A 72,089-nucleotide genomic window follows, 5' to 3' on the forward strand; every position below is an offset into this window, starting at 1 on the left:
CCGCACAAGTGAAGCCCAGCCCCACCATAGTCAACAGGAGTTTTGCCATTGACTTCAGTTGGGCCAGGATGTCACTTAAAGACTGTAAGTTGCAATGAAAGATCAAACCCAACACTTCCAATCCCAGCTACCAAGTGGAAGTCCAGTACAGAGGCAATAAAGGTAATCGTGTCTCATTGCATGCTCTTTTCATCCGTCCCGTTCCACACATGAAGTTGCCTGACACCTCTTCGCAGGACACTGTGTAGTAGCCTCCTGCTGTGACAGCTGCAGCTCCTGGCCTCATGCCAGTGACAGTTTAATTTTTATTCAGTCCGAGCTCTCTGGCCACCTACTACCAGATCTTCCCTCTGGGACTATTGCTGCCTATCTACTGTTTTGCTCAAACACAGCCTGAGGCTCTCTCCTAAGATCAGTCCCCTGTGAAATAACGATATTACATCCTTTTCCTGCACTCTAGGGATTATGGGGCCCTTGCTGGCTGGATAAAGAATTCACGAGCTAGCTCCAATCTCTCCACCTCTGCCAGGGTGTGGGAAAGTTATAGTAATGAGCCAACAAGTTCATTACAGTATTATAGACTTTGGAAGCCAAAAGGGTCTTAAATAGAGGTGTCTAAAATAACTGCAGTGAAATGCAAAACCATTCCAAATGGGCCCCTTTTTGCTGAAAATTTCCCTCAGGGACGGAGAGTATTTTGGTGCCAAATTTACATTGAAAATAGGCCAACATTTGAGCACAACCCTAGACAGCTTCTAGGGCCCATATATTTGATTGGTAATGGATCTGCAATAAAAATCTGTGAACCGTTTTTTTTCCAATGTGGAGTAGACCACCTTGTCCAAACTGTAAGCAAAGTAAAATTTGAGAGTGTGTGGAATCACTTTAACAGTGAATGTGAAATTCCATAGAACAACATAAAAAATAAATTTTGTCTGGCCCTAGGGGCCAATTTTGTCTTTAGATGCATCCATGCAACTCCTGTTCAAGTCTCTGGGAGATTTGCATACACATCTGAGAGAAGAGCTTCTAGTTTTGAAGATTGTCACTTCCCCCGCTTCCCTCCCTCTCTTTATACATGTAATTCTCCAGGCACAGCCAGGAGCTGAAAGCTATGAGTGTACTCTCAATCATCCGCTGACTGCCAGCAGGCTTCTGATCCCATTTCTGTGAAAATGGAAATTGAATAGGTGAATATAAGGTGAGGAACATTTTGTGAAGAACTAGCACTTTAAAACTTCAACTTTATTTTCAGCAAGCCACTGGTCATTTCTCTGGACACAGAATCAGCAGCCAGAATTTGGAACTAAACCTCAGCTGGTTTAAAGCAGCCTAGTTTTTTTTTTTTTTTTTTTTTTTTTGGCTTATGAAGTATAGGGCCCTATCCTGAAGATCTGATGAAGGCAAAGACTCCTTGTACTGTGGTGATATTTTCTAGGATGCTGTATAGGATTGCAGGGCTGATCTGTTGAACCTCCCTAAACTCAGGTGTCAAAATCCTGCATAAAGATATAGGGTGATTAGTGCTGCGTCATAGTGGCAAGTGGATTATGTGGCACAGACTTGGGTGTAAGAAGGGTTGGAACCTCTATTTGAGCAGACGGATCTAAGGACTGTGATAGATGTTGTCCTACAGGGGAACTCTAGAACCAACCAAACTTGCGGTGACATCTGTGACAGTCTACACTATTATGGTCACCATTTTTACAAAACTATGATAAAGCTTGTGCAAAGTATGCCTTGTGAGGTATCATTGGGAAAGCCATAATCTGTTGATCATTACTGTCCTGTTGAAATGTATGCATCATCATTGTATATGAAGTTATGAGATTTTGTTATATGTTCACTACTGAAACATGTGAATATGAGAAATGTCCATGAACTAGCCTTGCAGTAGCAACAAAGGGGTGACCAATATCCAGTCAGGTGTTAAGCGACCACCACCGGCCATTCACCAGCAGGGGGGGTTGTAAACAAGTGATTTACGATTCACCTGAAAGACAGTTGCTCAAATGAAAGACAGCTGCTCAAGCACGTACATCATGGGGCTGGCTAACCCCCATAACACAGCAAGGATCTTTCCATCATCTGGAGGAGAGTATAAATAAGGGATAATGACATCACCACTTCACCTCTGCTCGCCCACCTATTCTGAAGGCAACAAGATCATTTGGAAGACAAAGAAACATTGAATTTGGGGGAGTGGTCCTAACTGGAAAAGCTTTCCAGTTAGCACAGACTACTGTATGTTTTGGAATAAGAGACACCTTATTACTTCAAAATTGAGTTAGCCTGATAAAAGTTTAAGAATTAGACTGTGATTTTCTTTTATTTCTTTTTGTAACCAATTCTGAAGTTCTATGTCTATAATAATAAATCACTTAAAACCTAGCTTTCTTTATTTAATCAATTTATTCTTATGTTTTATCTAGGCCAATGTGTTCTTGATTGAAGTTTGGGAAATCTACTCCAGTTACAAAGGCTGGTGCATATCCACTATCCTTTGACAGAGTGGCAAACTAATGAGTTTGCATTGCTCAAAAAGGTCTTGAGCAGTGTAAAATGCACACTTCTGGGGTGCCAGGTTGAGGTTGGGGGGATTTGCTGGTGTCTCCCTGTATACAGTTCATGAGTGGCTGGGGAGAGCATTTATGTACTTTGCTGGGTGTGCCTCTGCATGCTGATGGCTGAGGGAACAGAGTCTGAAAGGGTTTGCTGTTCAATAGCATAGTAGTGTAGGAGATAGCATGTGCAGGAGAGCTAAAATAGTTACAGTAGTTCCACAGTACTGACTGCACCCTCAGGGTTTACACCGCATCTTAGGTTGAGGTTTATCGTCTGTTATTATCTGAGTTATTAATAAAGCCAAATTCAAGGAAGAATGTATTTTATTCAAAGCAAGGTGGCAACTTCATCTGCTTACACTCCCATTGAAATGGGCCATCTTTTGCCTAAATGACTTTTCCATCAGTGGTGGTGTACAGGGTATAGAAAAAGGCAGAATTTGGTTCAACAGTAGTTTTGCATACTCAAGCATTGCTGGAATCGAAGTTAATAATGTAATTATGTGTTCCCATATCTTTTCCTTTGAAATGGTTCTCATTCAAGCAAACTGAGCAATGATCTCTGAACATCAGTGTGTGATTATTCCTTTAATTAGTGTTATCCTCTGCCAACCAGATTCCTTCTTTGATATAAATACATCTAATACTCCTGGGGAAATTCTGCACAACTGCATGTGCAGACTTTATGCAGAAATTAATGGTCTTTTTGCGCAGAATTTCCTTTTCCTCCACAAAAATGGGCTGCAGCACTGCTGGCTGCCACTAGGGACGCTGGACCAGGCAGATCCCAGTTTGCAAATAGAAGACACTGTCAGGGGAACTGGAGGGAGCTGGAGGGTTCCTGGCATCTGCAATTCTCAGCATGCCCTGAAGGAAGGAGGCAGTGTGCAGGAATTTCTACACAAGCCCTGGACCCAGCATCAGGGTGTTTCTCCTTCTGTATCCCTGGACTTTGTGGGGAGGGAATACACGTCTGAGTGGGGGGAGGGGCACAGCTGGGCTCGGAGGAGGGGAGGGGCAGAGAAACAGGAACCGGGTTGGTGTAGGGGTTTCCTTAACTCTCTATTCCTGGAGGAATTTTTTTGTCTCTGTCCTGTTTCAGACATACTTGCTGATAGGTATTTTGAAATAAATTACCCAAATATTTGAAACTGGCATGATTATATAGTGTTATTTTGACAAATAAAATATGCAGAATTTTACAGAATTTTAAAATATTTTGTGCAGGATTTTTAATTTTTTGGCACAGATTTCCTCAAGGAAGAATCTACGAGAGAACCTTAAAGAGGGTCAAGTTTGTGAGTTCAATGGTATTTTTAGAGATATCAGTCAATAAGGTTGGTATAGGTATCTTGATATGAATACATCTCTCACTGCCATGAAGTGAGAGAGGAAGAACTGGAAAGTGAAGTGAAGTGATTCATAGATTCCAAGGTGAGAAGGGACCATTGTGATAATCTAATCTGACATCCTGTATAACACAGGCCATAGAACTTCCCCCCCCCCAAAATATTTCCTAGATCAGATCTTTTAGACAAAAAAATGGAATCTTGATTTAAAAATAGTCAGTGATGGACAATCCACCATGGCCCTTAGTAAATTGTTCCAATGTGTAGTTATTCTCACCATATAAATGTACCTCTCATTTCCAGTCTGAATTTGTCTAGCTTCAAATTCCAGCCATCGAATCATACATTTTTCTGCTAGATTGAAGAGTCTGTTAATACATATTTGTTCCCCATGTGGATAGATATAGATAAGGCTACGATTTAGTCACAGAGGTCACGGTAGTCATTGTCATAAATATAAAGGGAAGGGTAAACCCCTTTAAAATCCCTTCTGGCCAGAGGAAATCTCCTCTCACCTGTAAAGGGTTAAGAAGCTAAAGGTAACCTCGCTGGCACCTGACCAAAATGACCAATGAGGAGACAAGATACTTTCAAAAGCTGGGAGGAGGGAGAGAAACAAAGGGTATGTGTGTCTGTCTACATTTTGTCTTTGCCGGGGATAGACCAGGAATGAAGCCTTAGAACTTTTAGTAAGTAATCTAGCTAGGTATGTGTTAGATTATGATTTCTTTAAATGGCTGAGAAAAGAATTGTGCTGAATAGAATAACTATTTCTGTCTGTGTATCTTTTTTGTAACTTAAGGTTTTTGCCTAGAGGGGTTCTCTATGTTTTGAATCTAATTACCCTGTAAGGTCTTTACCATCCTGATTTTACAGGGGGGATTTCTTATTTCTAATTCTATTTTTATTAAAAGTCTTCTTGTAAGAAAACTGAATGCTTTTTCATTGTTCTCAGATCCAGGGGTTTGGGTCTGTAGTCACCTAGGCAAATTGGTGAGGCTTTTTACCAAACCTTGTCCAGGAAGTAGGGTGCAAGGTTTTTGGGAAGTATTTTGGGGGGAAAGACGTGTCCAAACAGCTCTTCCCCAGTAACCAGTATTTGTTTGGTGGTGGTAGCGGCCAATCCAAGGACAAAAGGGTGGAATATTTTGTACCTTGGGGAAGTTTTGACCTAAGCTGGTAAAGATAAGCTTAGGAGGTTTTTCATGCAGGTCCCCACATCTGTACCCTAGAGTTCAGAGTGGGGGAGGAACCTTGACAGTCATGGATTCCGTGACTTTACTGGACCTCTGTGACTTCTGCAGCTTCAGCTGTCAGCAGCTGAAGCCATGGGTGGGGCTGGAGCTGGGGATGGGGCTATGCTCCCCACATACGCACCTCTGCCCTGTGGCTTCCACCGGGTCCATGTGCCCCTGCCCCACAGCTTGCATGGGAGGCCGCCGCTGGGGCCAGGCACCCTTGCACCACTGCTTGCGCCGGGTCCATGCGCCTCTGCCCTGTGGCTTCCGCCGAGTCCATGCTTGTGCCCCTGCTCCCTGGCTTGCACTGGGTCCATGCACCTCTGCCCTGCAGCTTACAGCGGGGGCTGCTGCCGCCTGGTCCATGTTCCCTGCCCTGCGACTTCTACCAGAGCTGTGTGCCCCTGCCCCACGGCTTCCACCAGTGTTCCTCCTCCAGGGCCGTGAACCCATGCCCTACAATGGGGGCTGCAGCTGGGGCTGTGCACCTCTGCCACTGCTTGTACAGTTATTTTTCGTAAAATTTACGGGCTCCGTGAATTTTTGTTTGTTGCCCATGACCTGTCTGTGACTTTTCCTAAAAATAACCGTGACAAAATCTTAGCCTTACTAATAGACAGGAATCAAGTCATCTTCTCTTTCTTAAACTAAATAGACTCAAGGAGCTCAATCTATCACTATAAGGTATGTTTTCTAATCCTGTAGTCATCATTGTGGCTCTTCTCTGAACCCTCTCCAATTTATCAACATCCTCCTTGAATTATGCGCACCAGTGCTGGACACAGTATTCCAGCAGTGGTCACTGCAGTGTCAAATCTAGAGGTAAAATGACCTCTCTATGCTTACCCAAGATTCCCCTTTTTCGTATATAAAGTACTTGAAGGATAGGATTAAAATTCTCTTAAGTTAAATTTTTACTCCAAATACTTTTGTGTTGCCTGAGTTTTCACTGCCCCAGAGAATAAGAAATAGACTTATCTATTCCTAAAAAAGAAAAAGCAGCTTATCACTCTTATCATTAAACCTTCCATTTCTCAGATGTCTTGACTACATGAACTTAAATAAAATTTTCTAATGGTATGTCTTTGTGCCACTATGTTTAAAAGCCTGGCAGAATTTCCATTCAAAACTCTGATTTTCATGGCCAAAATTGCCTTGAGATGAAACATGATCTTCAGGTTGTCAGCCTAAATATGTATAGAAAACAAAAAACAACACACACTGGAATCTTTTTAAGACATTCTTCAGAGAATAGCAATAAAACCAGTGGTTCTTTTGGGCTAATGGGTGGTTGGAGGAAGTAATTATTTTATTTCGTTCTTTGCATCTTTGGATTCCTTTTATTCTCTAAAACTAGCTCTAAAACATCAAATTAGTGTTTTACAAAAATAAATGGAATGACCAAAATACAGCATTTACATTTAAAAATGACATGCCCACTCTGGTATCTTCTCTTCACAATGTATGTGGTACATATTGACACTGAATACTATGTGCTACACAATTTGCATTTTTTAGTAATCAAAATCCCTTTGATTTCAAAGGGGAATTTGCACAGTGAGATATTCAGTGACATTATATAGACTCTGAAGGAAGCATTAGGCTGATAACATTAGTATTCTGTATCTTAATTACATACACTATATATATTATTGGAAGCATAACAGCTGCCAAGGTGCTGTTACAATGTCAGTGCAATTAAACTGAGATGGTGTTGGCTCAGCATTGTTAACGTGAAAAGTATTCTTGCTGGGCAAAATCCTGTCAAGCAGGAAATTGGCCATTTGCATCATACTTTTTGAATCAGAGCAGTGAAAATAACATGTAACAAAGTCCTTTACAGAAGGAAAAAAATGGATTGTTAAGAAATTTGGTTAAGGCACAGTATCACACTCAAAGCACCAAGCATGGATCTGATACATCAAGGAAAGCTTGATCTTGGTTTATGTATTTTTGTTTTTGCCACAGTTTCACTTACACTCACATTAACAGTATTGTAATAAATATTGAAGGAGTCCAGACCAGTTACAGTGACAATGTAAAGTATTTAAAGGAAGTTTGTTTTATTTTATGTAAAACTTTTAAAGCATGGAATACTGTAATGCAGAATTGTTTTTAAAATGCATTACGGTTATTCTGTCCTATCATTTATAAAATAAGTAGAGACAATTCCATTAGCTCTAATGGTGAACTTACCAAGGCAAGGATATATGAGTTGGGTCTCCTATATATAGTTATGCCTATAGGTATAGAATTCCAGCAAATAAGGAATTTCAGTTCTTTAATGAACTACTGTTCAAAGACCAAAGTAATCATGAGCCTATGTTTCTAAGAGGTCTAGCAACTTCTCCACCATTCCACTTGTAGATTTTGTCTGTTTTCCAGGACACTCCAACCCTACTTGTGGACATTTTTCAGCTTTCTCACCTCCCATTTTCCTTCTGGACAGCACATCTCTGCCCCGAGAGCAATTTTAGACCACCTCCTTCAGCCACTTGAGGACAGTGTTATCCTTTACCCATCCTTGTTTGAATAAATAGGCACAGACTGTACAAATGAGCTAAAGGTCAAGTGGTGGACTTCACTGGTAATTTCCATTAGACACTAAAGGACACACTGTGTCTGCCCCTACAGATTTGCATAAGCAGAGGGAGAATAGAAAGAAGGCATAAGAACACAAGAACAGCCATACTGGGTCAGACCAATGGTCCATCTAGCCCAGTATCTGGTCTTCTGACAATGGCCAATGCCAGATGCTTCAAAGGAAATGAACAGAACAGGGAAATTATCAAGTGATCCATCCCCTGTTGTCCAGTGTCAACATCTGGCAATCTGAGGGAAACCCAGGACATGGGGTTGCATCCCTGACCATCTTGGCTAATAGCTATTGATGAACGTGGCTAATAGCCTCAATGAACTTATCTAATTATTTTCTGAAACCAGTTATACTTTTGACCTTCACAACATCCTCTGGCAATGAGTTCCACAGGTTGACTGTGCATTATGCAAAGTATTTCCTTTTGTTTGTTTTAAATCTGATGCCTCTTAATTGCATCAGGTGACCCCTGGATCTTGCATTATGTGAAGGGGTAAATAACACTTCCTATTCACTTTCTCCACACCAGTCATGATTTTATAGACCTCTATCATACTCCCCCTTAGTCATCACTTTTCTAAACTGAACAGTCCCAGTCTTTATAATCTCTCTTCATAAGTAAGTGGTTCTGTACCCTTAATCATTTTTGTTACCCCATCACTTAAAAGATACATTTGAAATGGAAAAAGGGAAATGGTATTCAAGGTGTGGGTGTACTATACATTTATAAAGTGGCATGATGATATTTTCTGTTCCTTTTCTAATGCTTCCTAACATTCTGTTAACTTTTTTGACTACTGCTCCACGCTGAGCAGATGTTTTCAGAGAACAATTCATGATAACTCCAGATCTCTTTCTTGAGTGCTAACAGCTAATTTAGACCCCATCATTTTTTATGTATAGTTGGGATTTTAATGGCCATATCATTCTATTGATTTTAAAGCAGAACTGCCCACAGAAATCAATGCGTGCAAAATTGATGGCATGATATTGGCTCATATAATTTACATCTGTCAAAGTTCCTTCCCCACTCTGAACTCTAGGGTACAGATGTGGGGACCTGCATGAAAACCCCCTAAGCTTATTTTTACCAGCTTAGGTTAAAACTTCCCGAAGGTACAAACTATTTTACTTTTTGCCCTTGAACTTTATTGCTGCCACCACCAAGCATCTAACAAATATATAACAGGGAAAGAGCCCACTTGGAAACGTCTTCCCCTAAAAATTCTCCCAAACCCTACACCCCCTTTCCTGGGGAAGGCTTGATAAAAATCCTCACCAATTTGCATAGGTGAACACAGAGCCAAACCCTTGGATCTTAAGAACAATGAAAAAGCAATTAGGTTCTTAAAAGAAGAATTTTAATAGAAGAAAAAGTAAAAGAATCACTCTGTAAAATCAGGATGGTAAATACCTTACAGGGTAATCAGATTCAAAACACAGAGAATCCCTCTAGGCAAAACTTAAGTTACAAAAGGACACAAAAACAGGAATATACATTCCATTCATCACAGCTTATTTTATCAGGCATTTAAACAAAACAGAATCTAACGCATATCTAGCTAGATTACTTACTAAGTTCTAAGACTCCATTCCTTTTTTGTTCCCAGCAAAAGCATCACACAGACAGAGAGACCCTTTGTTTCTCCCCCCCCTCCAGCTTTGAAAGTATCTTGTCTCCTCATTGGTCATTTTGGTCAGGTGCCAGCGAGGTTATCCTAGCTTCTTAACCTTTTACAGGTGAAAGGGTTTTTCCTCTGGCCAGGAGGGATTTTAAAGGTGTTTACCCTTCCCTTTATATTTATGACATCTGTATCCCTTTGGTGGAATCACAGTTGTCTGACTCTGCCACCTTGTGACAGTCCTCACTCAGGGGTTGGTTGGTCAAGTAGTGTCATCTAGTGATCAGAGCTAAGGCCTGTGACTTGCAGGGGGTTGTTGGTAGGGAGCCCGGGTCCTCCCACTCCACCGGGTTCCAACCCATGGCCCTTTGAGCACTATCAGTGATCTGACAGCCATAGATACTAGAACTAGGGGCTGAAGTGGTTTCCATCATACACAGGGTTTACACTTTGATTTATTGGCTCTCAGCATCCCCACTATACAAATTGTTCCAGCACCCCTGTTTACAGCCAAGGCTGCTGTCATAAATATAAAGGGAAGGGTAACCACCTTTCTGTATACAGAACTATAAAATCCCTCCTGGCCAGAGGCAAAACACTTTCACCTGTAAAGGGTTAAGAAGCTAGGATAACCTCGCTGGCACCTGACCAAAGTGACCAATGAGGAGACAAGTTACTTTCAAAGCTGCAGGGGGGTGGGGGGGACAAAGAGTCTGCCTGTCTGTGTGATGATTTTGCCGGGAACAAATCAGGAATGCTCTTCAGAACCTTTCTGTATACAGAAAGGTGGTTACCCTTCCCTTTATAGTTATGACAGCTGCCCTCCCTGGGCCACTTCCTATCTCCACTCCCCCTTCGCCTGTGAGATTGTCCCAAAGTCACCTTCCGGGTTAAGGTGGTGTGAAGGGTGCCTATTTACCATAAAACACCTTCTGGTAGTGGCATACAGCATGGTAGCTCTTTCTCAGGCAGCAACTTCCTCCTCCTGTGGTATGTCCCAGCCTCCTGGGTCAGCTCATGCCAAGGGCTTTCCCTTGTTGGGGGAGTCCAAACCAAACAAATAAAGGGGATTACCAAAGTCCAGGGCTCATATGAGCGGGAGAGGGGAATGCTTCCCTCTTGGGCTGTCTCTGTGGCAAGTTCACCAAAATTCCTCAAAAAGGGATCATTAGGAGTTGTCTCAGGGAGAGATTTCCACCTTTCCTCAGCTCTCCGCTGCTAGAGTTGCAGACCTGCTCTTTTCCCTGATCTGCCCCCAAATGAGCTGTTCCCCTGCCTTTTACCTCCTTTTCCAGTTGGAGCATTTCCTACAGGTGAGGCAGGGCATGGCTGGCTGGGCCAGAGTAGTTCCTTAACCATTTGTTGCCCAGTGTGGGGTTTGTATACCCCATGACACACCCATACTTAACTTGAGAAATTACCTACTTCACAACCAGTCTTACTGCTTACACTGGAACTATTTATGGAGTAAGTATTTAGTTTGAGTAAAAGGTGGCAGTATCAGGTCCAATATCATTTGGACTTTTTTTTCTATTGCTTGAAGCATGCACTATTTAAAACTAGTTGGTTGGAAACGTTCAGCCAGTCCAACCATTAGACAAGTTATACATCCATTAATGCCTTATAAAATTAGATGCCTGTTATTATTTTGACAGGCACTGAGCTCTGATTTTAGCCCTTGTTCTTGTTACTGAGTTTCCAAAGTATCTATTTCACTAGGATCCTCAGTATCTTTCTGATAACTTACATAGGGAGAGATTACTTTTACAAATTACTGTGTCAACATTATAAATAGCCCCCATATCTTACCAGTTTCCCTTGGGTATCCACACTATTGAGGAAATTGACCTTACACAGAGCATAAGTCATTTGTGACTAGGAACCTTAAACTGTAGATAGTGGAGTAAATTTTGAAATTATTCAGTCTGCAACTAGCTACTCTCTTTAGCTTCCCCATCACCATAAATATGCCTGGTAAGTTATCTAGCTGAGCTCTCAGTCCCGTCAGATTGCTCTTGGTCTCTGAGTCAAATCTCTATCTCACACATTCTGCTAAGCTATGCTTCCCTTTCTGTGCATAAAAATTAATTGCAGAAGGGATGTCTCATAGTGTAGCCTTTGGAATCTAGATTATACAGTATGCTTTATCAAAGCATCTCCAGTACTTCATGAACTTAGCACTGAAGAAAAGTCCCAGCCCTGGACTTCATTTACTGAATAATGACAGAAAGAGCAGCAGCAGCTCAAGTTGTCCCATCAATAGGCTTCAGCTGCGGACCACCTTAAAGATAAGAAGCCAGTTCAATCTCCTGTTTCCTTCAGTCATTGGCCTTTCTGATAAGACCACCAACAGGGATGTTAGTTAGGTTGAAGATTGTGTGATGTGCACTAACTTGAAACGTATTTAACATATCTGTGAAACTTCCTTCGGATGGTACCAGCTTTTGGTCACTACCAATCCCAGTTGGGTTCATATCTGTGACTGAAAGGGTCCGTTATGGCATCTCCAGCCCTCTGTGCCATCCATTGCACCTCAGCATCCTGCAAGTGACTGCATAGCTGTTTAGATCTAGAACTGGAACTGCTAAATTAAAAGTATGAGAGACAAGATGGGTGAGGTAATGACTTTTATTGGACCAAATTCTGTGGGTGAGAGAGACAAGCTTTTGAGCTACTCAGAGCTCTTCTTCAGGGCTGGGAAATTTACTTAGGTTGTCCTAGCTAAATACAAGGTGGAAAAGATCATTTAGCATAAGTAGTTAACATATATTTCAAGGTACATTCAAGGTGAAGTGGTCCATTAATACCTCTCCAGCTGGGGAGAACGGGAAATGCAGGGCGGGGGGGGGGGGAGAGCTGAGGGAAGAGGGAAGCCCTGGGTTAGGTGGGTAATAGTTTGTTGTAATAAGCTATAACTCCAGTGTCTCTATTCATTCCATGATTTTTCCATGATCTTGCAAAGTTATGAATTCAAGCTTCCATTCTCATCTTTTGAAGGTTTTGTGCAGGTTTTCTTTGAGGATGAGGACTGAGAGGTCAGCTATACAGTGATTGCTTTGTGAAAAGGGTTCATCCACAGGTGATGTGTTTTTTGTCTTTTATCATTTTTCTGTCTGAGTTCATCTAAGAATGTAGTGATATCTGGTTTCACCCATATAGTTGTTACTGGGGCACTTAGTGCACTGGATGAAATACACCACAGGTAGTGTTAGCCATGTGTAATACACATGAGTAATTATAGGTATGAAGATAACAGTTATCTACAGCCGGGCACTAATATACTGCAGAATATGCTTTGAGGAAAAAGTCCGGGACATATACCTTAACACATTTAAAACCGCCTTCATCAAACTAAGGCACTCCACCAGAGAAGTAGATCACATCACGGAACAGGGCACCCAAATACCCTGAGAGAACCTGCTTCAATACAGAAATAAAACCCTCCACCCAACCGCACATATCTAGTTGTCACCTACCACCCCACACTGCAACCCATATAGGGTATCATGAAACAATTACAACCCATACTCAATGGAGATCACATCCTGAACTAAAACTTTCCTGAACCCCCTCTTCTGGCCTTTGAGCAACACCCCCAAACTCTCCAAGCTCATCACCAGAAGCAAGCTCTCCACAGACCATGACATACCACCTCAAAGCAGCACCAGATCTTGCCAAAACAAGAGATGCAAAACCTGTAGACATATCACCATTACTGTGAGGATCAACACCCCCACCCCCAACAAGACACCTTTCAAGATCCCTGGGTCCTACACATACCTATCACAACACGTGGTGTACCTCATCCAGTGCACTAAGTGCCCCAGTAACAACTATGTGGATGAAACCAGACAGTCACTACATTCTCAAATGAACTCACACAGAAAAATGATAAAAAACAAAAAAACATGTCACCTGTAGGTGAACACTTTTCAGTAACAATCACACTGTATCTGATCTCTCTGTCCTCATCCTCAAAGGAAACCTGCACAACACCTTCCAATGATGAACCTGGGAACTTAAATTCATAACTTTGCCAGACACAAAAAATCATGGACTGACTGGAGACGCTGGATCTATGGCTTATTTCAACAATCTATAACCCATTTAAACTACCCCCAGTTTTTATTCCCCCTATCCCTCTCTATGACTGAAGTGGTGTTAACAGGTCACTTCACCTTGAAAGTTCTCTTGAAATGTGTGTTAACTACTTATGTTAAACAATGTTTCTCCTTGTATTTAGCTGTGACAGTCTGAGTACCTGTCCCAGATCTGAAGAAGAGCTCTGTGGAAGCTCAAAAGCTTGTCTCTCTCACCAACAGAAGTGGGTCCAATAATAGATATTAGCTCACCCACCTTGTCTCTCTAATGTCCTCTATCCCATGCAGCTAATACAACACTGCACACATAAATTAAAAATAAGACAGGAAATCATGTTCAGTAGGGTTTTTTTTGTCTGCCCCAACTCCCCATCCCCTCCAGAATCACAGAACAAAATCACTAATAAGTAAGGCTCTTATATGAAATCATGCACAAATAGTTCACTATTTATACTCCAGTAGGTAGGATTTTTAGGAGCAATCTACATGATAGCACTAAAAAGGGCCTGAATAGACAAACTACCTGGAGGAATGGGGTTTGATCTGGAAAAGAGGAATAGCAACCTCAGTCTATAGCACAATAAAATAAAATGTCTTTTAAGATACTGTTTCAATGGTATATCATGCCAGACAGGTAAATAAACATATAGATTGATTGGGGATAAATATTAGAGAAACTGGTGAAAAAGAAAATTGTATGCATATATGATGGACATTTCCAGTCATTAAACAGTAGTGGCATGCAGTTCATAGCCAAATAACACAAATGATCCTTTGGTAATCCTCCTAGATCTCTCTAGTGGAAATGGTCCCACAAGAGGAAATGAAGTATTAATGTCTCATTGGCTAGTAGTTGTTCAAGCTATTGGTAAAAGGAAAATAGCCCAACCAGAGAGACATAGTCAAAAAAATATGGGAGGTTCTGGTTATGGAAAAATTAACTCACTACTATTATGTACCCAGCAAATCAGACAGATGACAGATAGATATCTAGATATTTTGTCATCTTCTATTCAATATTCAGACATTTATCTGCCAAAAAATCAAAAAAAACCCAACAAAACATTATTAACAAATCACATTAACATTTGATAGGTGTGCCTGGTCTCTTAAATATGTGTATATAGGCATGTTACTCCAAAACAAAAAATCACTAGAAACAACATATGATAGGGAGTGTAATGATGCTTACTCTGTAATATGGTAACATCCTGTTAAATAGAAAGATCTGATTACTGTATTTCTGTAGGTAATATAGAGAACAGGCTAAGTGGGGCTGCTATTCCTTCCATGCTCAGGTGGGTGGAGAGAGATGGGGAATGAATGGAGCTATTGCTCTGTCCACACAGTGCACTAGTCAGTGCAGATGAACTTGTGGAGGGGGAAGTGATATGCTGTTGAGGGGTGGGGTACGGGGTTCAAGAACAGGTGACTTTTCCTCTAGGGAGCAGAATGGGAATTGAGACTTCCAGCATCTACTGAATAGCCTGTGGTCGTACTGGTATTTGCAGATAGCAGAGGTATTATTTTGAGTAATACTGAATTGTCTGATCAATCTAACCAGAGTAGCTCCACTCACCAAGGTGCTGGAGGAGGTGCACACCAAAGTGGTCACTCTAACAAGGTCAGTATGAATTTTCCCACAGCTGACCCTTACCCATCCACCGTTCCCATGCCAGCTCTTGAACATGTTTCATGTCACTGGCTATGCTCATACTTCCCCCATGTGCTCAAGGTGCAGGATTCTGGCTGCCCCTGAGAAGGGGACAAAGGAGGGGAATTGCTGCCTTTACCCTCTCCCTTCTTCTCCTCAAGTATCCATTTGCAAGACTGGCCAAATTCTGGCTGTCAATGGTTAATTTTCAAATCAATATTACATTGATGAGTCTAGGTACAGCAGAATTTTAGCTACACTAGATATAGTACAAAGTTATCATGTGCAAAGTAATTTAAACCACTGAGTTTAAATTTCTCAGAATGCTCTGTGAAACTTCACCCTCCAACCTAGTTTCTATTTTACTGATGTACTACTTAACCAAACTAAGTAGTACATCAATACACAGTTTTGATTAGGATACTGGGGCCTGAGAAATATTGGGAGTTGCGGGGGGGGGCGGGGAAAGGGGTGAGAGAAACTATCAAGACTTGCAATGAAAAACAAAGAGCTAGAGGAAAATCAGTGTCTGGGGAATAACATGAAAGCTAACAAAATCACCAGGGCTTGAACAAAGTAATGGAAAAGAGTAGAGGTGAAGATCATCAATGTCTGGAAGCTAATACCAGAGGGACAGTGGATTCTTGTTATTGCCAGCAATAAAGCCCTGTGGCTCCAGTCATTTGTAATCTTTTCTGTAAGTATTATAACAAAAATGCAAATGTAGATTTTAAAAACGTACTAAAGCAGGAGAGTAGAGTTTTTCCTCAACTGTCTAGTAATTTTTCTTCAGTGAATTTTACCTTAAATTGTGTCTTGCTTTAGTGAGCTTCCTCCTACAGATGAAGGGAGGGTAGCTCAATACAAGCATCTTACAGAAGTTAGTGTAGCACAAGTTGGTTATCAGCTTAGCTTTACTGTTTCCATATTCCATTTAGTGATATTAAGAATGATCAAAGTTTGAATGTTTCTGGCCACTAGCATGCTGTTTTGGAACCAGCACTGTTATTGCATACCATTACCATTGTAATGCTATTATATGCAATTAAATGCTACAAGAAACAAGTACATTTTATTTTTGTTATGAAATAAATAGCAGAGACATTTTGGAAACAGCATATTTATTGAACGATATATATATAGTGCTTCAGTAGCTCTTCTGTTTTCTTTTCAACATCAAGTAGCTGCCAGTTCCCTTAATAGGCTTTCTCAAATCATTCTTTTCTATTAATGGAAGTTAATCTTACACAAAATGTTTCCTTTTTATCAAAGAAGGAAACTACTCAAAAGAAAAAAATAAATGGTAGAGCCTAACTTTTTAACCCTGAAATAGCAACAGGAAGGGCCAGGCTTACCAATTTAAAACTGGTGTAACTCCACCAATTTCAGTTCAGTTACTTCTGAATTGTGCCAGGGTGTGACAGGTTTCAGTCGGTCTTCCAAGCCCCTAGGGGCGATGGAGAGCTATGGTCCCACTGGCAGGCCTTAGTCACACCTTTCGGGTGCTGGGGAGTTAGCGGGAAAGGTGTGCCGGCCCGAGTCGGCAGCGCACCCCTCAGGCAGGGGGGCGCGCTGGCCCAAGTCGGCAGCGCGCAGTTTTGCTACCCAAGGCAGGTTGGCCGGGGTAGAGGAACGCAGGCCCACCCAGCTCCACTGCGTTCCAGCCCAGGGCCCTGACAGTGGCGGGAGGCGAAGGTCCCGCTGCTGGGTCAGTGGGGGCCCATCCACGCCCCGCTGACCAAATACACCCACCACACGGTGCAGTTCTGCCCCTGGGCTACTTCCTACCCGGTCTCTCAAGCGGGTCTCTCCGGTCCCTCCAGCTCGTCCGGGTATTCCGCCGCTGGCAGCTCCAGCTCCCCCTCTGTGTCGGGCTCACGCTGGGCCCCTCCAGGTCCTCCGGGTACTCAGCGGCTGGCAGTCCTGGTCGCCACAGGCCTTCCTCCCGGTCAGGTTCCTCCTGGTCCCGGGCCTCCCCTGGGTCGGCAGCAGGATCACGAGAGAGCAGCCTGCATCTCCCTCCCTCCCTGGTGCTCTCCTCACTGGGCAAAGGGCCCCGCCCTTTGTACTTCCTGTCTTACCCCTCCCCTTCCGGGGATTGGCGTAAGCTTGGTCTGGCCCCGCCCACTCAGGCTGAGAGGGTGGCTCTTTACCCTCTAGTTCAGAGGGAAGCCACCCTGGCTCCCTACACAGGGTAAGAGGAGACTCAGAACTACTGTGTTTACTGAAATTCCCTGTAATTGACAAGGTCAATAGCTATTCAGGGATTGACACTTAGAAACATGAAATCTAAAGTTGTCTGTTTGCTGCAGATGCCAACAAACAAATAAAAATTTTCTGTATCCTGGAGTTCATTCTGCAGTATGAAAAAGCTAGATCCTTATTGGCCTTTAGAGCGGGCTTTCATGGTATGGAAGCTACAGTTCTGGAGGCACAGCTGTGATTCTTATGGCTGAGATTTGCAAACTTTCAATGGGAGTTGGGCATCTAACTTTCTTTGAAGCTTTGAAAATCCTAACATAGAGCCCTAAATCAATACATGATAGAGCTATTGTATGGAGACATTGGAGAATAGGTGAGAAAAGAGGGACAAGGCAGGTGAGTGGGAAGTACCCTAAGTTTGCATCAATTAAAGGAGTGTGGTCTGGAAGGGTAACAATATATTTCTGTACTGGCCTTTAAGGTCATGTCTACACTATGAACTAGAGATGTCAGTCCCCTGCTCACGTACACCTACTCGTGCTAGCATTCATCAAGGTAGCACAGGCAGCCACGGTAGCACTGGTAGTGACAGCGGAGGCACAGCTGAGCTGTGCTCAATACAAATCTCCCAGAAACTGGTGGGTATGTAAGTGGCATGGTTCAGCCTTGTCTGCACCACCACTACCCATGCTCCGCAGCAATCCTGCTAGTTATGCTCACACTGGCTCGACGAGATGTAGTGTGAATATGTACACATGAGCAGGGGAATCGCACCCCTAGCTTGTAGTGTAGACGTAGCCTATGACAGAATATATTGCAAGGTTTCCCAGAGCTGAGAAAATAAGCTTAGTTTACCATCTCTTAAAAGGGTGTTTTTCTCCTTTATGACTGAGCATGAAAGCAAGCTGTCCTGTGGCTCCTTCATCAGCTGGGTGGCTGGGTCTTTCCAAATCTTGGCAAGTTTATTTTATGCAGTGTGATGAACTTCAAAATATATTAAAATATGGTTTTGTATTTTTCTCATATATTTGATGAATGGTTTAGAGTAATTTATGTTTTACTCACATACCTTCACTGAAAGTTAAAAGTAGGAGAACAACCTGTTTAATTAATCTGCTATAATATTAATGAGATGGTGGGATTATTTTTAAAAGTGCTCAGTACTGGCCTAACTCTGCACCTGTAGAAGTGAAGAGCAAAGGTCCCATTGACTTTAATAAGAGTAGAGTTAGACCAATGCAGAGAATTTGTAAAAATCCCACTCAGGGTCTTTAGTAAGTCTGCAATAATTATAAGGATGGATGGACTTGTGTTTAAGACAACGGAATCGGAGTTTCCAGAGACCTCAATTCCCAGGTCTGTCTCAGGCTTCCTCCATGACATGAGAATAGAAACATAAGAACAACCATATTGGGTCAGACCAATGGTTAATCTAGCCCAGTATCAAGGGATCAATTTCAAGTGACCCATCCCCTGTCAGCCAGTCCCATTTTCTGGCAGTCAGAGGTTTAGGGACACCCATAGCAGGGCCGGCCCACAACATTTTGGCACCTGAGACGGGGAGCTCAAATGACGCCCCCATGCCCCCTTGCTTGGGCCAAAACTTTGAAAGGTCTCGATTCTGCCTTCTTCCTGTTCTACTCCTCTCATGTTACTGCTCTGCTACCTACCCCAATAAAGGAGAACTAACAACTTAAAATGCCTTGTTCAAAAATTTTAAGTAACACTTAACTTTCAAATGCCTGAACAGCAACTATAAATTTTCTTGTCTGTATCGTAAACACTGGCATTTTAATCTGTTTGAATAATCAAAGTTGTGCTTTCCACGCCTTCCTGGTTGCAAAGATTTGAACTGCTTCCTGACAGTCCACAGTCTGGGCCAGGTCATGCTCTACTGAGATGGTTGCAAGGCCGACCAGCCTCTCCTGTGTCATTGTGGAGCATAGATGTGTTTTTATTAACTTCAGCTTGGAGAACCTGCTTTCTCCACTTGCAGCTGTTACAGGAAGTGTTAGAAGTATGCACAGAGCAACAAAAGCATTTGGAAAGAGGGTGGTCATCTTGTTTGTGCACATATATTCCAGAACAGCCTTTGGAGTTGATCCTGCTGAAATGTGTCTTGAAAGGGCTTTCAGTTCATCACCTAAATCATTCGCATCAATATCACGCATGCCATCATGTGTCAACACTGTCTCTAGTGCCCTGCATTGCTGGTATAGGTCTCCTTCAGGTATAATGAGGAGTTTTGGAATATCATCCAACATCCCAAATATACTGCTGCATGAAACGTTCTTCAACTGACTGTATTGCACAATCTAGCACCTGGTTAAAGAATTCAACTTTGAATTGTTGCTTGGGATCTCATGGGATTATCCGGTGCCTTGTAATCAAAATGTCTTCTTCTTCGGTGACTTTTGTATTCCTGAATGGGTGGGAAAATAGCTTCAGTGTGAAGTTCCTCTGCCAACTTCTGTGTACTCTTCAGAACGTTTTGAAATCCCTTATCTGACCGGTAAGACTTTAGGTATGACTTTGCTTTGTCCAGTTGTTCCATTGCTCCAGATATGCCAAGGTCAACACCTTGGAGTCTCTTGCTTACAACATTTATTTCAAACAGTATGTCATGCCCCAACACTAAGCCACACAGAAATTTGAAGTTATGTATGTTTCTGGTGATTCCATTTCCCTCTGCCACTGTTCTCCCATGAACAGTTCCTGTCATAACATTATCCTCCACAATGGCAACTATGGCATCCTCGATCTTCCCAATTTGGGGTTTGATAGGCTTTATCTCCTCCACTTGACTTTCCCATCATGTGGCACTCAGTAGTTTCAGTGTCAGAGAGGATGTTCCCAGATGTTGCTTCAAAATTTGCCATCGATGAGTTGATGCAGAGAAAAATACATAGATGCTTTGAATTACATTAAAAAATTCAGCAGCCTCACCAGAAGCTGATGCTACATCACTGACCACCAAGTTCAATGAATGAGAACTGCACGGGCCAAAAAAAGCTTGAGGGTTTAACTCATGGATCTGTGTCTGCACTCCTCTGTTCTTTCCTCTCATGTTGGCACTATTATTGTAGCCCTGACCTCTCATGTCAGCTATCGCAATTACTCCCAGCTTTTTAAGAAGCACATTTGTCATACCAGCTCATGTAGTATCATCAATGTCAATAAATTCTAGAAAATGCTCTCTGACAGTCACCATTGCAGGGACATTTTCACTAGGTTCTGTTGTCGTTACAAAATGCACCATTAAAATCATTTGTTCCATATGCTGATGTCAGGTGTGAAGTCCAGAATAACAGAGTATTATCTTGCTGACTTCAGATCTGCCACAATCTTCTGATTGACTTTTGTTGCCAGTAACTGTATGATCTCATTTTGAATTGTTTTTCCAAGGTAGTGGTATGTGTGTACATTTCTCGGGTGGTGACTCTTCTTAGTTGCTCCTGGAGTAAAGCATCAAACTCAGCCATCAGCTCCACAATTTTAAGGAAGTTTCCATTGTTTGGCACGTTCAGCTGATCTGAAGTGGCATGCAGTGCTAGGTTTTGGGTAGCAAGCATTCTCACAATGGCAATGAGCCTTTTCAGAACATTTTGCCAGTAAAGAGGCTCTGATGCGATCTTCTCTTGATGCTGATCATCTATGGTGGCCTTTAACATTAGTCTCATCTCAAGCTCTTTCCACCTATGGAATGCTCTCTGGTGATTTGCTGCCTTCTCATGGCATGCCAGATTTTTAGTGAGATTTTTCCAGTCCTTTGTTCCTGTAGAACCCAATGTGGCTGGAACATTAGACTGGAAGAGTTTGCAATAAAAACAGTATGCAGCATTCTGAGTTTTTGAGGACATAAGCCATGGCCTCTCCACTTTGTCACCATTGGGGATTTCACTCCAGTAATGTGTTGGATGGAAACTTCTATTTTCATTGTCTTTGGAGAACATGACGTTTTTCACTTGCTGTGGCCTATGCAGTACAAGGAAGTCCCTCAGGCTACTGCTCAAGTGGGTCCACAGTCCTGGATCATCTCGACTTAAGGAACTAAACTCAGCAAGAGCTGTTTCTTGTACCTCCACCACACTCTTCTCTGATCTACACTTTTCTTCAGGAATGTGCATGGTTACATCCATTTGAGATGGAGATATGGATGCTGCAGTAGCTGCCAGGTCTCCTGCACTCTGACTCACTAGAAGATCAGGCATCTTCTCACCACTCACATCGTCACTGAGGATGGAAGGCTCACCGTGAACATTTGTGTCTATGTATCTCGGGAGAGCTTCTTCCTGCTTAGATAGAAAAGCTTCCTTTGCTTTCTTTCTTTTTCTGAACGCTGCCCCAGAGGGGCATTTTCTTCTTTCACTCATGACTGCTGTTCTATGCCAGCTATAGTGGCTCTCAACACTCAGTTGAAGGGGACAAATAAACAGGCTGGTAGCAGGGCATGAGTGAGGGAAGATATCAGCGTCTTAAGGGCCTAACTGGCTCCTACTACTTCAGTTGACTGCCTGTTCTCCTCAAGTGGGTTCAGGGAAGCAGCAGGAAACAGGAAGCTCCCTGAGATGCTGGTGTTAATCAGTCCAGGCTCCTGGGGGTGTTAAAGAGGTACATAAGAGGCTTCTCCTCCTGTCTCTCCCTGCAGAGCCTGCTGTTTTCTGTTATTCCCTCTCACCTTTTCTCCTGCCTGCCTGTTATGTCTCTTGTGCCCTCCTTCCTCCCGCACAGCACTTGACCATCTCTGTGTATCCAGAGCACAGAGAATACATATGCACCAGCAGCAGTCACAATTCTCTCCACTCTGGGTCCTAGTGGCACCCCCCACAGTCTGGCACCTGAGGTAGCTGTCTCAGTTTGCCTCATGGTAAGGCCGGCCCTGACCCAGAGCATCGGGTTACATCCATGACCATCTTGGCTAATAGCCATTGATGGACATTTCCTCCATAAACTTATCTAATTCTTTTCTGAACCCAGTTATACTTCTGGCCTTAAAATATCACATTGCAATAAGATCCACAGGTTGTGCATTGAATGAAAAAGTAGATTTTTTCTTTGCTTTAAACTTGCTGCCTAGTAATTTCATCAGATGACCCCTGGTTCTTGTGTTATGTGAAGGGGTAACTAACACTTTCCTATTCACTTTCTCCATGCTATTCCTGAGTTTATAGAACCCTATCATATCCCCCTTTAGCCATCTCTTCTTTAATATGAACACTCCCAGTCCTTTTAATCTCTCCTCACATGGACGCTGTTCCATAGCCCTAATAATTTTGTTGCCCTTCTCTGCACCTTTTCCAATTCTAATACATATTTTTCTGATATGGGGCCATCAGAACTGCACACAGTATTCAAGGTGTGGGCGTACTATGGACCTTGGGCAACTCTTCAATCATATTGCCTCAGTTTCTCAATCAGAAAAATGTGACTGATAATACTTCTGTAGCTCATGGGTTGTTGTGCAGATAAAATTCATCAGTGATTATTTGTTGAAACAGATCTGCCCACAGCTGGGCAGATTTTTACTGGTACCAGTGAAAATTAGGATTCAATTTGCTCAATGCACAGCGGTTTATTTGAGAAAGAATCACACAAGCACTAAAAGTTTATATAATACATCTCCCTAATAAGCCTCAATTCCCCAAGCATAAACCTCCAGTAACTATGTTGGCCTTACACGGTATCCTGATTAGCAAACAAAGCAGGTATAGCTACCAGTCCTAGATGGAGACTTCTTTTCTTCTCTTCTCTTCCCCTCTCAAGTACTTGGTCTGTCAAATGTCCCCCGAAGCAGGGTCTTGGTTACCCTGAGACCCTCTATCTTACAGCATCACAGATCTCTTCAGATGTTAACTAACTGACTAACTCTGCTTAGCATTTATACCTCTTGTTCTCAAAGGAGTCACATGTCTCAGAAATATGTCCTGTGAGCATTCCATTACTGGTTTTTCTAATTAATATTTTAGAAGGGGGCTGCAAAATGGATGGAGACCAAAGATCAGTTGAGGTTTACCCTCTCATTAGTCATTCACTTAAGTTCTTAGTGTGGCATTTCCCTAAAGGCTCATTTTGACCTGGGTCATTCTGTACCAAGCTCACTGATCGCGTGTCTTCTGCATTTTCTTTACTTTTGTGAGCTGGCCGTCGGCTGACCAAAGTTTTAACTAAGACACACACACACACACGCATACACACAGATAGAACCTTTGATTAACCATTCAAGTGCGGTTTCAGCACTTGCAATAAATTTCCATACAAACTGTATGATGCTAAGAGAACCCTGTTCCCAGAATCCTCTAGCAAATTCAAACATATCAAGCCATACCAAACTCATGTTCACCACATTCATTCATATCAATCACAGCAATTCACAATAATAATTTGGCACCGACCCAACAATTATGACATGCTAAGATACTACAGCGATGATGACCATATAAATACATAAAACAAACTATAGTGACTGGGGCAAATTTGAAGAACAATCCTTGATCTTACATTTGTAAGATCTTTATACACTGCTGTCAATTGCGGGTCCAGTTAACCATTGGCCTGACAACTAACTGCTCTCAGGTGCACCCACAATTAACTGCACCAACAGTTGATTGCAGGCACAACACTAGTGCCTCATTGAGACCTCTTTAAACACTTGGCTCAAATAAAAGTTATAGATCCAAGAATACAGTTGTGTACAATATAAAGCTGTTTTAAATTGCCATTAAAGACTCAGCTACAGTAGGTCTCCAGCTGCAGATGGCCTATGGTGAATATTTGATGAAAGCTGAAAGGAAAACTTATGGCTGTGTTTTCCCAAAAAATTGAAAATATTGCTTTGCAATTTGATTTGTTTGCATTTATCTTAGTCACTATCTAAATGCCTCTTCAGAGAGTCTCTTACAATGCATTTCTATGCAGCCTTGGCTTGTGGGAGTATTTTCCTCAGCTCAGATATAAGTCTGAAGTATGAAAGAAAGTGACATTCCATTCCTCTTCTTGCTCGTTTCTTTTTTTTGTGATTTTTTTCTTATTGCATTTTCTCCTTTGGATGTTTGCTTTGCAAATGATACTGCATTCTGTATTGTTATTAAGCTTTAGGCTGCAAACAAGGTAGAATGCTCTTACCAGATAGGGATGAGAGAGGTGTCAGAGAAAAGCTACAAAATGGCAAATAGTGTCACAGTGTTTTGTCAAGAAGAATATGGTAATGATTTATAGGTTCATAATTCCAACACATATGATTTTGCCAGGAAAATAATGACTGGAAATTTTAAAAGTCAATGTCTTAGCTAGAGCAACAACAGAATGGCAACAAATTAAATAATACCATCTCCTTCAGATTTACTCCACTCTATCTAAGCAATATTAGAGCACAAAAAATAAAATAAAAGCGGTTATGTCTAAGGCTGCATGTCTGTCACAGAGGTCACGGAAATCATGGATTCCGTGACCTCTGTGACTTCTGCAGCAGCTGGTGTGGATGGCTCTGGGGTTGTCCAAGCATATCAAGCAGCCCTTGGGCCAGCCGCACTGGCCACTGCTGGGGCGGTTTCAGGCCACCACTGGGGGGCCCTCCAGCAGCAGCAGCAGTTTGGGTTTGGGAGGGGCTCAAGGCTGGGGCAGTGGGTTGGGGGGGGGGGACAGTGCTTACCTCAGGGGGACTTCCCGGAAGCGGGTAGCATGCCCCTGCAGCTCCTAGGCAGAGGGGCCAGAGGGCTCTGTATGCTGCGCTTGCCTGCAGGCACCACCCCCACAACTCCCATTGGCTGCAGTTCCCAGCCAATGGGAGCTGTGGAGCCAGAGCTTATGGTGAGGGCAGTGTGCGGAGCCCCCCTGGCCTTTCCTCCCCCAAGGAGCTGTAGGGACATGTTGGCCACTTCCAGGGAGCTGTGTGGAGCTGGGTAGGGAGCCTGCCAGCCTCGCCAGCCCTCCCCTCCAGCACCAGTGGGGGTCCTGGGCCATCCTCCCAGCACACACAGCACCCCTGGACCACTCCACTCTGAGCACCCGCACCTCCCCGGCCCAAGTTTTAGTTAGGGGTATATAGTACAAGTCATTGAGAGCTCATCTACATTTTCAAAGGGCATTCTAATATTTTTGTTTACTGCCCGTGACCTCTCCATGACTTTTACTAAAAATACCCAGGACTAAAACATAGGCTTAGTTATGTCTATATGGAAATCACTGACAAGAACTCAGAAATTTGCTCTCTGTCACACTACAGAAACTTTGGAACTGATCCAAAGTCCGTTGACTCCCATTGACTTCAGCGGGTTTTGGGTAAGGTCTTACGTGCAGCATCTCATGTGCTTCTTACAACATGCTGCATTAGGTTTATAGAATGTACACGCAGAAAAAAAAGGAGGAAACTTCTGAACAGAACTTGTCTAACAATTTCTAAAAGGGTTTTGATAGAAAAGCAGAAACTGCATAGTATTGGGAAGGATTTCATCTTTCCTTTGCTGGCCAGTTCTCATCATCTCTTGTTTTAGTAACTCTTTTATAAGCCTTCCTTTTGGTTTTATGCCTTTTTCTTCCCCTTCCACATATCCAGAAATCCCTAATGACAAACAGCTGACAGCGCCAGTAAAACGAGTTTTATAAACCAATATGCAGATTTACCAGTCAGGGAGGGAAAAACAGAAATCTTAGTGACAGGTTACTTCACATCCTTTTCGTCATGACTTGCTTGATTTCCAAACACAAAAACTCAAAACCTGGACAAATCAATTTAAACTATGCAGTAATTGACACCAAAGTCCTTACCAGCTTCAGCCAGCTGGGGAGTGTACATACCTTTGGGGAGTGTACACACCTTTCCGCAAAGACAGTCTCTTTGTCACCACATTCTCCTTTCCTTTTATAACACTGCCCCAGATCAGCCATGCGATACGCAGAAACTGGGTAACCCCTGTCATAAATATAAAGGGAAGGGTAAACACCTTTAAATCCTTCCTGGCCAGAGGAAAAACCCTTTCACCTGTAAATGGTTAAGAAGCTAAGATAACCTCACTGGCACCTGACCAAAACGACCAATGAGGAGACAAGATACTTTCAAAGCTGGTCGGGGGGGAGAAACAAAGGTTCTCTCTGTCTGTGTGTTGCTTTTGCCGGGACCAGAGCAGGAATGCAGGTCAGAACTCCTGTAAAGAGTTAGTAAGCAATCTAGTTGGATATGCTTTAGATTCTGTTTTGTTAAAATGGCTGATAAAATAAGTTGTGCTGAATGGAATGTATATTCCTGTTTTTGTGTCTTTTTGTAACTTAAGGTTTTGCCTAGAGGGATTCTCTATGTTTTGAATCTGATTACCCTGTAAGGTATTTACCATCCTGATTTTACAGAGGTGATTCTTTTACTTTTTTCTTTAATTAAAATTCTTCTTTTAAGAATCTGATTGTTTTTTCATTGTTCTTAAGATCCAAGGGTTTGGGTCTGTGTTCACCTAGGCAAATTGGTGAGGATTTTTATCAAGCCTTCCCCAGGAAAGGGGGTGTAGTGCTTGGGGGGATATTCTGGGGGGGGGGAGACGTTTCCAAGTGGGCACTTCCCCTGTTCTTTGTGTAACACTTCGGTGGTGGCAGCGTTTAAACTAAGCTGGTAAGAATAAGCTTAGGGGGTCTTTCATGCAGGTCCCCACATCTGTACCCTAGAGTTCAGAGTGGGGAAGGAACCTTGACAACCCCTTACATGGCAGAGCATCCATACACCTTGTCAAAAGGGCCAATGAATCATAATTATTAATATTCATTTTTTCTCTCCATATCCATTATTTTTGAATAGTTATCTGTGGCAGATACGGATGGATTGTGTATCTGGGTTTCTAATATGACTATAAAGGGAATATAGTAATTGAATTGAGTTTCCTAGCCAATAACTGTTCTTCAAAAATCTTTTATAACTGAACTGGGCAGATTTCTTGATATGTAAGAAGGGATCAGTTTAATTTAGATATGATAGGTAATTGAACTATGTTTGGAGGGAAAAGTCATCTACTTTTTAAAAGGGCATTCTAACATTTTGAATTCTGCCATTTCTCTAAACTATTGCAAAAAATTGAGACGAGCACTGTAAATTATATTTCTTGTTTGATTAGTGTCCATAGGGTGCTCCACTGTAGGTGTGCTTGTGTCCCTGCATTGCTGATCAGAGAATTTCGGTAGCAATGTCCATTAGGCCCGCACATGTACTGTCTCTCCTTGTGCTGCACCAGGAGGCTAGCCAGTGTCCACAGGCTAACCCCCCTCAGTTCCTTCTCAACCTAAAGACGGAGCTATTCGCAGTCAGTTAGTACCATTACTTTAATCTGCATTTCTATAGTTAGTTACCCTCCTAGTTCTTAGTTGTAGTTCTAGCTGTAGTTTCATCTTCTTCTTTTCTTCTTTTACCCTTTAAAAAAGAAAAGAGAAGAAGATTTCGTTTCTTTCCCACCTGTTTCCTCGTTTAGGACCCCTCCCCCAACGGGGTATGCCTGGCTCACCAGGCTTCAAGAAGTGCCTCTCTTGCAAAGAGACAATCCCTGTCTCAGACAAGTACTCCAAGGGCTTTCGCTATTTGCTTCTTCAGGGAAGGCCACATTCCACAAAAGTGTGGTCTTTGCCAGCAATTCAGTCCCTGGTTTCGTAAGGATATGGAGCTCAAGAGAAGATTGTCTTCATGGAGGCCACTCTCAAATCCTCTCTGGACCCGTGCAACGAATCACCTGGCAGACGTGAGTCTTCCTCACAGCCCTCAACAACTAAAGGCAGTTTATCGAAGAAACAAGCCAAGGACCCTTCTAACAAATCATTGAAAAAGGGAGTGGGAAGTCCCCATAGTGAGCTCCAAGATAGCCATAGTTATTAGCTGGCATGCTCAGTGTCTTCGGTACCACTGGCACCGAGACCTTCTCAATCTGGTACCCACGGCTTATGGCAATTCTCAGTAGCAGGTACCCTACAGAACTGAAAAGCCTATGGACCTGTGGGGCATGAGCACTGAGTCAATGGCACCGAGGGACAAAGACAGTAGCAACCACTCCTCTAAGAAGAAACTGGTATGCGATCCTACATCTGTACCGCCGTTAAAGCCTCACCTGGCAGCGTAGTGACCAGTGTGGAAAAGGTCCCTGTCCCGCCAGCACCACTACTGCCACTGGAATGATCATTAACATCAGAATCCCACCACTCCAGAGATCTCCGCATGCCAGATGCACCAGAATCTCCACTTCTCAGAACCAGAACCTCTGCACTGAGCCTCAAGCATGGGAAATATCCACACTGTCATGCCATGTCCCTCTGCTCTCTAGTGAGCATTCAGACAGTGAGCCAAAGGAGATAGTGTCACAGTACTCCTCCCAAGCTCCATATGGTGCTTATTACCAAGAGAGCCGAAGGATACAGCCACAGATGGCCTCAGCACCATCATCTTGGTATGGCCACCCATGGGTGCCACCACCAGGCTCTATACCACCACAACCCCAGTGGTCACATTGGACCCTTGGGCAGTGCACTGCCAGCAAGCCTCTCGGGCTTTGAGCCTCACCTAGGAGCCCTGGGGGCAAATCCCCTCGGCTGCAGCATCCAAGGCTTCAGAATCACCTCAAGAAATAGAGGAACAGGAAACTGGTACCAAGGCGGAAATAACACTGAGGACTATATCTTCTTCCTCTCTGGATGAAGTTGTCATGCCTCTGCCACCATCTTTGGCAGATGACTTCCATCTCTTCCAGGAGCTGGCAAAGACAGTGCCAGATACCCTCCAGATACTATCAATTCCTTGACATCCTCTACTCTTTGTCCTCATCAAAGATTGCCCTCCCGATTAATGAGGCCATTTTAGACGCGCTAAAGACAGCGTGGCAAACCTTAACCTCAGTGGCACCAACCTACAAATCGCAGGACAACAAATGTCTCTGCCAAGGAATCTGAATTCCTATTTTCCCACACACCATCCAACTCCATTGTGGTGGATGCCGTCAACTCCTGAAGCTGACAACACCAGTCAAGGGCTACTCTCTATGATAGGAATTAGAAGCGTCTTGATCTTTTTGGTAGAAAAGCATACTCTTCAGCCACTCTACAATTCCGCATCACCAATTATCAGGCTCTCATGGTGAAATATGATTATATAAATTACTCAAAACTGAATGACTTTATTGAAAAAATGCCAGAAGCACATTGTGACTCGTGTAAGGCCATGATCCAGGAGGGTCAATTAGTGGCAAAGACATCACTTCAGACTGCCCTCGATGCAGCGAACACAGCAGCTAAGTCCATCTCCATGGCTATTGTAATGCAATGAGCATCATGGCTCCATTCGTTGGGCTTCCTAAAAGAGGTACAGTCCACGGTTGAGGACCTTCCATTTGAGGCCATGAAGCTCTTCACCAAGAAGACTGATGCCTCCCTTCACACCTTGAAGGACTCCAGGGCTATCCTACAGTCACCGATGATTTAGTCCCCAATCCCAGCATAGACCACATGTGCCTCAGTATCAAGCCTCAGCGCCACTATGAGCCACAAAGAAAGAAAGGGAAACAAAGCAAACCATCTGGCCCTCAATCTTTGTCCCAGCCCCCTACATCTAAGTACCACTTTTGATGGGCACATCGAGGCGCCATTAGACCACTCCCCCTGATTGGCACAGTCAACCATCATTCCTCACCCATTTGGTCATTGATTTGTGGCGTTCTGCAGTGCCTGGGAACACATAACATTGGACTAATGGGTCTTAGAGATCATTTGAACTGCATACTACATCCATTTTACCTCCCTATCTCCTCCACAACACCTTTCCCCATCCCTCTTCAGGGACCCTTCTCACAAAAGTTTACTATGACTGGATATAGATCGCCTCCTTCAGTTAGGAGTCATAGAACCAGTACCTCAATGAGACAAAGGGTTCTACTCTCATTATTTCCTAATACCCAAAAGAAAGGGAGATTTGAGACCAACACTAGACCTCAGAGCTCTCAACAAGTTTGTCAAGGCACAAAAATTCAAGATGGTCATCTTATCAATGATCATTCCAATGTTGGAACATAGAGACTGGTTTTCAGCCCTTGACCTCCAGGACACCTATTTTCATATCTCAATCGTACCAGCTCACAGATGATTCCTTACATTCACTCTGGGACATGACCACTACCAGTACAGAGTATCATCAGTTCTGAGAGTATTTTCCAAGGTTCTCTCAGTGGTGGCCACTCATTTACATTCTCAAGGGATAAAGATCTAACCTTACCTGGATGATTGTCTCCTCAGAGCCTGATCTCTCCGAGAGGCTCACCAAGTCACCGAAGCCATGATATACTTGTTTACAGAACTATGTCTAAAGATCAATACCCAGAAGTCAACCTTCAATTCAGTGCAATGCCTGGAATTTATAGGGGCTGACCTCAATTTGTTACAGGCCAATGCCCTCTCATCTCAACGCAAGTCACCACCCACCAGGATCAAAACCTCCTTCAACTGGTGGAAGGACCAAGCCAACTTTTGCAAAGGGGTCCCCTTCTCGCAAATATCACCATCATTGCTCCTCACTACCCATGCATCACTCGTAGTGTGGGGCACACATCTAAACAGCAACATGACACAAGGCAAATGGTCACCTGCAGAGATATCCCTTCACAGCAATCTCCTCAAGTTAAGAGTAGCCAGGAACGCCTGCACCCATTTTCTTCCTCTGATCACAAAATCACACACAAAGATTCTAGCATATAGCATAGCCTGTATGTATTACATCAATCAGCAGGGGGGAGTCAGGTTGCCCTCCCTGTGTGCAGAAGCAATGAGACTATGGCACTGATGCATCTCCCACAACATTACACTGTCTGCAGCTTACCACCCGAGCACACAAAACTTGATAGAGGACAGTCTCAGTCACAAATTGCCACACGACCATGAGTAAGAGATACACCCAACAGTGCCTTACAACCTATTCAGACGATGGGGGACACCATCCACAGACCTCTTTGCCACTCACCTGGACAAGCAATGTCCATGCTACTGCTCAAGAGTGCAGATGGGACAACACTCCCTGGATGATGCTCTCCTCCTCCTCGGAACAAAGACTTTCTCTACTCCTTGCCTCCGATTTTCCCTATTGTCAAAAGTCCTGCTGAAAATAAAAAGGGATGAGATCATGTCATTTTGATTGCTCCTACTTGACCAAGACAGATCTGGTACCCTTACCTGGCACAGCTCATGACGTGCCCATTGATCCCTCTCCTGGCCACCCTGCACCTCCTCTCACAGAATGGAGGACATATCCTACATCTGAACTTGGGGATTCTCTGCCTCAAGGCATGGTTTTTGCTTGGTTCCAACACCTAGAAAGCTCCTGTTCAAGGGAGGTACAAGAGGTACTATTACACAGTAGGAAGTCCTCAACAGGATGTCCTCACCTGCAGAAATAGTCCAGGTTTCAGATTTGATGCACATCCCAGTGAATCATCCCAACATCCACGATTCTTCTGCATACCCTAGACTATGCTTTGACAATAAAATGGTCAGGACTATCTCTAAGCTCTCTTAGGGTTCACCTAGGAGCTATAACAGCTTTCCACCAACCTGTAGAAGGGTACTCAGTCCTATCACACCCAACTACTAAAAGATTCGTCAGGGGTATAATAAACCTTTCCCCTCAATCTTAACTTCCTACCCCTATGTGGGACCTAAACCTGGTACTGAAAGGACTGACTGTTTTCTGATATACCTATCAACGAAAACAATCTTCCTGATAGCAATTACCTTGGCCAGGAGAATAGGAAAGATAACAGCTCCGTTGGCACATCCCCCCATATGGTATTTTTTCCAGACAAAGTTATGCTCAGGCCACATCCAAAATTCATGCCTAAGGTAACCTCTCCATTTCACATGAATCAGTTGATTCACCTTCCAATCTTCTACCCCAAGCCTCATCAATACAACAGGAAAGGCTATATTACATACCCTAGATGTCAGGAGAACCCTGGCCTTCAATATGGACTGGACAAAGGGCTTCAGGAAGTCCCCTAGACTTTTCCTTTCCATTGTGGAAAGATCCAAGGGCTCAGCAATATCAGCCCAAAGGCTCTCCAAGTGGGTCTCAAATTGCATCAGACAATATTATCAAGTTTGCAGCATGATCCCTCCTGACTCTATTTGTATATACGCCACAAGATTGAGCTCTTCTTCCATTGCCTTCTTCAGGAATGCCCTATCTCAGAGATCTGTAGAGGGATGACATGGCATCAGTCCACAATTTTCCAGAACACTATGCGATCATTGGGGGTGCCACCTCCAAGGCCATCTTCAGCTCCATGGTGCTGTCATCTATAATTGACCCAAATCTAAAGTCCCAGACCTCCTGAAGGGATATTGCTCAGGAGTCACCTACAGGGGAGCACCCATGAGGACTCCCCTTGTAGAAGAAGAATGTATTCACCTTGTACTGTAATGATGGTTCTTTGAGATGTGCGTCTGTATAGGTGTTCCACAACCCACCCTCCTTCCCTCTACTTTGGAGTTCTTGTCTATGACTTTGCAGTAGAGAAGGAACTGAGAGGATTAGCCTGCACACATTAGCCTTGTGGTGCAGCATGACGAGAGACAGCGCATGTGCAGGCCTAACTGCTACTGAAGTAGCGCAGGGATGCAAGCACACCCATAGGGACACACATCTTGAAAAACCATTGTTATTTTACAAGGTGAGTAACTTCTTCTTCACCATATGGGTTTGTGACAGATTTATGTTACCAACCTGCCCCAAGCCCTAACCCACTTTCATACTCACACACGCTCAACCCAAGGCTGGCCAAGCCTGGGTGTAACATAAAAAGAAGAGGGGGGAAGGGTGGATGAGAGTTCTGTCTTGTGCACAGTTCGTCCAGGGTCCGCTGTTGATCTCCGATTTGTTTCAGCTCCCGGGAGGGTTTTAAGTCCTGGGGTCTCTAGGGGGCATCTCGTTCAGGGACCTCTGTCCCCCCGTGCTCTTTGTACCTGTCTAAACTGGCCTTCCATGGCTTCCTCAGCTTGCCCAAAACACACCGGATTCAGGGACACAAAAACCGTTGTTTTCCCCCTTGCTGGCCTTCACTGTCTCACTAGTTTTCGCAGCCCCTGCAGTTCTGTTCAGCTGAATCCTCCTTTCTCACGGCTGGTCAGGGTTGAAATCCAGGCCCCCGTCTTTCTTGGCAGGCAGCCAAGAGTCAGTTGTGTGCAGTGGCCTTGAGCTGGAGTCAGTGTCTTATCTTTGGACCTAGCTGGAGCGTCGACTTAACCCATTCCTGTCTCTCTCTTCCTCCCCCTTCGGCCTCTCGCAACCTGCAAAGGAATATTTCACTTCACACTCACACCTTTAACCCTTTCCAAAATGCCTTGCAATGCCTGCAACAGCGTTAGCAACATACAATGCCGATCTGCCACCCCAAGGGACCCCCTGTGGAAGGGGGCCATTGGGTTGTGACAGGTTCATTTGAAAAATGGGTGAAATGTACTTCATTTAAACACTGTATATAATTGGCACCAAAAAAACACTTTCAATACATTGATAAATAAGTTGTTAGAAATTCATTATTTCAACATTGCGTGGTATGAGTGAACTTAGGTCTTCACCCTGCTATGTGATGCATGTGCATAGACCCCTGTGCCAGTGGAACCCCACAGAAGTCAACTACGGTTCTCCCAGGAGCATCACATTGCAGAATCAGGGCCTTTGATCATTTCTACTACAAATAAAATATGAAGGCAGTTTATAAACGGAATGTGTTGTTTCCACAAAACCACACAGCCTTTCACTGAAACACCATAAAACAACCACAAACAGATGTTTAAAATCAACGCACATTGGACATACATTATGTTCTCAATTCCCTTGTTAGTTAATGGATTTGTATCCAATTAAAAATAAACTGCCAACATAAAAGCCAAAGAGCAGCACAGCCTTTCAATTTTCAATAAACTCTTTTAAAATACTGGAATAAACATCTCATAAGATCATTTCTCTCTTTAAATAAATTAGGAAGGAAATTTCTAGTGCAGTGGCTTAGCTGTTTCTCTCTGAAATGGCATAGCCTCTATCAGTGACCTTATTACTGCATTAAAACACAAAAGGCCAAATTGAGTTTGCTTTTTAAGTATTTGAGGCCCAATTTTTGGACTTGATAGTAAGATCCCTGCTTACTGCAGGTAACTGAATCAATAGACAGATGCCTACAATGGTTATAAGGTGACTAAAGAAGGACTTATGTTCAAAACCTTCCAACTTTGCAGCTTAATATTAGAAACGTTAAATAAATCCATACTTAAAACCATAGTAACCTAAGCAAAAGTGGCTTAATTTTCAGAGCTGACAAGTACCCACCAATGCCCCTAAAATGAGTGGGAGTTGCAAGTGCTGAATCCCTATTAAAATCAGGCAATTTTATTCTTTTTTAGATGCCTAACTATGGATTGATAATCCTACCTTTTTTGGCTCCCCCGTTTGAAGATTGGATCCCTGGTGTGTAAGCGCTGAAATGGCTGTTATTGCAATAAGACCACTCACAGGGAAAAGGCAAGCTCAATTTGACGCACACAGTCATATTTGGAATTTGATGGAGTTACTCCTAATTCTCACTGGTGTGGGAGGATTCATTGCAATAGGTAGTATGTGCACGGTGTAATACTGACTGAGTCACTTTTGACAGCTTCTTTAAACTCTGCTGAAATGAATTTCTTAAAACACTCCCTTTATGTGATCAAATTGCTTTTGCAGCTGCACTCCCAACAAACGCTGAGCACATTTGATTTTTAGGTAGAACATGGATAAATCAATATTGATTTGTTCAGATGTTTTTCCTTTCTTTAACTGCTTTGTGATGTGGTCAGCATACCAGTCAGTAAACATCATTTTCAATGAATCGTTGAACACTTCTTTGGTTGTAAGACTTAGTGATGGCAGGAGTTCAGTATAAGTTGCAGGCCTAAAATTTGGTATCACTACCCCTCTTGTATGCAGCACTGTAGTAGCAGAACACTTTGTGTTGCACAGCAGTTACAGGTTATGCCAGTAGGAAGGGGAATCGAAAAGCTAGCTGTCATTTTTGCTCAGCACATGATCTGCAGAGAGACTGGAACAGATAATCTCTAGAGCGCATTCATGCTTAAGTAGCTATCTGGCATTTGTTTTCAAGTTAGGTAACTTCAACCTGTTTAGACCAAGACACTTCTATGGTCCCAAGGATGCAAGGCATAAAATTCACTCGTGTCATCAGTCCTGATTAGCAATTGGGATGCATAAGTTCTTGCATTGCTACATTGACAATTTGTTTTAGAAAATTAGGTTTCATGGCTTCTCTTCTCTCTAGCTCTCAAGATGGGCCAGACAGATATTTCTTTGTCTCTAACTCCCCTAGTAGGTGGACAGCTTCCTTTTTTGCTGACTACCAATGCAGTAGTTTGTTGCACCTGGCCTTGCAGCTTTTTACGCTGAAGCAAGTGAAATGTTGGTGATTATAGTCTCCTGCTTCAAATAAGAATTGATTGTCATCTAGCTTCTTGAGCTTTTCAAGGGCAAGATGGGAGCTCACAGCAGGAGGGCATTTCGTGGACGCTTCTGAGCCAGGGTCATCCTGGTGTGCATCCAGTGTGATCCCCCTTCTATGCAACAGCACCAAGTGCATGTTACGCTATGCTGACACCAGCAGCTGCAGGGAACTGCATTGTCAGGCAATGGGCTTCCCAGTCTCTTCATGGCAGCCAGGTGGCTACCTTGCAATCCATGCTCTTTGTTTGTCAGGTACAGCCTTCCCCTTCTCACAGTACCTGACCACAGAGCTACAGAGATATAAGACGGCTCAATGCTGAACAAAATACTTCTCTGGGAGCAGCTAGAATATAGCATATGATACCTGAGGCATGTGAATCAGGGCAAACTATGCCACAGTATACGGGTGTGTGCACATTTTCTGTTTTAATGTCTATAAGAGCAAATCCAAGCTTGCATGTGGAAAATGGCATAGCTTCTCAACACGGTACATCTGTAATGCTGCGAATCCAGCACTGATGTTAGCCCAGATTCTTGCTACAAACAGTCTGAAGAAACTGCCCCCCCTCAATATATCTCTCTAACAGAAGGAATGAATTTTATGGGGACTGCAGGTCAGAGCCATAACTGCAATGGGGCAGATGCATGCATAGACCACATTTCTTTGTCTGCATACCATTGCTCACCTTTGGGCCAGGCTAGGCAATAAGGTTGGGATCCACAAAGGGACTTAGGCATTGCAATGGTAAGTCTAACATGGCCTAACTTGTAGGTACATAGAAAATCACAGGAACAATTGGTAGTATGCATCCGATGAAGTGAGCTGTAGCTCACGAAAGCTTATGCTCAGATAAATTGGTTAGCCTCTAAGGTGTCACAAGTACTCCTTTTCTTTTTGCGAATACAGACTAACACGGCTGTTACTCTGAAACAGGAACAGTGTGATCCACAAAGGTGTATTAGGCGCCTATGCTCCTATACAATGAATGGGGAGAGACGGGCACCTCAGAATATGATCCACACAATATAGCAAGCTAGGTGGGAAGCTGCCTAAGCTAGCCAATGGGAGATGCTAACCGAAGGGGTGTGCTGTAAACCTCTCTGATGGAGATAGCAACCTAAGTCCAGGCTGCAGGAAGGCACCTATCTCTACATAGCAGTTTTTGAATGAGAACAAGCTGCCTGAAGCACCTAAGGCACTTGAGTGGGAATGAGTTAGGCACTTGTCTGGCTCCACACAAAATGGCCAAAGAGGACATGGTGCCCACCTTACAACTTTAAGCCCATTGGTTAAAGCATTCACCTGGGATGCTCAATTCCCCTTCTCTGCCAGAAGGAGAGAAAGGATTTGAACAGGGTCTCCCACCTCTCAGGAGAGTGCTCTAATGATTGAGCTATGGGATATATTTATGTGTGGCTCCCTTCGTCTCTCCTGTTGAAACTGTTCCACTGTGGATAAATAATGAAAGTGTGATTGGAACAGGGGGATCGGACCCTGGAAGAGTCTCCTTTACATTTAAGGACCAGATTTTCAAGTGCTCACCACCCACAATTAGGACCTGAATTAAAAAAAAAAAGAACTCATCTCTCATCTAAATATTTAAATATGTGGCCAAATTCTCAAAAGTGCTGAGCACCTAGCAGCACTTTTAAGAATCCAGACACTTATGTAGGTACCTGAACTGAAGCTGCTGGGAGCTAAGCTCTTTCAAAAATATGGCCTTATGTTTTTTTTCTAAGCGTGTCTTCAGTATAAGCCAAAACCAAAAGTGATTAATTTAAAGAAAAATAGAGGCAAAAGAGTCCCTGTTCTATATAGCAGTTTTCAAATAGCCTGTTTAAATTATACCAGTAGTACAATGTCCCAGTATTATCATAAATATTTGAAAATAGCAAATTTCAGCAGTGAAAAACTATGAATAACATAAACAAGTTTTTTTTTTCCTGATTATATATTAGCCACACTTTTTGTACTGGCCCAATTTTTTATTTCCTGAAATTGTTATGGAACCAGGGGTAACCTCTATGCTGGACACTACTCTTAAATTAACTTTTAAAGTCAAGAACCAAACTTATTTTTAAAGTTCTTATCCCAAGGGAAACAAGATACGTTCTTGAATTTCAAAATCCTGACAGTATTAGTGATTAGTGATGTTTAGATAGTTTCAAAGGATCTGACATTCTAAACCAATTCAATTATTCTACTTCTTTTGGGTTATGCATTAAGTGTTGCAGTGTAAGTGTTACTGGAAGAAAAGCTCTTAGAATTTAATAAGATTTAATTCAGTGATTCATATTCACTGCTGTTTTGTGCTGATGATGAACGGAGGAACTTATCTTGGCTGAACTGCATGTCCTGAAAGGAAATTATTTGATCCTACAGTGCTTTTCAGTTAAAGAAAAAAAAATCATTTTAATGGCACCAGTTACAATTTTCATGAAGGGATACTGATATTTTCAAGTTTGTATACTCAAAGAAGTTGAATATCTGATGACTATTTTTGTCTCATTTCATAAGATTGCCCTAATAAGGCATATAATTCTAAAGTGCATCGGGCAACTACACTGAGATGTTGAAACAAGGATGTCTCTCTTAGCTGTCAATCAGACCACCAGCACATTGAATAGCGTCCTAGAGATTCATTCAGTGCAAACCTCATACTCCTAAATCTTTCCCACAGAAGACAGCTTTGGTTCTGTAAATAAATCTGTGCGTAGATGAACCTCCATGAAAGATTAGAACTGGAAATCTTTCCATAGAGTGTATGTATAACTTATCAAAACAGCAAACAAACGAACAATCAGAAATAGAAACAGAAAGCAGAAACAAGGAAGCGGATGGAAACATCTATATAACTCTGCACTGGTTTGTCAATAAGGGAAAAATCTTAAAAATAATACACTCTCTGAATCTAGAGCCTATACTGCTAAGACTGTGAAAGAAATGGAATGAAAAGCAATCCTTTAACAAAGCTATGTAAAGCTCTCTGGAGGCTTTGAAAGTTGCAAGCACTTCTGTGTGCTATTTTTCACTTTCTTTTCTGCTCTATGCACTATAAAGTCGAACTCCATGGTGGCAATGAATTGAATTTGTGCCATGCCTTTTATTCAGAGCTGTAAGAACATTGGTTAATACTCTGCTACAGCACTGACACTAAATTTTACACTATAATTAGTTTTATTTCCCGCCCCGCCCCCAGCATATGGAGCCATAGTCTAGATTTGACTTCAACTAAACTTTCAAGCACAATTCTAAAGGCGGAATATGAGCCAAAGCTTGAAAGGAGAAGAGTCTTGTGTGGTCAGCTGCAAAGCTTTTTTGTGATAGTTTCATATGAAAAATACCATACAAATATAAGGCAAAAAAAATCAGATCGAAACTATGGGCCTCATCCTCAGATGGTGTAAATTGACACCACACCATTGACTTTGGTGGGGTTAGGCCAATTTATTCCAGCGAGGATCTGACTTACCAGTGTTCTCTTATCCATACCCTGGGGGACAGTTTCTCAGCTGGTGTAACTTGTAACACCTCCATTGTAGTCAGTGCAGTAATGACAAATTAGACCAGCCAGCTGATGATCTGGTCCTGGATTTTTATTGTATACTTTAGGATGGAACTTTGTATGCAGTATCTTCTGATGATCTCTATTGCAGACAACAGATCCATAGGGCACATTCAAGAATAGAATTTTATCTATAAGTTGTATCTAATAGCATTATATCATTCACGCCTAATTTTCCAGGGTTATAGATAGGGTTTGTTGATTTTTCTACTATCTAGGAAATAACTTAATATTTGTAATATTTATTTATTAAAAGATTCACAGGCACATTTCCTCATATATTATTTAAGATTAACATAAGGTTTGCTAATAGCTATTTAAATGCTTTAGTGAAATATGGTTGTAATTTGTAATTCAGTCCAGCTAGGGAAATGATGAGGTCTTCTTTCACAAATATTAAAGTCCTGATTCTAATTTCAATTAAATCAGGTTTATCAGGAATAACTCCATTAAAAATGCAAATGAGAGCACAATCAGTCCCTAAATATGCACGTATTATAGTCTATAACAGCTTTGCAAAACTATGCTTGCCTACACATCAGAGGAAAACAATTTTTGACGTGATTAAGATGTCTAGTTCTTTTTCATTATTTTCATTATAAAGTGTGGCTGAGTGGATTTTCTATGTGAATTGGCACATTTTAAATGATAACTTTGTAACGTACAATACCTAGCTGTGTATTTTGCATAAAGTCAAGAACTTTTATACATTTATCAGCCCAGCAGTTGCTATCACAAATGATCAAAACATAGGGGAGGGAATTGCGATTTTTTAAAAAATCCTGTTTTTTTGATGAAATTTATAATTTAGAAATTTGAAATTTCATTTATTACTCAATGAAGGTCAAGAGACAACAAGAATAAAGGGGGAAGGGTGTCTAGGAAGGGGAGGGAAGAGCTGGGGAACAATTCCACAGTATGTTCCTTGCCCTGTGAAAACAACATATCATAGGCAAAAAAATGACATCAAGTCAATGCTGCATAAAATGTCATTTTCATGCCCCCATATGTTCTGTGTTCCAGAGTGGAAGGGTCCTATAGTACAACTATGACCCAAGCAGCCAGTGGCTTCAAGGCAATTAAGCTGTCATGCTTCCATTGCTGGGAGAATGGAGACAAGGAAGGAAGGAAGGAAAGATCTTCCATACAACTGTTCTGGCAAGCAAGGGTTTAGCTCAAGGATTCCTGTGGTGGCCCCATGGCAACCTCTAGCTTTGTTCCTGGCTGCTCCACAGAATCAGAGGCTCTATATGGAGGAGAGGATGTAATATCTGAAAGACAGCCCATTTTGCATTCCCTTTGGGATGAGTTTTTCTTTCCAAGGACTGTTTACTAGGATGAGGCCTTAGCAACAGTTTCTTCCTTGTGCAACCATCATGTATTAATAGTGGGCTATGAACAAGGGAACAAATTCTGCTCTTGGTCATTCCAGTGTAAATCCAGAATAACTCCATTTACTTACACTGGTGTAACAGAGAAGAATTTGTCCTGTGCTCAAAACTAGATTCATTTTCTATTTTATTGAATTGAATACAGTTCATATTTATACAGAAATTTAGGTACATATTGAAGATAAATTCGAAGGTCCTCAATGCTGGGACCTTGACTTCCTGTGTAATTTGTACAACATTTAGCAAAATACAGGCTGCGAGTGCTTTGGGAACCACCAGAATATAAATAATAATATAGGGCTTGAGCCAAATCCCATTGAAGTCAATGGAGAAATTCCCATGGACCTTAAGAGCTTTGAGTCAGACCCATAATTTTCATTGGAGATGGTTAACTTTACATTTGCTTATTTGTTTGCATCTTTGTACAGTACTTCTGGTTCTTCTGCACCTTTTCTCCTTCTGTACCCTGTACTTGGCTGCAAATCATATTGTATCTTGATGTTGAAATGCTAACAAATACTGCTTAATCTTCTCTGGCCTCACTTTTCCCCATTGTTTAATTTCATTTTATAGTTTTAGAGACAAAGTAAAGTGAAGTAATAGATCCGCGTGATAATCCTTCTATAAATGTGAACATTTAACTAAAAGTAGCTTTCCTGAGTATGGCTGCTTTGAATCATATAATATGGAAGTTGGCTCCAACCTTCCATTTAAATGGCTTGCTGAGGAAGATGTCCATGTTATAAAGTGTGCTTGATTTTCTTTTAATAGTTGCAGTTTGTTTAATATGGCTATTAAATCAGAACATAAATAAAGGTTTAACTTATTGACATAAAATATAGGCATCTTTTAAAAGAAAATTAATACACAAAAATGAAACCAGGTCAGATTCCAGCTCAGGATTTTGAGCTTGATGGGAATATAACTGGCTGTGACATAGTTAGGCTGCAATCAGTCAAAGAGCTGGAGTACTTGTGGCACCTTAGAGACTAACAAATTTATTTGACCATAAGCTTTTGTGAGCTACAGCTCACTTCATCGGATGCATGTAGTGGAAAATACAGTGGGGAGATTTTATATACACAGAGAACATGAAACAATGGGTGCTAGCATACACACTGTAACGAGAGTGATCAGGTAAGGTGAGCTATTGCCAGCAGGAGAGAAAAAAAAAACGTTTTTAGTGATAATCAAGGTGGGCCATTTCCAGCAGTTGACAAGACCGTGTGAGGAACAGTCAAAGAGCTGTGTATCATAACTCTTGGGATCAGTAGATCCAACATGAAAAGGTAGAGAAACTGAAAGCAGAATAAATGTTACTCTTGTCCAGCCTTATACAGAACTAAAAGCAAACCTGGTACTGCTTTGAGCAGGGGGTTGGACTAGATGACCTCCTGGGGTCTCTTCCAACACTAATCTTCTATGATTCTATGATTCCTCTTAATTGTGTGGACATTTGGATTTAAGGACCCACATCAGGATGGGTCCCAATGGGTTTGTGGCTTATATAAAACCAAAGCCACAAGAGACTTATTCTTGGTCTTAGCTATGGTGGGGAGGAGCTATTGGAAGAAAAATGTACTCCAGCTCTGTCCCATGTCCTCTATCCTTTCACAATTCCACTCCCAGGCCCCACACAGAACAAGATCCCCAGCCCTGGCCTACTATTGGTGGGAAGGAGGTCTTCTGGTATTCACCTCCCTTCCCCTTCACTTGAGCAATCTGTGGCCACTCTCCCAACTCTGGACTTTTGTGGGAGGGAGCTGCTAAGTAAGGCACTAAACCCCTTCCCATCCACAGTGTTCTTGGACAGCAAAGAGTAGAACATTTCACTCCCTGCTTTAGCCACACACAAGATCTATCAGTGCTTGCAACTATGTAAAGGATTTCACTCTCTGAAAATCAACAGTGTTTGAAGCAGGGAGATAACTGGCTCACTTGATGCCTGGGATGGGTGAAAACTATTCTGTGGAAGAAAGTTGGCTGTTACCTGATAGCCTTCCATTCCTCCTCTCCTTTCAGCTTGAATATCCAGTCATGGGGAGCAGCCAATGGCCTCTCCCATAAGTGTAGGAGGAGGGGAATGGAGGTGGAGGCCATTAGGTGCCAAGACCATCCAAAATTAGAAGACACCAGAAGTGGAGGTGGCCACTGGACCTCGCACTAAAAGACAACACCAGGTATGAATTACAGTGTGATGTTTGGGGAAGGAACCCTATTGGGAAGGGGGATAAGATTGGGTGGAACAGTTCCCATAAACATTTGAAGTTTTGAGTTGAATCCAAAATGAGCTACCTCTAGAATTTGAGAGTAATCCAAACCTATACCTTAGGCAGTTTTGATCTTGTCACTGGAAAGGCAAAATATTTTGCCAAAACCAAAATGTTGCTGCCTGAGTCCATCTCTACTTTGTATAATGCTTTTCAAACAACTTTTGCAAACATTAACTCATTAATCCTCACTTTACCTCATACAGAGGTAAGTTTTTTTGGAAAGGATAATTAATTTATTCAAGGCCACAGAGGGAGTCCATGTCAGAGCCGGCATTAGAACTGAAGCATGCCTAAGCCTGAATCCTGTGTAAAAAACATTAGTTAGTAAAGCTCTTATTGTATAATAAACACAATATTACAAAGCTCAATGAAGAAACTGTATGTACAAATACGCAAACAGTTACAGCATGTTCCAAGAGTTCACACACCAGTGCTATGGCACTATTCTGATTTACACCAGTTGTGGATGTGGTATAAATCTGCAATTTTGGAAAGTATCATTATTGCCATCAAGGAACCAAATTTTCAAAAGCGGCCAGTGGCACAGCAGCACTTGAAGCCCATGTGCAAAAGTTATGGTTTTGAATAAATGCATTTGCACATGTAGAGGGAAGCCCTGACGTCTTGTGTGCATCAGTTTGAACAAGCCTATGTTTAGAGCATGGAAAAGTATGTGCATGTTTTGTACACACACTTCTCAAGATTTGGCCAGGTAATTTTTCTTAGCTCTTTCCATTTTTAACACTCATAAATGGCTACAACTCCTAATACTGACCAGATGTGAACTCTTCTTGGATACTATTCGGAATTGAAAGTGACATCATTGGAAAGGGATTGCCCAAAACCGGGTGACAGGGCAACAAAATGGCAGATGAAATTAGGTGTTGATAACGGCAAAGTAATGCACATTGGAAATCATGATGGGGTCTAAATTAGCTGTTACCTCTCAAAAAAGAGATCTTGGAGCCATTGTGGATAGTTCTCTGAAAACATCCAATCTATGTGCAGAGGCAGTCAAAAAAGTGAACAGAATGTTGGGAATCATTAGGAAAGTGATAGATAATAATACAGAAAATATCATATTGCCTCTGTGTAAATCCATGGTACGCCCACATCTTGAATACTGCATGCAGATGTGGTCGCCCCATCTCAAAAAAGTTATATTGGAATTGGAAAAGGTACAGAAAATGGCAACAGAAATTATTAGGGGGATGAAACAGCTTCCATATGAGGAGAGATTAATAAGATTGGGACTTTCCAGCTTGGAAAAGAGATGACTAAGGGAGGATATGATTGAGGTCTATAAAATCATGACTGGTGTGGAGAAAGTAAATAAAGTGTTATTTACTCCTTCTCATAACACAAGAACTAGGGGTCATCAAATTAAATTAATAGGCAGCAGGTTTGAAACAAACAAAAGGAAGTATTTCTTCACACGGTGCACAGTCAACCTCTTGAACTCTTTGCTAGAGGATGTTGTGAAGGCCAAGACTATAATAGGGTTCTAAAAAGAACTAGATAAGTTCATGGAGGATAGATCCATCAAGGGCTATTCACCAGGATGGGCAAAGACGGTGTTCCTAGCCTCTATTTGCCAGAAGCTGGGAATGTGAGACAGGAGATGGATCACTTGGTGATTACCTGTTCTGTTCATTCCCTCTGAAGCACCTGGCATTGGTCACTGTCGGAAGACAGGATACTGGACTAGACGGACCTTTGGTCTGACCCAGTATGGCCATTCTTATGTTCTTATCTTCTTACGCAGTAAGATATGAGATTTAACTTATTACTTCAATGTCAGTGTAGCCGGGCATTCTTCACAAATATACACACTCCTTAGAAAAGGTACTTATATTATTTCCTTGTAATACTAAATAGTAGATCAGTCAATTACAGTGTTATACAATTTAAAATATATTGAACAGTTATTTGAAAACCACTCATAGTTTAAAAAACTCATAGTTATTTTATTTAATGGTTAACAAAAAGTGGCAGCAGGGAAGTGAAAGTATTTACACTTACTACTGTGGTTACAAAATAGCAGGCTATTTGTGGACCTAGGGAAATTATTCACGCTTCCCTGTTTATTGGATCACACTGTGCCAGAGCAGACAACCTCAGAAAGTACCTTTATCTCACCATTAATGCTGCGCTAGTTTTCCTGTGTCACTGTGCCCTTGAAGCATGAAGACTTAGCATTTCAATGCAGCTTTCAAAGCAGGAAGCCTTGGCATAAAGTCGACACAGCCCAAAAGCAGAGGGGCTGGTGTACATAGTGAAATCTTACTACTGGAAGGGGAGTAACTTTCACAGTATATAAATATTCACAGAGTGGCTATTTATATAAATATCTTAGAAATAAGTTGACCATAAAAATGTGCTGCTTTTTTTCATGGCATGTTGTTGGATTAATGGCTTTATTTTCTCTTCCTTCCTTCCTTCTTTTGGTTGGCAATAACATTTCTTCCAACTTCAGCATCTGGCTTCTTGGCAGAGTTTCCCCATCAGTTCATTTTGCATTTTCCAGAGGTTGTTCATCTATTTCTAACCAGGCTGATGAGGCACAGTCACACTTTCCATTTCCATTTGAGCTCTTTGGGCCAGATCCGCAACCCCCAATGAGGCCCTGAACTGAAGCCCACTGAAAAGCGTACCATTAATTGCTGTGGTCTTTGGATCAAGCCCTGAGTGCCTTTGCACTATCCCTTCAGGCAACAGAGAAGGGTACAAGTGTAGTGTGTAAATGGTGTAAATCCAGGGAAGCTGCCTTTACAATGCTCATTCCACACACCCCCTCCACAGTGTAAAGGGCAGAGAGGGCACATCTTGGGCATGGAGATGGGTGGAGCAGGAGCTCTGCACAGTGCATCCCTGGTCCTCAGTTGGTGGAAAATTCCCTAAAGCTGTTTTAAGTTTTGCTGGGGGCTGCTGAAGATCAAGGTAGACATAGAAGTAGCTTACAGGCAGCGTTGCCTTCCCTCAGGCTCTGCTAAGAAACTCCAGAGGGGACTGGGCTTTATCGGTTTCAGAATGTGATACTATGTAAATTCTTCATGATTTCAAATACATGGATTCAGTAGCTTACAGTGAAGCAGATGGGCCAATGCTTTTTTCAGGATTTGAAATTCTGGGCTTGTACTGACAGCTGATACATCATGACTGTCATCCCAGAATCTGAGTAATCTGTATGGCTACTGTGGGGAAAAAACATCCCATTCTCTGTCCAATATCCTATCACATTCTTCCTTCCCTTTCCTTCTCCAGCTCCCTTTGCCACACTCCATTCCTCAAGAACTGTGAACTGAGGGGACAAAAGCACATTTAAAATGCATTTACTGTTGTGTTGCCACTGCAAGAGCTCCTCTGCCTATTTCAGTTCTGCGTCACACTACCAAACAGGGAAAGGGAGTGCCGGATGGAGCAAGAGATCTGACTCAGCAAAAAACAGTAGCTAAACTGGTGGGCTAAACCTGATAAGAACAGTAAAGCCATGACATGGTGGCATTTTCAAAAGTACCTTAGGAAACTGGGAGCAAAAATCCCATTGGAAGTTAGTGGGAGTTGTGCTCCTAAATCCCTTAGCCACTTGTGAAAATCCCTCCTAAACCTTTCTGTGTATTAGCCTTGTGCCATTTGACTTTCACCTGCTAAACACTAATAATTTCACTGTGAAATATTATCCCATTCTGGTGAGGAGAGAACTGCTAGGAAGCATTTTTGGTGACAATGGCTGGGATCCTAAAACAGTTAATAATCTTGACAAAATTCAGAAGGAAGCACTGATTATTGTCCTTCTGGAGTCTTTTCTGCCTTACACCTGAGTCTTCTCCGCCTTATCCCTTGTATAGTCATTTACATCCGTGGGAAGCGGGTATAAAATGCCACCAAATCAGAATGGCAACTTTTTACACCCACTTTGCATGGATGTAAATGACTATGCTAGGCAGTAGAGAATCACGCTCACTATCTACACCTAATCTCTCTCCTGCTTTGCTGAGAACAGTCGGAAAACACTTACTGCTTCAAGTTGGAATTGTACATTGTCCTAAGGGAATGCCAAGTCTATTTATGTTCTAAGTTTTATTAGTATAATATACAGGATTATTATTTTCCTGGCTAGATCTTGGGATGGGACACAATGGTTATAGAATTTTATGTGTGAACTCTAAATAAAAGGTACTGTGGTTTGACAGAAGTAGCAGTATATATGGTTCACCATATAAAGATTATTATGCCCTAATTTCAATAGCATGGCGACTCAGCTTCCAATTTGGTGTTCAAATTTTTGAATCTGCAATTAATCGTGGGCACATTTTATTGCCACATTTGTATCTACCTTTTATGTGGGGTCCAATATGCTATTTAGACAGATAGGTGATAGAAAACATCCACTATTATTTGTCACAGCAGTTATTATTTTAATCAAAATTTAGGTGCAAAGTTGGAGGTCACTTGCGAAATCAGGCCCTTAGAATTAAGTACATGCCTACGCCAATCAGGGGAGGTTGCCAACACTTTGGAGGACAGAGGTAAAATTCAAAGGGATCTTGAAAATGGAGAACTGGGCTATAGACAACAAAATGAAATTCAACAAAGACAAATGTAAGGTGCAACTCTTTGGGGGGGATAATTGGCTTGTCAGCAGCACTGCTGGGAAGGATTTAGAAGTTGCGGTGGGTCACAACCTCAACATGAGTCTGCAATACAATGCTGTTTGCAATAAAAGCAAATTAAATTTTAGTTTGCATTAACAGAGGCACAGCATGCAAGTCACAGGAAGTGAAAGTACCACTCTACTCAGCGCCGTTTAGGCCTCAGATGGAGTACTGTGTCCAATTTTGGTCACCAATGTATAGAAAGGATGCAGAGAAACTGGAAAGGATCCAGAGGTAAGCCACAAAGATGATCAAAGGGATGTAATGCAAGCCATATGAGCAAAGGCTGAAGGAACTGGGTATGGTTAGTTTGGAAAAGAGGAGATTAAGCTGGTACATGATAGTGGTTTTCCAATATTTGAAAGGCTGCCATAAAAAAGATAGAAAAAAGTTGTTCTCTCTTGCCTCAGAGGGCAGGATAAGAGCCAATGGGTTCAAACTTCAGCATAGCACATTTAGATTAAATCTCATGAAAAACTTCCTAACAATAAGAATAGTAGGACAATGGAACAGACTGCCTAGGGAGGTTGTGGAAGCTCCTTCACTGGTAGTTTTCAAAAGGAGAGTGGAGAGCCATCTGTATGGGATGGTTTGGATACAACAAATCCTGCATCTTGTCAACAGATTAGAGTAGATGACCCTTGCAGTCCCTTCTAACCCTACGATTCCATGATTCTATGCACTTAAAATGCCAAGACACTGTTGGGAAGATAGAGTAGGGGTGTGTTGCCGGCACCCAGTGCCAGAGGCAAACAACAGCAAGGTTCATTGCCCGGTGTGCGTCACCCAATAATCACAACGGGGTGGAGAAGCAGAAAAGTTTATTTGCAGCTGCAAATAAGGTACAGGGAGAATAGAATCTCAAATCCTGCACACAGAGCAGGAAGTTACACAGGCTTTTATACATCCTTTTTCCCAGCATACTTATCCAATAGCAAGCTGCCCTAAGTATCCATATAGCCAACCAATCCAGTTATCAGCTAGTTCCCTTGTTCTCTGTACCATCTGTTAAACCATACATAAAGCTGCTTTGTTCAGCATTGTTCTGCCATATCCACCCTGTTTGGCCTTGTTTAGGCAGTCTAACTTTGCACCATATTGTTGCAGATCCTCAGCATAACTGCTGCAAGTGCCTCCAGGCGGGGGGGGGCAAGGACACTTGGGCCTAGTGCGCATAACTGCTGCGAGTGCCTCCAGGCGGGGGGGCCAAGGAGACTTGGGCCTAGTGCGCATAACTGCTGCGAGTGCCTCCAGGTGGGGGGGCCAAGGAGACTTGGGCCTAGTGCGAGGGGGCTTCATCGACACTCGTGGTCTTCCATCACCTCGAGTTACCTAGTGGCCATGCCCAGTGTTCCCAACAGGTGTGTGGAAAATCTAACCCCATCTTGACTGCTGTAAGAAGAGGTCAGTGGGAGATTTGCTGAGTGAAGGGTATTGCACAGGACAGGGCTGAATTAACTCTCCTTTGGGCCCAGGGCTATTAGATTTTGTGGGGCCTCTGAGGGTTTGGAGTTGGGGAGTGGGCTCAGGGCTGGGGTAGGGGATTGGGGTGCAGGAGGGGGTGCAGCTACAACTGGGGGGTGGGGCCAGGGATGGGACACGGGGTTGGGGTGCAGGAGGAGGTTTGGGGGCAAGCTCTGGGTGGGAGTTTGGGTACAGAAGGGGGCTCAGGGCTGGGACAGAGGGTTGGGGTGCAGGTGGGGTGCAGGGTCTGGGAGGAAATTTGGGTGCAGGAGGGGGCTCCGGGCTGAGGTAGGGGGTTGGGGTGCAGGGTTTAGGTTCCACAGCCAAGAGGCGCTTACCTCTGGAGGCTCCTGGTTGGCGGTGCAGCAGGGCTAAGGCAGGATCCCTGCTTGCCCTGGCTGTGGGCTGCTCTGCTCCCCAAGGTGGCTGGCATGTCTGGCTCCTAGGCAGAGAGGCCAGGCCACTCTGCACGGTGCATGCTGTTCATGCCCACAGGTGCCGCAGGCGCTGCCCCCGCAGCTCACATTGGCCACGGTATCCGATCAATGGGAGCTGCAGAGCCGGCGCTGGGGGCAGGGGCAGTGCACAGAGATTCCCTGAATGCCCCTCACCTAAGGGCACATCAACGAGCCAGTGTTCATAGCTCCAGCCCTTAGAGGGGGGAGGCGCCAATGCTCAGGGACCAGTGTCCGGCCTGTGACATGGAGACTTTCCGTGGGACGGATGACATGAAGAAGCGGGCCACATCCGGCCTGCGGGGCCCCCTGAGCCCGAGACCCTGGGCTGCAGCCCCTAAAGTCCCTGCATTAATCTGGCCCTTTCGTAGGGTAATTAGTTATGTATAAGGAAGCACCATTATAAATAACTTTAGCTAAATGTTGTATTTGAATTCTAGGGTTTTGCTGAACATTTGTTATGCATGAGATATTCAGAAAGAAAGAAAGAAAGAAAGAAAGAAAGAAAGAAAGAAAGAAAGAAAGAAAGAAAGAAAGAAAGAAAGAAAGAAAGAAAGAAACCTAAGCATTTTTGTACAATAGACCATGAAAATTAGGGAGGGAAAAAACTGAACAGATTGTAAGGTTATTTCCTTAAATATCCCATGAAATAATGTAATGGATAATTATATATATTTAAATAATGCTTATTCTCAAAATTTAGAAATTGCTTCTGAAATTACTTTGTCGTATATAGAGTTTTATCTATTTCTTATTATATTATGTAGTAGCATTCCTGCTTTATGTATAATGACTTCCATTTAATCCAGTCATTGGTAATTTGATTTTCTGTCAAAACCTCTGGAACCGGATGATTGGAATTAAAAATAACTCTTTATTTTGTTTAAATTGTGATTGCTTTAAGCAAGTATTACTGGATAATTCAATCACTGACTACGAACAGTGACATTTAATTAATAAGGGAGGCTAAAACTGTGAATGAGATAGAAGTTAAAAAGAGAGTCCATGATAAATACCAGTAAAAGATGAGTTATCTAGACATGGTTATTGAGAATATAACTCTGTCATGTACTCTAGACCCTGATGGTCATTTGGATAACAAGATCATTTACTTATTTCAATCTAAGTGACAGGAATAGGCTTCATTTAGGTAAAAGAGAAGGCACTCTATTGACATTTTATGGGTGTGCTAACTCAGTAGGAACTTGTCTTGGAAAAACCTAGAAATATATTACTACATATACATCTAGTTCTTCTTTATCACAGCCCACAGACGGCCATGAGAACCAGCTGATCTTGCAGGGAAATTTGGTGTTCTGGTATGGGATTAGGTCCAGGGATCTGGGAAAGTATCAGCAGAGGGATGAGGCCCCAGAAAAAGAATGGGTAAATGGGTGTGGGGAGGGCCATAGATTGGAAACCTTTGTAGGTTTACTTGGTTGGGTACAGTAAAATGTTAGAGATTTAATCTGACCTCCTAAACCCATGTGGGACACTCAGGCAACAAATGTGAATTCAGTATTTCCACTGGAGAAAAATTCAAATTTCAGTTGCTCATCATAGGCCTGATTAATTATCTGGGGAAATGTGCTTGTGTTCAACTCACATTGTCATCTATCCCTGCAGTTGTGTGCATACAGCTCCCATTGAAGACAATGAGAATTGCACATGAACATCGCCCAGGATGATTTGTCATTTCTGTTCCTGCTAATTAAGCCTTCCAACCCCCTAATGTGAATGGAGGAAGTTCACACTCTAATGTTTCATCTGCCAGGCTGAAGACTTTCTCAGAGGACAATTTGCAGTTTATGCTATCAACATTAACTTCAAAACCAGAAAACATCATGGTGCTACTGAAAGGTACAAGGTGATAGTCATAGAGTTTAAGGCCAAAAGGGACCACCAGATCATCTAGTCTGACCTCCTGTATGTCAGAGGCCACCAACACCAATCAGCACCCGCACACTAAACCCAACTAGACCAAAGTATTACAGCCCTCAGAGACTAGACTATTATGTGCCACAGACAGAGAATAGGAGAGACCGAGGTGCGCCAGACTTGTTACTAATTATTCAACTCTTCTAGCTGGGTAAAGTGGAGAAGAACAAAGGCTAGGTGTCATAAATATAAAGGGAAGGGTAAACCCCTTTAAAATCCCTCCTGGCCAGAGGAAAAATCCTCTCACCTGTAAAGGGTTAAGAAGCTAAAGGTAACCTCGCTGGCACCTGACCAAAATGACCAATGAGGAGACAAGATACTTTCAAAAGCTGGGAGGAGGGAGAGAAACAAAGGGTCTGTGTCTGTCTGTATGCTGCTTCTGCCGGGGATAGAACAGGAATGGAGTCTTAGAACTTTTAGTAAGTAATCTAGCTAGGTATGTGTTAGATTATGATTTCTTTAAATGGCTGAGAAAGGAACTGTGCTGAATAGAATGACTATTCCTGTCTGTGTGTCTTTTTTGTAACTTAAGGTTGTGCCTAGAGGGATTCTCTATGTTTTGAATCTAATTACCTTGTAAGGTATCTACCATCCTGATTTTACAGAGGGGATTTCTTTACTTCTATTAAAAGTCTTCTTGTAAGAAAACGGAATGCTTTTTCATTGTTCTCAGATCCAAGGGTTTGGGTCTGTGGTCACCTATGCAAATTGGTGAGGATTTTTACCAAACCTTTTCCAGGAAGTGGGGTGCAAGGGTTGGGAGGATTTTTGGGGGGAAAGACGTGTCCAAACTACGTTTCCCAGTAAACCCAGTTAGAGTTTGGTGGTGGCAGTGGAGATCCAGGGACAAAGGATAAAATTAATTTGTACCTTGGGGAAGTTTTAACCTAAGCTGGTGAAAGTAAGCTTAGGAGGTTTTCATGCAGTCCCCACATCTGTACCCTAGAGTTCAGAGTGGGGGAGGAACCTTGACACTAGGTCACTCTCCACTCCCTTCTATACTTTCACCCACTTGTGCCCTTCTACTCATTCTTCTATTCTATTCTTCCTTCCTTGTATGAAAGCTATTTAAATAAATAAACCAACAAACAACAACAAATAAAACTTCTTACTATTGGTTACTGGTGCCAATCTGCCTAATCCTCTGCTGATGAAAACTACAGTCAGCAGGAGAAAATGAAAAGTAAGCTTGAATTTCAGTGGAGGATAATTTAATTTTTGTGTGATTTCAGTGACTTTGCTATGGCCTATTGTTAAATTATCTTTACCAGCAACCACCGTTAAAGAGGAAAATGTGTGCCAATTCCACTTAGAACCATGTCAAAACTGTATTTTTAGTTCTCAGTGGTTTCAGGATTTTTTAAAAAAAAATATTTGTTTCCTTCCAGTTTTTCCTTGCATAGATTTATATCCTTTGAGTTCAAGTTCAAATGAACAACCAAACTCAATGCAAAACTTTGTGGCAACCTCTGAGCTTTATCTAGTTTGGGTTGGAAAGCACATAAACCCATGGTTTCTACCCAAACTATAAAAATAGTCCAGTTTCACATGGGACTTGGCCTAGCCTCCCAGAAAGATTTGAGAACCTCTGCATAAACAGGCCTAAGTTTTGCTTTGATTCTCAAAGAAGGCAAGTTTCATTCCAAGAGTTTTGCAATCCTCCATTGGCAACTCTTATGATCCAGCAGAAATGATGGCTAAACAAAAAGGACACTTTTCAGCAGAACTTCCTAAATACTGTTTTATAAGGGTACTCAAAGGGCATGCCACTTAAAATGCAGTGTCAAAAAATGTTAGTTTCACTCTTTTTTTTCCCATGATTTTCTTGAAATAATGGCTAATTATAAAGAAGTATTTGCTTTTCCCCCTATTTTCTAATATTAAGGGGACCTCTATGAGGATAGCTATTGTCACAGCTATTTTCCTATGGGCAGTTTGATTCTTTTGGGGAAGAAGTGCTGGGATGGACTGTGCTTTCTGGGGAGAGAGCCAACCCGGGACGGACCTCTCTCCTATTAATAACACCCCTGGCTAGCACTCTAGCTCTGCTATCTAGCCTTGTGCAGGGCTGCTGGCAATAGCAAAGACCAGTGGAATAGAGAGAAAGTTGTCTGGTATGCACAGCTGTTTATGGTGAAATAACATACAGGAAGGGATGAGGACAGTTGGAAGTGACCTGACAGCATGAGGCTATTGTCCCACTAGGAGGGACTGTATATAAGTTAGAAAAGTAGAAGGGGTCTGAGAAAGAAGAAGAAGAAGGAGCTGAGGAGAAACAAGGCTGTTGCACTGGCTTAGGAAGAAGAGAGAAGCAAGAGCTAAGGGAATGCAGTCCGTGTTCCTCCCTTTGGATACCTGTACTTGTTCTTGGAGTTCTAAAGTCTGAAGTAGAATTTTCTACTTCACAGACAGTCTACTCCTCCTATATGAATCTGCAGTTACCACAAATCGCTGGATTTTTATTATTTTTTAAAATCATTTCCTTGAGAACAGACAATGATATTAATCTTCAGAGTAAGGGTCATATTTCTCTTGTGCTTTGTATAGCACTGAACACAAGTCAGGTGTTTCACAAGTAACAATAAATAATCAAGAATAATTTGCTGAATGTTTAAGCAAAAGAAACAGCTGGGTTTTGAGAGGGACAGCACTTACTCAGACCCATGAATCCATCAAACAATATCTAAGGAAGGCAGAAAGATTTGGAAAGTCAAATTATTTTAGTGCAAATCTTCATTTGTCCATGTTTGCTTAAGCATGAAATTCCCTCGTCAGCTCCATAATGGGATCTGCAGTGGCTTTTAAAGTTTCATAAATGTCTCTAATTGTTTGCTTTCCCTAGAGTTTGTGGTAACTAATGCTATACGGCTCTAAAGGGGTATGGATAGCCAAAAGAGCTGATAAAGGTATCCTTTAAGTAAAGATTAGATAGTTATTTTAAAACAGGCACTTTGGGGGATTCTGATGCTTGGCTGAATATCAGTGCTAAAAAGGACTGGCAGGTGTTACAATAAATTCTTTTTGTAGTGAGCCTAGAAGATATATGAAATATGTCTAAAACTCATTTTGAAATCTTGTACTTGTTCAGATTCATTTTCTCTGCCTTCAGACCACACATTGTTACTGAAATTATATGTAACAAGGCATCTCTGACAGATTTAGATCCTTTTGAAACTATGGGAGGAGCTGGCTTAGTCTTTGATGACTAATGGGTTTAAATTTAGTCTGTCTGGAAGTGAAATTGTGTCCATATAGTGCAGCAGAAATACTAAGATTATGAACATTACAGGAAAAGTTTGCAAGTTGCCCTGCCTAGGTGGCAATAATAAATGGTTGACAGTGACACTATACTAGCTCGTAGCTTTCCCTCCTTTCTCTTTCTTTCCCCCCTTTACTTTCTCCTCTCCCTCTGCTGATGATTTAAGAGAACCTCATAGTTAACAAGCACTATATGGAGAAGTAAGGCTGGCTGCTTGCCCTGCCCAATAGTAGCAACTAGAGGCCTGTTCCTTCCACCCCTAGTTCCCTCCTTATAGTGTGACCTCTGGGCTATTTTGTCAGCTTTGCCTTCCCTTTCTTTCTTCCAGTTATTTCCGCTGATCCTGAGCAGCTCCCCTCATAGCTCTGGATGTTCCATCCCAGCTCTAGATACACATAGTCCTTGTCTGAATCTGCTCTGCTTACTGGCCCCTGCTTTTCCCGTGTAGCTGCTGGACTCCTACTAGGCTGCTTCTTTCTAGACTCTCTGTGTCTTGGCCACTTCACTTCTGCAGCCTCTCAGTTCTGTCCATTTGCTCAGCTACATCTCGGACAGCACTCTATAATCACTCTGGGCCCTCCCTGACATCCCATACCTCAGACCTTGGTAAACGGCGGTAGCAGGGGAGGGAGATAGTTTCTACAGTACTTCCAACTGCACTAGATTTCTCAGGGACTAGATCCTTAGAGGCGTGTGCCCTCTCCTACTGACCATGCAGGTTCACTATGCTACTATCTATCATTTACAGTCTGAAGCCAGAATTAAAATGAATTGTAACAAATCCATTCACCACCTTACTCAGTGGGAGCATATGGCTCCAGGATCTGTACTGGTTGTCCATTGGTCTCTGGGTGGAGTTTATGACATATAAAGACCTAAATGTCTTGGGACCGGCCTACTTAAGGAATTGCCTATCTCCACTCACCATACTGCCACAGCTGTCTGAGCTAGATACCCTTGTTATAAAAGAGAGGGCTGCTCAAAGGACATTCTCTATGAGGGCTTCAGGACTCTGGGACTTACTACTCCATTGGTCCAAAATAGCCTGTGAACATGCTGCAAAGGTCATCTGTTCAGTAGGGTTTTTGGAGAGGGCTGAGTGTGTGTTTCCCCAAGAGTAGAAAGAATTTTTTTGGTAGGTGGCTGGCTGGCTGAATTCCTTAGTGCTGTTGGGGTTCTGTGTAGTATTAATTAGGATCATAGCACCTAGAAACTTGTGTAGGTGAGTTTTTGGTTATTATTTAAATAAAAAAAAACTGATTAATTAAATAAATAACTCAAGATTTGCTGCTGGCTTCAGGGAGACCGCCAGGCAGAAATCCTCCCTCCAAGGCCAAGGAGGAGCAGCAGCACCCTTTTGTGGAAGGTATTCTAGCTCAACAGATCTATGCGGCAGTGAAGTAGCAGCAACCAAGCATTTCAACTGCTTCTCCTCAGCATGTCAGAAGGATTCTCCCAACTCCTTTGATCCCAGAGAGTTCCTTGGCACCTACCCATGCCCTTTAAGAGAAATTTGGGACCCTGGTACATCATGCTCACTGAGGCCCCATCCCCTCTCATTTCACCCCAGTTATAGATGTTTTGGGAGCCCCCTGAGCTCGATGCCTCAGTAAAATTGTCCCCCTTTTCCTCCTCTCTTCTCATCAGCCCTGTAGCTAGTTGAGATGTCTAGACAGAGGATTACTCCTGGCAAGAGAAACCTGGATAAAAGAGGATGAAAAAAATAGAGAACTTGTTCAAGGAGTAAACTGTATTTCAGGATAGACTGAATACGGTACAGGTCTGAGTAGGACAATCCCAGTGTGACATGCAGAGGCACTGCATAGTTTGTATCATCTTGTGGGATGCTCCCTATTTGGCTGGCTGGCATGGGGAACAGTGAGCATGGATCCAACTTTTCCTTCATCTCCCACTGGGTTAACATCTGCACTCAGGGGCATAGATACAAAGCAGTCCCTCTATTGCTGCAAAATCAGGGATTACAATTGTGAGTGGCCCTTAGGGACAGGCCTCAAATCATATCCAGTAAGGACCAGGCAGAATCTGGCCCTTGACCTGTACAGGAAAATATCAAATGAAGGTAGTTAAACCTGTTTGGAGGGAGGGAGGAAATCACATTACAGAGGGACAGAACGTGTATAACTAAGGGAGAAATTCTGCCCTCATATATCTACATAGCTCCCGCTGAAGTCAACAAAAGACATGTCTGTCCATGAACAGAAGTTGGCCCTGAAGATTTTAAGATTCTAAATGACAGCTAGAGGATTAGAGTGGTACGGTACATTCCCCCTGCACATCTCCCCCACCGTCACAGATAACTAGGTTTTCAAAATGACCATTTCAGAAAGATGTCGGCAAGGATCTGTTGTATCAACCAGGCAAGGTACTAACAAGCTTCAACAGGACTTTATTTTCAAAGTGGAAACCTCTTTACCAAGCTGCTGCTGCACCCTCTGTAGCTTTCTCCCAGCCTCTCAACTCCTCCCCCCTCCTTCCTGTTTCCTGTCCTTTCGGACTCCCAACAGCCAGTGCTCCCAATTCTAATAATTACAAGCAACATCTAAACACCACAGGATCATGTGGCCCAAACTTGAAGTCCTTACTCAGGCCAACCTCTCTTTGAAGTCAATGGGGATAGTGACTGAGAAAGGGCTTCAGGAGTCGGATTTCTAAGAACAGTTACAGATTTTTTTTCTTGTGCGTGTAGACCATGAAGTGTACTTGCTCACTACATTATGTCAAGGAAGAAATGGTCTCTATAGTTAACAAACAGATCAAATGAATGAAGATTTTGTGAGCTGTCAAACTGCAGCATAATATCACCTTTAATAGATTTAAAACTGTATTCATAAAGAGTGGCCTCCACTAGCAATTCTGATGAAGCACAAATACCATAGCTGTACTTCTGATTCTGAGACAGAAGCACTTGACTAGATTGTGCATCATTTGTTTATTCTAATAGGATCTTATTAAAATAGTGAATGTGTTTTAAAGGATAATTTTTGACTCCTCTAATTGAAACCTGTCTTGTGTCATTATGGATTTTCATATTTTTGGAGCAAATTTAATATAGTTAATGATATCATATGAGTGCAGAAGAATCACAAAAGAGAGAGAGATAAATGTCCTTGTTTGTATTAGTTAATAATTCTCTAAATTGCATTTTTTGTTTTGCTTTTCTCCCCTCTTGCAGAAAATAGCATCAAAATAATCAGAGTAGTCTCATTATAATGGGAATGTTTAATGTAGTTGTAAATGGCAGAACTGTAAAAGGGAGGGTGGTTGGAGGTGACTGAATGTTTTAATGGCAAGGCACAAAAACAATCTGGCTTGAGGCAATCTTTTGTTTTACTTATTTATGTGATCAAAATAAGATTTCAAAAATGGAAACAGCTAGTGCCTGTTTTGTATTACTGTGACAGGTTTAAGATGTAGGGAGTGCAAGGCTTTGGCTCAAAACTGACTGGCTGATTAAATTTGATAGCCTTGTAATAGAATTTTATAAGTCTTTGCAGAGGTGTATAGTATAAAAATGTGACTGCATGTTGAATAAGCTCTTATCCACAGGTTTATTACACCAATTCTGTGCAAACTAAGCACTGAAGCTTACTTCCAGACTAAAATATTTGCTAAATTTAATTTATACAGAGGGACAAGCAAATGGGAAATATCAAAACTGTTCAGTTATTTGAACCACACAAACTAGTAAAATGTGTATTTTACAGACTGGTCAGATATTTGAATCTTATCAATTGAAAAGTACTAACAAGAGACATAACTGCAACACTTCCTGCTGTATCGTTTTTATCTGCAGTATCATCTTACCCCAGTGTTGCTGAAATGTATATCAAATACACTTACATAAATCAAAGAAAGCTGATTTAAATTATGAATTCAGTTCAGAAAACCGCACTATCATTTTTGGGAATAAAAGATGCCACATGCAAAATTACTTTCTCTAGATAAAAGACAAGTCTTTCCTATGTTTTCTTTTTAACCAAGTGTTATTTGTTCAATTAGAAACAGACTTTGCGATATAGAGGAGTGTTCAAATAAAAAAAAACTGTTTAATTTTTGATAGCAGAATGGTTTCTATGGTAACACACTAATGTGACAAATGTGAGAGATATAGGGGCAACAAGTAATTATGAAGATGCTTAAGATGACTTTGCAAAAAGAAAAGGAGTACTTGTGGCACCTTAGAGACTAACAAATTTATTTGAGCATAACCTTTCATGAGCTACAGCTCACTTCATCGGAATGCATCTGATGAAGTGAGCTGTAGCTCACGAACGCTTATGCTCAAATAAATTTGTTCATCTCTAAGGTGCCACAAGTACGCCTTTTCTTTTTGCGAATACAGACTAACACGGCTGCTACTCTGAAAGATGACTTTGGAATGTGTTCAAATACAAAATAAATAAAAAATCTACAGAATGGTTAATTCATACATAGGCTTGGATTTGATTTTATCTGTAAATGTCGATGTCACCACACACACAAACAAACTGATGAACAATATTCCCATAGAGAATCATCATAATTTACAGATAGGCTAGAAAAATGTTGCTTGAGAACTTATTAGAGTTAGATATAAGGATATTTGGACATGTATTTGTGTTTTAACAGTTATAAAGCTCTAACTTTTTGAATGTAATAATCTCTTCTCATTAAATAATTATTGTCTGACCACCCTATGTCTAACCCTCCCCCCTTAATTTCTTGAAACTATGAAAATACAAAAAGATAAAAAAGGAAAAAATGCTTAAAACATATAATTTTGAGCAACTGTGAAAATTATCTTGTTACGAATTGAATAAAATGCTTAAAGATAGACACTGATATCCATTGAAATGATAAAAAAATAAAAATTGAATTCTGCCAAGCCTTTTCACATAATTTCTTTTGCTACCCACTTTGTCTTACTGTTGTGTTTACAATAGTAAAAAGTCCATGATATTCCATGAAAACAATCACACTAAATAAGCAAAATAACATTAATTGTGTCTGAAATACCATATGTAGTATATTTCAGAAAATGCTCCTTTATAGAAATTAATTCTACTGAAATATTAATATGACTGCTATGCTCTGTGATAGACTGGAAAACTACATGATTTATGACAGAATTAAGAGACATAAATCTGAGCAATTGATAGGGGTTTTTACTGAGACTATTGTTAAATAAAAACCAAGTGGTTGTCCTCTATTTAACTCAGACATCTAAAACATATCTGGGATAAAATTTCTCTTTGTGTAAATTGACTTCAATGGAGCCAGTATTTAATCTCAGCTCCATAGTCCTTCAGTGAAGGCAGACTTGATATATCTAATATTTCTATGGTAAAAATAACCAAGGGAAAAATACTTTAAAAAAAAGAACAGGTTTTCTTTATGCATCTTATGGAATTAAAAATGGGCATAAACATCTCAGGCACTTGTTTGTTCACCTTTTCCACAGACATCACTATGCCTTCTTCCACAGAATGTACAGAATGCCCCCAAGTTCTGCCTAACCAAGATTTTTTTTCATTGAAAACACTCCTTAACACTTATTATCTTTTGTCTTTTTTTTAAAATGCTATATTTACTGTTTTTCCCCGTCTCTTTTCCTATTTGTTGGCCACATATCTCATGTCCAGGGTGTAGTAGAGGGTTCCTGTATGACCAGGATATGAAAGGCTGACATCTCCAAATACAGTATTTGGAAGCAGCTATGGGGGAAGCTATCTGCCTTTTCCACAGGAAGAACCAATAGCTTCCCTATTTTTGTAGCAAGAGATGGAAAGAAGTTTAGGAGGGAAAGTTCAGAATGAGGCAATCAGAATGAGAAGCTCAGCACTAGCAATGTTTAGGTAATGAATTATCTTCTGATACTCTTACCTGCTGCACAAGTAACCTCCCTCCTGTTCTGCTAACTGTAATTAAGGTGTGACACACAGGAATGCTGGTAAGCAAGACTCATTTTTATTCCCTGGCCTCAGTAATGTGACCTGGGTCAGACTTAGAAATGCATATATGCAGTCATGTGACAGGGTTCAGAAGTCCCCAGTGCCATTGGATGCAATAAATGTCTCCTTCCTTCCCCCATCTTATTTTTAAAAAATCCGTTGCAAATTAAATCATCAACTAAAACCAACTGTCAGCTAATCAGCAAATTAACCAAACCCACAATTAGATACATGTAGTATGGAAGTCAGGACACAGGACCTGAACCCCATTGCAGAAGAAAGGATTATGCTGCCTCTTATTGGACATCTGCCAATAGCTACTATCTCTGAACCTCAATGGCTTTCGGATCACACAGCCACTTCATACTCCCCCGGGATGCCATCTGAATGTTCACTGAAGGTTAAAACACCACATTAGCCACATTTAGCTTCCCCTACTACAGGGAAACCATACTGGCCAGATTTCTTTTAAAACTTGATTCTTCCCCAAAAAGATGCTAAAGAGCATTTCAGACTTTCACTGATGTTTCTTAACCCATGTGGATAGGGCCCATTAATGTTATAAATGGTGAACAGATGATGGTGAGGAGAGGTGTAAAGTTTCATTGATATGAGTTTGGGATGCCCATATTACTTATGAGTAGCAACACATGACTGAGTTATGCAGGTTGTGTGAAAACAGTGCCCGTAAATCCTTTACATGCAACATCATCATGTATCTGTACATACCATATATTTTACAGGGTAGTGGGGGAAAGGAACCTATTTTAACAGAGGTATTAAGTTTTTACACTTTTGGCTTGTTATCCCACTTTTATTTCTCTCTGGTGGTAAATCCAAGCTACCTTAATCCCATAAACCAAATTTGACAAGCCCAGAGGAAAGGGAAGATTATCTGAAATAGCTTATTCATAATAGTAGATAATAATGTCTCAAAGTTAACATGCAGTATTTCAAGCATAACCCCCTTTCCTCGCCCAGGTTCCTCAGGAGCAGGCAACTCTCACCTGCTGCCTGGGTGCCTTACATCATAAAGTATAATGGAAATCCTGGGGGTCTCCGCTGAGATGGGTAATTAGGTGGGAATCCTCTCGTGCTCATTCTGCAGTAGTCATTGTACTCGTGTGAACATTTATGGTGGGTGGTGCTTCCACCTGGACAGGTTGTAGTTTGGTCACCTCCAGATCAACAATATAAATAATTGATCTTATACAGGCAATTAATACCCAAACAAGAACCAACACCATTTTATTTAAAAAATTATCCTAGCAACATACAATGGAAAATGCAATAGAATCTTGTGGGTGAAACGGTTATAAGTGTTCAAGTTCACTAGGTGGTTCTGAACTAGCTAATGATGCTGGTTTTCAACAGCAACATAAAACTAACCAAAACTCTTAACGCTATACACAGATCTGTCCCATCACTGAGTGCATGCTCTCCGTTAAATTTATAGCCTCCCTTGTGTTGGCGCACCAGCAAGCAGAAGTTCAGGCCAGCACTCTAAGTCTGGCAAAGGCAGTCCAAATGAAACAAAAAGGAGTAAGGCAATTTTGTGCTGTACCTGCTTAGATTGCACAGTATTAGCTGGCAGCAAGAGCTATTATATCAGAGAGTAATAGTCCCTGATTCGGACCATAAAAGGAATCCCCCCTCTTTACTCTTAGATTTTTTTCTTTCTTAGCCAGAAGCTGGGAATGGGTGACAGATCACTTGATGATTACCTGTTCTGTTCATTCCTTCTGAAGCACCCGGCATTAACCACTGCTGGAAGACAGGATAATGGGGGAGCTGGACCTTTGGCTGGGCCCAGTATGGCTGTTCTTGTGTTTTTATGTTATGTTCTGAGACTTAATGTAGCCACACAGTCTTAACTCTATTTTCAACCCAGAGAGCATAACCCCATGGGTAACTCAATCCTTCCTCGATCAACTGTGAGCAAAATTCAAATCTGCTGCACAATCCACAGCCTCCAGCTTCTGCTCTCAATATCTAGCTGAGGAGAAGGAGACCATGAGCTAGGGCTCAGCACTAACAAGTTGTCAATGTAACCCCAGTCTCCTGTCTTCAACCCTAGGCACTCAACAACAGTGCTCCATCACAGCTTTTCTTTACCCAGACCCCCAAAGGAACAATAGCTCTCAATTCTATCCCCCAGCACAAAATGGAGCCCGCTGTCGCAGCCTCTCACCCCAGAAGCACAGTTCAGTACCATAGGGTGCCTACCCCCATAATCAGATTGCAGTCTGTCAAAACCAGCACACAGTACATAGAGATCTGTCTGATCAGAAAACCTCTGGCAGCATTCAGAGGCTCCTCAAATAGGGGCCTACACAAGTCTATCATGGATAAAAGAAACTTCTGGGTCCCGCTGGAAAACTGCAAATCTTCCCCATCTAGTAGTGACATAAAAGGACTCATTTGTAATCCCCGTGGGCGGTAAACCATCAGATGTTAAACATGTCCAGTGCTAGTGCATATTCTGAGCCACAGTTCAACTTGACTTCAGGATGATATTTCATATTTGGTGATAGCAAACACCAGGGAGGAAGGGAAAAAAAGGAAATTGTATCTAGCAGGGCTTGGGGGAGTTGTTGTTTATGTTTTTGTTTTGTTTTTTAGAGCTGGTAAGAACATTCTTGGCAAAATGTATTTTCCCTGAAATATGTTGTATCAAAGCCAAAAGTTTCTCAGATGTGGGTGTTTTGAAAAATTTTGTTCATAGGCTTTCTGGGATCCAGGACTGTTTGGTTATGTCTGAACAGAAAGAGAGAGTGTAAGAGCGCAGAATCGAAAACCTGACCTTTCAGAGTGGAAAACTGACATTTCAAACACTACTCTGTTTTGCAAAAATATTCAGAAGGTTTTGGTTTTGTTCTAATAAGAAACAAAAACAAATTCTGAAATCTCAAAAATTGTCACAAAATGTAATTGTCATTCTTCACCCAGCTCTATTAATTTTAGTTTATTTTTAAAGTGTTAGCTCTTTGAAGATAAAGTGCAAGTGAGGTGATCAAAAATGGACAATAAAATGACGTATGAAGCATGGTTCCACAGTATATAGCATGTTTCCATGTGGCTCTACAGTTTATCATATAGCTATCACTCCCATAAGTGTGTTATACACCATTTAACAAAGAGTGATTTAGCTTATACAAGGGAAGTTATGACAAGGATCTCAGTTCTGCAAACTGGTATCCCAGTACAATCAAATTACTCCAGCTCAAATTTGTTTCACTTATCAACAAATTTAAAAGAAAATCTCTAACTTCCAGCCTGGCAAATTCATCCTGGGATCCTAAAGCCACATTGGGTTTCCAAAGAATCATTCCCAGCTCATAGGCAGAGGTCACAAATATTTGTCAGATAATTTATTTGAAGAATTTGATTGGTGTTTGTGACAAAGTATTTGACACAATATTATCTGAGCAGATATCGAGCTGCTTAAGTATTTTAGGGGAAAATATACGCATGCTCAATGGGAAATGGTTAAACCTATTGAATAACATTTGTTTGAAGAGAGATCATTGGTATTTGGTACAAGCTGGAGTTGAAGCAACTCTGAGTATGGCCCTCGTGCCTTCCAGTCTATTCTTTTGATGCATTTTGATCACCTTATTTTATATTCCCTTGATTAGGAAGCTCTGTTTTCTTGAATGTTTTTATGTTTTACCGTGGACCCAAGAGGAATATTTTCAGTCAGTTCCTGTATTTTTAGTGCCTGAGTTCTGGCCAGTGTTTGCATTCACAAGCAAATCTATATTACAAACAAAATAACAAAGACTGCAGTGCTTTATGTTCCACATTAACCTCCTGCCCTCATCCCCTTTGCTCTAGAAATTCTCTTTTTTAAAAGCATAAATCTATCTCAGAGTCCTGATAAAAACGTGCCTTAGTAACCACTAATTTTCTTCTCCGGTGGCCTGATCCTGCTCTTACTTTCAGCAGTTTAACACTGAGCTAAGAAGATGCTCCTGATTGGCACTGCTGAAAGTGAGCGAAGGATTACTATCTATTGCGAAGAGGATCCACTGATTGTTGTACTTATTAACAGAGAAGATATTGGATGATTTTGCAATGAGAGAGCCTGAAATGCACTGCAAGATTGTTTTAATAAGTGAGTATCCTAGAGGAAGACTGGAGGGAGCAAAGGATCAAAGATGCAGTTAACTCTGAAACTGGAACACTGGGTTAAATTGTCAGCTCTGCCACTTACTCACTGTGTGATCTTTGGAAAATCGCTTAACCCCTTTGTGCTTCAGTTTGTTAATCTGTAAAATGGGTATAATGGTTAGAAGAGGATGATTAACGTTACAAATGCTATTCTGCTCCAGCAATCACCCAAAGAGATATATCTTCAAAATACAGGGGGCAGAAATGCCCTCAATTTGGTGGTTCTATGTTATAATATTCTGAGTTTGAAAATGCCAAATTGCAACACAACTGGTGAATAATGAAATTGTATAGAGTTATTTTGCTCAGTAACAACAATACTACTGCATAACACATGGCACAGTTTTGTAACACTGTTTTTTGTAATAATAAGGAGTCACTAGTACTTTTTTAGGACTACTTTAGCCTGATGTTTGAATGGAGGAGGCTAGGATGAGGTGTTGCACTCAAGCAGAAGTGACAGGTTTCAGAGTAACAGCCGTGTTAGTCTGTATTCGCAAAAAGAAAAGGAGAACTTGTGGCACCTTAGAGACTAACCAATTTATTTGAGCATAAGCTTTCGTGAGCTACAGAAAGTAGCTGTGGAAAGTATGCATCCGATGAAGTGAGCTGTAGCTCACGAAAGCTTATGCTCAAATAAATTGGTTAGTCTCTAAGGTGCCACAAGTACTCCTTTTCTTCAAGCAGAAGTGTCTGCCAATACTGTGGATACCCAGGGCACAAGCTAGGTGAACTCTGGAGGAATACACTCAGAAAAGGAATTCACAATACCTTTAAAAAGTGTACCATATACTTTCCCAAGCATCAGTCTCCAGCTGTATATGAGATACAGAGTCCTGGATACTCTGCTAACCCTTCCCATCATGCTCCTTTTGGGGTATCTGTTACCATTAGAGCTGTTGTTCGGCATCCATTACTCTAAGACACCTCTTGGCTTCCTCCTCTCTAGCAAAGGGAGAGAGACAACTTTATTCGTAAACTCAGCATATTAAATTAAGGTTGAGCCATTCTGTTATCATGTGTCCTATCTTGTTCCCCCTGAAATGCTCTTTGACCTCAAATTAGCATAGTATCAGGCCCTGATAGAATTATACTGCTAAAGAGTTCAAGTTACAGAGTAAGATTACTAGGATGTTTGATTGCTAGAGACTGGATGTCTATTAAGATTAGGCCTGGGAACTTCATGAAATACAGAAGCTGTTACAAGGATTAGATCTATGAACATTACATCATTCTGCTCTCAGAAGTCTATCACAAAAGCCATTGAAAACCCTATGATCAGTACAAAATATTCCGTCACTAGCTGAATAGTTTCCTAGGTCTGACTTTCAAATCACTTTTATGTAGACTGACAGAATTAAAATAAGGGTATTAAAAGGACACATTCAGCTTTGTTATTAACTATTATTATTTATTTAACATTAGCAACTACTGTGTATTAGTCACACATGCAAGAAAGTTTGAAATTCTGACTTCATTGCACTCACAGTCTTTGCACCCACAGTCTTTGCCAATAATAGTTTACAATCTATCTCCTGGTCTACACTAGGGATTTACATCTGTACAGCTACATCTCTCAGGGGTGAGATGTAGCTATACTGACGTATGGTACAGACAGCTACTGCCTCTCGGAGAGATGGGTTACCTATGTCAAAGGGAAAATTCATCCTGTAGACATAGGTGGTGTCTGCACTGAAGCACTGCAAAGGCATAGCTGTGTTATTGCAGCATTTTAAGTACTTGTCTACACATAAACGGTTACAGTGGCACAGCGCAGCTGTGCTGCTGTAGCACGTCAGTGAAGACACTACCTTTGGCAGTGGGATAGGTTCTCACATCACCATAGGTAATCCACCTCCCCAAAGATAGTAGCAAGGTCAACTGGAGAATTCTCCCATTGAATTAGCACTGTCTACACTGGGGGTTAGGTCAGTTTAACTGCATCGCTCAGGGCTGTGGATTTTTCACACCACTGAGCAATGTAGTTATATCAACCTAATTTCCCACTGTAGACCAAGCCCAAGTGTAGACAAGCCCTAAAAAGACAATCATCATATTGTTATTATGGAAGGTGCTGATGACTGTCATCAATCCAGAGCCAGTTAAAAGGTCATGAATATGCTAACCATCCTTCACGGAGGTGAAAGGTAAGGAACAATTAAATGACTCTTTATGTAGTGATAGTAGAAACAATAGGAAACCACTGCCCAAGGCACTGTACCTCATGGCAAACTCTGAGCAAAAACTAACTCAGGGAGAATAAGAGGGTATTTTCTTAGGACTGTTTGTAAATGCAGGGGCAGGGATATTGGCTGCAGTTGTTTATGGCTGGCTGTGAGAGAATAGAAGGTTAGTAGATGGTGAGAAAAACAATTGAGAAGGTGGCCCAGAGAAGAGCAGAGGGACAGAATTCCTTGGGGGCACAGGACTGGCTGGAAAGGCAGTCTTGGAAATTGTAAGGAAAAAAAAAGCCTGCCTGATGTTTGTTTCTGTTGTGTTCAAGGAAACAGGATTTTGTGTATATTCATTGTAAGTAAACAGGATTGCATCAAAGAATAAATCTGATTTATCAATTTCTCCTCCTAACAGAAACAACCCACGAAGGTTCAAATATTGGCCAATCACTTGGCCAAAAAAAGACAATACAAAGTGGAGAGTGAGGGAAAACACTGTAGTCAAAACATGTACAACTTTTAGATATGTTTTCCAATATTTTCAACCTCTGGGGACTAAACTTAGAAAGTTTTCAGAAAATTAGGCCATTTTATTATTATTTGTACTATAATATTGTCTAAAAATCCCCAGTCAGGGATCAGGGCCCTATTGGATTAGGTACCACAGAGATATAGCAAAAGGACAATATCTACCTGAAAGAACTTACAGCCTCACCGAGGCATCCAAATTTGTACATTTTGTCCATTGTATATATTTTAACATATACATTTAACTATATTTGATAATAAAAAATACTAACAAAATTAAAAAAAATCTCTTTTGCTGTATCTGCAACAGGTAAACTCTTTGGTCAAGCTGTTCAAAACGGGGTGCCTAAAGTAAGTGGCCTGATTTCTCAAAGTGCTGAATTACGTATCAATTCCCATTGAAAATCAATGAAATTGTATCTGCTTACACCAGGGCTGAATTTGTTCTAAACACGCTAGAATATTAGAAACAGGCACAGGCATATTTTCAAGAGGGACTGAATCTGGAAATGACTTGTTAACTGTGCTGTATTTTGCACATTCACTTTTGTAAGTACATGTTAGAACTCATATGCGCACAGCAAAAAATGCCTTCAATTTGTGCATAGAAATTCAGTAATTCTTATACACTATAACTTGTACACAAGACATTCCCCATACAAATGCTTGTGTGCACCAAGTGGTATGTACACACAGACCCTGCTTGACCTGACTTTGAAACTTTCACCCACAGTTCTCTACTTCTAGTTCTTTAAGTACTCTGCCCTAGATGGTTTCAATCAGGCATAACTAATCAACTGCATGTGCATCAGAACGAAGGCTTGACATTTATCACTTACATGTATACCATGAAGACTGATGAAAGAGATCCTGCACAGGTTTCCTTATTATTTGAGAACATACTGCTGTGCTCTCCCTTCCCACTAGAATCCATACAGCTTTCATCGACCACCATGCTTAGCCCAGCTATCTCTTTAAGCAGAAACCACTCATCAGAGACATGTACGTGTAACTGCAAAAGGACTAGTCAGTATAAAAGAGATTCACATATGAAGATAAGAACTAGTAGCACTGGGCAAGTCTACACTTAAAACGCAGCATTGGGGCAGCAGCACCGATGCAGCTGTGTCGCTGTAGTGCTCTAATGAAGACATTCTAAGCCGACAGGAGAGCGCTCTCCCACTGGTGTAGTTCATCTGCCTCCCTAAGAGTGGGTAGCTATGTCGGCAGGAGACGCTTCTCTGCTGACACAGCCCTGTCTACACGGGGCGTTAGGATGGTATAACTATGTCGCTCTGCGGTGTAGATTTTTCACCTACATAGGTCTGTGGTATAGACCAGACCACTGACTTCCTTAAACAGATTGGGTAGTACATTCAATTTCAGACAGCTGAAGTCAGTGGAAGCTGTGGATGCTTATACCTCGGACCCAAATATGAATTTTAGGTACCCAGTCTTGAAAATGTTACTCTTAAATTCTGGTTTGGGGAACCTCTGCTATTCCAATCCTGCCTCTCCCCCAAGCAAAGACTGCTAATCATGCTTGGCTAAGTGGTAGTATTATGATAGGTTTTCACGATACCTAGAGAGTGCCCCATTCCAGCTACTCACTAGGATTGCTGTCAGGGGAATCCAAGTTTCTGCTGCTCTGGGCTTCTGGGTGTTTTAAGTCCCAAGTATCAGAATGGAGTCCAACCATTGCTCCAAACCTGGAAGTCCCTACGTGCACACTCAGGGCACAGACCTTCTATCTGGCATCCCCTTCTGAAAGCTGGAACCTGCTGTCCGGCTGCCTAACCCCTTGGATGCAAAAGTGGCTCCTCATGCTCCCTCTGTACACCCTTCACCACCACTCCACCCCCAAGGTGTGAAGCTACTGTTTTACAGTTTTATTTTCTCGGGGGCACTCTTCAATTGTGAAATTAACACACACTTTGCACAGAATCTAACACATTTGTTCTTTTCCTTAATCAACTAAAGTGCAGTAGAGTACAGGTCATATAAAATAAACATGACATTCATATCCCTACTTCTGTTTTCGGACCATTAAGGCATTCTTTTAGACAGGGGTCTCTTGGGTTGTTCAGAGTCCTCCTGCTTCTGTTCGTGGCTCATGGGCCACATGCTGGGTTCCTTCTTCTCACAGTACGGAGGGAAATGTCCCCGAGCAAGTCAGATTTTCTCTTTTTAAAACCTTCAGCATCTTGTGTCTGGCAATATCCTTGCAGCTTCACCACTTGTGCACAAAGCCCTGTAAAGTGACTTTGTTCCCCATGAGATCTTGCCCCTGCTAAACCAGTCCTTCTGGGTAGGGACCGGTCTTTTTTCTAGAATGAATAGATTTCCGGGAAATGGGTACTTAAAGTCAACTACTCTCTATTGTTTGCCACTAGCTTTTGGAATCTCAACCCAAAATGGAGACGAATAGACCACAGAGAGCACAAAAAGTTATATTTTTAAAATGGAATTTGCAGCCTTACACAGATAGGATTCATAATTGCTTACAGAATTCATATACTGTACAGCTATATTCCCAAATTATCACACAAGTTCATTAGAAGAAGGAAGTCTAGTGGTGAAAGATTTTAATTCATGCCCCAAATGAAAATCTATCGTACATTGACTTACTGAAATGTATTCTTCAACTTGGAGATAACGACTACTTTTTGTAGGCATAAAAATAGATGGTACAACAGTACAGTGGTTCATATCTTGGTGGAATACAATAACAAGTCTTCAAATATTTTATCAGGCATCAAAGTATATTTTTAAGTGACTCAACTTCATACTTCAAGTTGAGGAAAATTTAATACAATAAAAAAACAAGTCCTTTGTGTAAAGCAGAAGGCTTGATCAGCCTACTTTACATCCATGTATTTCATAATTGTTATCCCACATTCAACTAGCGAAATTTAGCCTAGAGGACACACCCTGAGAAGAAAAGAATGGACAACCGTGAGGAAAATATAGTGCACTGTCAGGAGAAAAAGAGGAGGAGGAAAAAGAGAGAAAAGGGGAGTAGGAGGAGAGGACATTGAGGATTCAATTGCAAGAATGAGGCTATTCTTGGAATACAAAGACACTTATACTTATATTGGCTTTTGATATATTGTCACACATGATAGCATACGTAGGGTTAACAAGATTCTGCAGCATTTGAAACCACAATACTCCATACTGTACCTTTGTAAGCATATTTTTCAAACATTAGCAAGCCACAAATCTAAAACACGTTGCTTGTAAAATTGAAACTGTTTTACTGTTTGCAATAGGAGGGATAGTTCAACATTTCAGCTGACATTTGGACTAGCTGTCAACCAGAAAAACCTTTATGTTAGTTGCGGTGTACTGGATCATCCTTTATTATCTGCCGTGCAGATGATAAAGTGTTATAAGTAACACCACTTGGAATATGCTAGTATATTTCTTGGACTTCAGACAATAACCTGGGAGAGATGGACAAAAGTTACGTGTTCATATCATGGAGGTTTGTACATAATTTTATAGTTGCTGGCAATAGTGTACATTTAAGTAATGGGGGTCTATCAGCAGCTGATTAGACTTGAAGAAAGGGGGTGTCTCATTGCTTTTTATTGGAACATTCTATCACTATCCATTTACCATCAAATGTTATGAAAATGCTTAAAGACAAATAGAAGGAAAACACAACTTGCAATGCCAGCCACTTGTAGAAATACAATGCAAATGTGAGGTGAACAGATGTAAATGTACTAAGGTTACTATCGTAGACCATTTCTTAGAATCCACAACTTCAGATCATATTTTATGAAAACAAAAACCTAATCTCAATCTGAAAAAAAAATGGAGAAAGATCCCCTTATCTATGTTTATGTCTACACTGAGATAGAAGTGGGAGGCAAATCTACTGAAAGTCTCTGAATAAGGATAAAAGGGATAAATAAAAGGGTGGTGTCATGAGAGGGGTCTATTATAGACCATCTACACGAAGAGGAAAAGGTGGATGAGGCTTTTTTTAAAATACTAACAAAATAATTCAAACCACAGGACTTGGTGGTGAAGGGGAACTTCAGCTACGCAGACATCTGTTGGGAAAATGATATACCAGGGCACAGATTATCAAGTTCTTGAAATGCACTGAAGACAACTTGTTTACAACAGAAGATGGAGAAAGTGACTAGGGGAAAGGCTGTTCTAGATTTGATTATGACAAATAGAGGAAACTGTTGAGAATTTGAAAGTGGAAGGTAGGCATGGAAAATGATCATGAAACAAAAGAGTTCACAGTTATACAGAATGGTAGGAGGGAAAGCAACAGAATAAAGACAATGAACTTCAAGAAGGAAGACTTTAGCAAACTCAGAGAATTGTTAGGTAATATGTTGTGGAAAGCAAATCTAAGAGAGAAAAAAAGAGTTCAAGAGAGTTGACAGGTGTTTTTTATACGAAACATTATTAAGGGCACAAGAGAAAA

General features: G+C 41.7%; 1 long non-coding RNA gene across 1 annotated transcript; it reads right to left on the bottom strand.

The window, feature by feature from the left end:
* Positions 1-22,952: 22,952 nt before the first annotated feature.
* Positions 22,953-33,500, bottom strand: LOC141981294 (uncharacterized). The gene is made up of 4 exons (XR_012637718.1): positions 33,077-33,500; positions 31,286-31,420; positions 26,119-26,233; positions 22,953-23,298 (listed from the first exon to the last, which is right to left on the bottom strand). It is a non-coding gene; the product is annotated as an uncharacterized LOC141981294 (long non-coding RNA).
* Between the last annotated feature and the right edge of the window lie 38,589 nt (positions 33,501-72,089).

Source organism: Natator depressus, chromosome 2 (genome assembly GCF_965152275.1).
Source record: "Natator depressus isolate rNatDep1 chromosome 2, rNatDep2.hap1, whole genome shotgun sequence".
NCBI lineage: Eukaryota > Metazoa > Chordata > Testudines > Cheloniidae > Natator > Natator depressus.